We start from the raw sequence: 52923 nt of genomic DNA, 5'->3' as shown, positions 1-52923 counted from the left end.
CTAACCCCTGACTCTAAACAAGGGGCCCACCATATTAGGACCAGACTTTGGTCCCCAAAAGGCCCATCAGTCTTCAGTAAATAGTTAATATGACAGAAATGTTCCTAAGAAGAATAGCTAAACAAGTATGAACACTTTAAAAGATTTGAAGGTGGTTTAACTTGAAGATGAAAGTCCACCTGCTGCCTCAAAAATGCAATTTAAGACAACAAGAAACTTGCATTGGTTTAACTCAGAAATTAAAGTTCATGAAGTTGATTTAACAACAAGAGACAAGTTGTCTAAACATTTTCATCAATTTTGAGTTGTGAATTTTAACTTAATGCTGCCATTTTTACCAATTATTTCACTAAGCAAGAAAAACCGCCCTCACCTAAAGAGCACAAATTTCTCGATTTATTTTTTCTCAAAATATCAAGTTAGAACAATTATCTTATATTAGAATAACTTTAATACTTTTTCAAATCACATGAACAAAATTTCTGATCTGACAATGGATTTCATTTAACATCACAAATAATTTTACTCCTAAACATTTAGTGTGAACAGGACATTATTCTCAAACATTGCAAATTGTCAGATGCATTAAAAATATTCATTTGCCTCATTAACACACACCAGTCAGATCAATGCAACACACTTCCATCTCACTCGCAGTGCAACACGGGATACAGAAACATGCCACAAAGCACTCTGGGAGCTCCTGTCTTTTTCTTTCAAGTTTTTTAAGTGCTAACCTAAAAACTCTAATTGATTCAACTCTTGGAGGTTTAACCAAATTAACAAAAAAGTTATCACAACTTTCCCCTGAAAGTTGTTATTATTTATTTTTCACAAACTTACATATTTAAGTTCAAAATCTAAAACTCGCTAAATTTATTTGACTTAATAGACACAACTAAATGCCGCTCAAATGTTTTGCAGTGCACACAGACGCAGCCCTCGGTTCTCTAGCCCTCCACCCCCGCCCTGCTCCTCTGTGCAGCCCCCTCAGCCCGCCCACTTGCTCTCCGTCCTTCACTCCCTTTTCTTGTCCCTCCTCCTCAGAGGACCGACTCTGTCTCTTTCTGCACTTGTCTCTCCAGTCAAGGAGAAACTAATTGGAGGAAAGAATAAACGAAAGGAACTTTTGAAATACTGAGCGCAGCAAAAGTTTACTTCTCTGCAGCATGCCTCAGAAAGGTAAGCTTCGCGTCTGTCCTTAGTCTGTGTCTATGTGGAGTCTCTCCATCACTTCTACAGTCGGCATGGAGTTGGACAGTTAAATTTCACAGGAGAGTAGAACAACTTGGCCGAGTTTAGAGACGTGGGATAAAGCCAAGAATGCTTATTTGTTCATCTTAATTGTCCATAGCCAAAAAATAAATAAAAAAAGAAAACAAGGAAGAAAGATAGAAGGAAAGAAAGTAAAAGAAAGAAAGAATGAGTCAATGGAAGGAAGAAAAAAGGAAAGAGAAAATAAAGGAAGAAAACTCGACGCTGATGAATATTTTCTGAACAATCACATTTGTCATCAACCATCCCGGTTGTCCAGAGTTGCATCCAGACCCGGTCTGACGGGCCATGAAATCTGTTACCGAATCGGGCCTTAGATCCGTCAGTAAACTTACCGCCGTTAGTCTGCAGGATGAACCGTGTCGCTGCTGCGCTCAGGTCTCTGCAGTTCGGGACAAGCCGCGCATGAAAAACTCACCTAACAAATTATTACCAAATAAATGAAGGAATCCTGAAGAAAAGAGGCACATTTTTGAAAACCCTTTTTATTATTAATGTAATTTAAACCCAACTGCGTTAAACGCATCAGATATTATCCATTATTACCAACATTCCATGTGTTTTTGTTTTTTAAAACAAAAATTACTGGAATTTCTTTTTGTAACGTACTAAAAATAGTAAGAAAATGTATATTTTTCCGTCTTACATGAACATTTAGCTGTCATTGTGCTTGTAAAATTTACTTTTGTTTTCCTAGCGGACTAAGTCAATCTCAGTTTAGAAATGAGACGTTTAAATTCCCAACAAATTCTCGCAACTCTGGAGCTTTCCTTTATTTATGGAAATAAAAACGCGCAAAGCCTCTACAGGTTCTAACTGAATACTTTACCTACAACTTGATCATCTTGTTTCAGAATGTCCCCTTAACTTTACGCACTTCTGGAGTCAGCTGTTCCTCTGGCGGGTTTTAGGAGATCGATAGACTCTCTGTGCGAACTCAGCTGTAGTGAGCCTGTTTTTGAGGAACCGGCTGCTCACTGTAGAGATCCACTAAAACATCCCATCAGCTTATTATACTCATTATACTTATTATACTCCAGGAAGTTGAACGCTTTCAGGTAGAGAAGCAGTCTGCTCCGAGACAAGTCTTTATTGACATGTGATCAAGAGTGCACAGAAATAAATATGAATCTAAAGGCGGTGAAACAGTTTATGAGTTTATGAGTTTATGAGTTTATGAGTTTATGAGGTCTGTTTGGCTAATGAAGAAACAGCAGCTTCCAACTTCCGGCATCTCAGCCGCCGGGCTGTAATAGCAGGTTCTCAGTCCTGTTTAAACCTCCGTTATCTGTTCTCCGTCCGTGTGATTAAATGAACATCAGAGTAGATTTTCTTTTAAGACATAAGCGGGTCATTAAAGTTAATGCCTTGAAAAGAGGCCCTTCAGAAAGTAATAATTAGTTATTGCAATTATGCAAAATTAGGAGTCATTTTTTTATTTGTTCGTTTTTTTAATCTTATTTACCAACATTTATTTCGTTTTCAGACTTGCCATTAGAACAGCAGCCAGTTTTTATTTTTAGCTAACTGCTTGATTTCGAAACAAATATTCTTTCTATGCAAAGCGCGAAAGGATCAAATCGGCTGTTTGGTGAATAAAAAAAAAAAAGTCCACAGTCATTTGTAGCTAAAAAACTACAAATTGCTTCATTAGAATATTTGCTGGATCACGTTTATTCTAAGTTGATGTAACAGAAAGTCTGACTATCTAAAACTTACAGCTACCTTGGATTTATCCCACAATCTTCTCATTCCTGAGTCTGAATGAATCCATCAAGCCACCTGATGTCCATGTTGGTTTTCATTATGAGCACAGAAAAATGAATTTAATACAATAACCAAATAAAAATAGCAAATAAATACATCAAATTACTTTGATGAATCAGTTGTAGCAAGTCCTTTCGGCCAATAAAAGACTTTTTACATTTAAAACAAGTTATTATTATTATTATTATTATTATTATTATTATTATTATTATTATTATTATTATTATTATTATTATTATTATTATTCAGCAATGTTGTGTTTTTTCTCTCGTCCTTTCAGCGCACTGATCGCGGCTCACAGCAACTTTGAGATTATCATCGGTGTGCTCCATGACCTCCTTTACGTTAGTTGAACTGCAGAAATTAGGCTCCCCGCTGCGGTTTTGTGCCACTTTCTCTCTTTAAACGAGCCGCAGCGCCTAACGAGGCACAAAGGCCGGCCGGCCGCAGGCTATTTACCGAGCCGAGCCGAGCCGAGCCGCGGGTCCGCTCCTGCGCCTCTTTGTCCCCCTTTCACAGGGAGAAAAGCGCCGTGTTACAGCGGGAACAAGGTTCCCGCAGCCGGCCTGCTCCTCTGTGGAGCTCCGTCGCCTTCATTATGTTGTTAATGACTGAAGCCTCAGATAAAGAGACGCTTTGAGGCTTTTCTTCGTAAACTTTTTTTCTCCCTAAATCAGAAAAGGCTCTGGTTCCAGGCAGCAGAATGAAAAAGTGCCATGTGCTTCCATCATCTCTCCCAAACAACAACCTGTTTTTCTGACGACGAATGGAAAACGGAAAGAAGAATCTAAAACTATCACATTTTAAAGTCTGCTGATGTCACTTTAGGCGATGTGACAAAATAGCATAATAACTGTCAATGAAAGTTATTATGAGTCTGGAAGTCACATTTGATCAAATTTTCATGACCGCAATTTTTATACACTATTTTTGACACATTTTCAAATACGCATCTTTATCTTTATGAAAAAAACTAAAGTGCGCATTAATCAACTCGAGTACTCCAGTCCATCATGCAAATGTGAAAGATTTAGATTCATTTTCATCTTTTCTCCCGACCAGGTATTATTTTTTGAAAACCACCTTTAAATAAAATAAAAATTGGAACTATGCTGTAAAAATACATTTTAAAGGGAATCAAGATTTTTACTTAAATTTAATTGTGACGTATTAGTTTTGAAATGGAATAATCTGCAATGGTGAAACTCAATAAAATTCTGGTAAACTGAAAATAAGCTAAATTAATTGTGCGCGCGTGTGTGTGCGTGCGTGTGTGTTTGCGTGGGAGATGGTGAGGAGGAGGGGTTTTTGTATTCCTATCTAACCAAAGATCTTGGCTCAGACCAGTGATATTCTCACTGGTTTTCAGTGGTTGCAGCAGAGAAATAGGAGGCTCATCTGTAATGTGTTGAATGATCGGCATAGTAAAAGTGAAGAACTTGTAGTTGAGTAATTTTTGGTGTTGCTGAAGTGGTGATAGTTAGTCCGTTAGTCACAGTAGAGTCAGAAGGTTGTGGGTCTGGTTCCAGCTTTTTCTCTGCCACTTGATGATGTGCCTCTGAGCAAAGCACTTAACCCCAACTACCTACTGATCTGTATATAAATGTGTGCATGTTTGAATGTGGCTGAGTGTATGTGGCACCAGTGCTTTGAGTGCTCAGTGTGAATAGAACTACACAGGTTTTGCCCATTTACAGTCTCAAGTCAAACCTGCTGTCCAGCCCAGATTCCTCAGCCTGATTAGTTGCCAGTGAATATCACACATCTTAGCTGCATTTGCTGGGACATCATAGGCTACATGTTATCTTAATAAAATGCATTTGGTAAAACACAAACTCGTTTTGTTCTTTTAAACAAACTAGACACAGTCTTCATGATTTGCATTCTTTAAATACAATTTAAAAATAGATTGGAATTAAACTTGTTGTTTAAGTTGCTGTTAGTTGTGAAACTTGCATTAATTCTGTTTAGTAGTATTAACTGAAATCCACCCAGATTAAATATATGCAAATTGCCACATCACTTTACTGATCCAATTCTAACCATTTATTTTGGTCATGTATTGTTAAAGAAGGACTATAAAGAGAAACTAAAAATGCTCAATTGATGTCAGTTACTCAAAGCTGCAACCATCCAGTGTTTTATCAATTTAGGGAATAGTTTCTTAGACATAATGTTTGTTTTGTACAGATGGAGTTCAGAATGAGCTGCCCCGACTACAATCACAGTTATAATATTGTTTTTATCACATTTATTTAATATTTTGATTTACACAGACTAAAGTATAGATACAAATTATTATTTGATAAATTACCTAGTGGTCTTCAGGTGCTTACAATAAAGAATATAATACCTTGTTATCACTCTGCCCTGCACAGAGTCCTGGGAGCCTAACAAGCTCATAATAGCCAATTAATTAATGAGGCTGTCTGCTCAGGTCATGAAGCTGCAGTCAGCTGCTTAACAGACATGCTGTTCACAACTGCAATCTGTAGTTTTAAAGTAGCATTATAATAATAATGGTTCTGTTTAGGCTTTCACATCCTGTGTTGTAATCCAACCAAACAGTACATTTAGTTTTTCTGATAAAACTGTAAAGGTATGGGAGTGTTTCTTTCATCCAGCTGATTGACAGTGCTCAGCGGTACTCCAGAAAAAACTCCAGCCATGACAGCATCTAAAAAATGTCATGGTAGCAGATTTGAAACAGTAAATTTTTAAAACGTCAGCATGACTAGAAAGCCAAACATTTCATTTGTTTCCCTTTATTTTAGTAGATATTGTTCTGCCGGGACATTTCTCATCATTTTAAAATTTTTCTTACTTTCTTGATCTTTTTTTTCGGTGTTGTTGCCTAACAGAAAAATAAAATCTTCCATAATGCAACATTGAAAGGGGGTGGATAAAAGAATACATTTTAGATGTATTATTGTACAGTACTCATCTGCAGTTGAACACATATGAACTTTTGAATGACATTCCATTCTTAATCTATGGTTTTAAATATGAGGTTGTCCCCCTTCGCATCTATGACAGTTTCAGCTCATATAGAGGCTTCCAGAAGACTTGGGTGTGTTTCCAGAAGCACATTTGTAAAGTCAGACATTAATGTTGGATGGGAAGGTCTGGCTCATAGTTCGTACTCCAATTTTTTCCTAAGATATTCTGTTGGGTTGAGGTTAGGACTCTGAGCAAGTCAGACAAGTTCTTCCATACTTATCCATTCCTTCATTGATTTTTCTGGTTGGTGGAACATAAAGGGATAATTGCCAAACTGTTCCCATAAAGTTGTGATAATGAAATTGTTTAAAATGTAATGGTTTCAGAAGCATTTGAGAATATCAAAGCCATTTAGAGATTCTTCAGTGGTTTGGTACAGTTTAATGTAATTCATTTTATTTATATTGTGGCAGTAAATGTCTTGAGGCAGAATAAAACAAAGAAAATCAAAAATAAATAAATTAGGCTGCACAGTGGTGCAGTTGGTAGCACTGTTGCCTTGCAGCAGGGTTCGATTCCCGGCCCGGGATCTTTCTGCATGGAGTTTGCATGTTCTCCCTGTGCATGTGTGGGTTCTCTCCGGGTTCTCCGGCTTCCTCCCACAGTCCAAAAACATGACTGTCAGGTTAATTGGTCTCTCTAAATTCTCCCTAGGTGTGTGTGTGTGTGTGTGCATGGTTGTTTGTCCTGTCTGTCTCTGTGTTGCCCTGCGACAGACTGGCGACCTGTCCAGGGTGACCCCGCCTCTCGCCCAGAACGTTAGCTGAAGGTAGGCACTAGAACCTCCTGACCCCTCTAAGGGACAAGGGTGTTAGAAAATGGATGGATAAATAAATAAATACATTCAAACCCATTATACAGACAGATTCCAAGTCAAACGTATATTCCAATCGGTCCCATTTTTCAAAAAATGCAGTTATATTTAGCTTCTAATTCAAATTGTTTTCTATCTAAGGAAAACCAGCAGATTAGATCAAGTCACTGACTTGCATCATTCACTCTGTCTGCATGAACAATCCCTCATCCTGAACATGTATGTTCAACACCCCATAATTGGACAAGCTGCTCATCTGATAGTCTTAATACACTCATGCTATATAAACTGTGAATAAAGTGACACTGCATGAGGAAATATTTATGATTATTAAGTTTTTCACAAGTGTTTGACTTCTGTCCTGCAGTAAACCTTCCTTTCTGAAAAACAAATGAAAAACTATAATTAGTAATCTTTAAACCTTTATTTCTTTCTTGCTGCTTTGCTTTTCTGTATAATAAGGTGTTTTGAATGAGGACTTGATTATACACAAATGTGTTTAACCCAGTAAAATATGATTTGTCTGTTTGTACAGATTACAGAAGTCAACCCAGCTGGGAGACTGGTGTTGCCTCCATGATGCAAAACAGTGAGTGCATTCTTGAATTTAGTTTTTTATATGGATGTTATCAATGCCCAGCTTCAGCTCAGGGAGCCTTATTCTTGTAGGAGGACATGGCGCCCTGGGCTAGAGCTAGAAGGTTACCCAACTTGCGTAAGTTTCTTTAATTTGTTCAGATTACAGGTATGTTTCAACCTAAACTACATCCAGTACATAGGAAAATGTAACTATTATTATTATCTTTGTGGTTGTTCTTGATAGGCCCCGAGTTCTGGGTCTTCTATACTGCTTTAAGCAGTACTCTATGAATTGCCATTGCCTTAATGTACCGCTATTGCCTTTGTGTTCCAGCTTTCTGTTGAATGTCAGACTGATTATTTCGAATTTAAGCAGGTCCATCTCAGCACAGGGGAATCAGAACAGCTAGATGCTGCTATGGAATATCTGAAGCTCAACTCCCCAGCCCATCAATTCACTTGCTAATATCATAAGTAGATGAAATATGGTTTACTTTAGTACAGTAGGAGGGTGTTGGCAGATTGGACTGCTGTTTATAAGCTGCTTATTATCTCAAAGAGTATGAAAGAGAGAAATAAAGTTAATAAAAATAATCAAAGTAAATAAATAAATAATGGGAATCTGTCTCAACAGATTAATCAGGAGTGATGAGGGAGGTGAAGGCACTGTATGGTGTAACATGACTGGCTGCCTTTAATGTTCTTTGTGATCTGAACACATCCAAAAACGCAAACATGTGCCAAACCTTGGATGAGACAATAGAGCCAAGTTTGTTAACCTGCTGTAGTTCTGCTGCTTGGTCCCCTACCTCCCTACGAACAATATCTGTTCATTTGGCTGTGTCCTACACTCATTTTTTCTCCCTAAGTATTTTAGCCCCAGCCATCTTTCTTTTTTCTTTTTGGCAGTTTTGCTCCTCTTTCATCCTAACTTCTCTTTTTCAAATTGGGAGGGGCAGCTAGCATCTCCCTTTAGTATGCAAACTGCCAGACCTTGAATCGGGTGTGTTTCACTGCACACCCGATTCAAATCCATTCTGGAGCAAATTCCACTTCCTTCAAGTTAGATTGTTTCTGTTGTTGAACAGTAATCTTCACATCTGACCACAGATTCTCAATTGGATTGAAATCTGGGCTTTGATTAAATTAGGCCCTTCCATTCCATTTGCACACTTTACCCCAAACCATTGAAGTGTTGCTTTAGCAGAATGCTTTAGGTCATTGTCCTGTTGGAAGGTGAACTTCCATCCAAGTCATCCAATTCACTCAGTGCTGCAACATGGCATCACAAAAATATGTTTTTGTGACTTTAACAAGTAAAATAATTAAGTTAAACTTAATAAAGTGTGCAATGTTTGAAATTCTCATTGATTAATTAATACATTTATTAATTAATTAGGACATACCGTAGCTCCATTTATTTAGTTCAACAATTCATTGAGTTCATTTTTTGGAACTCAACCTGGTACCAACCTGGTACTTGGTAAAAGTACCAGGCAAAAACAAAAAAACAGGTATCAGGTTGGCCAGGTACCAAATACACAAGGCTTCGTTTACCTGAACAGACTGGAGACGTTTCCTAATGAGAGCAAGTGACGCCACAGTCTGACTGTCCTACCATCAGTCATGAATAAAAAGGCAGATCCTTGAACTACTCTGCTTGAAACAAAAGCCTTTGTATTTTTGAGTCATGTCAGCAGCAAAAGGTGAGAACCTTGATACCAGTGACTGAAATGCACTACAATTTGGTTAATTTTCAGTAACGACTTGTAGTTAATTACTGACTGAACTGTAGAATCAAGAAATTCCCTACATGCAGTGAACATTTTTCAGCTGAAAATGTCTAATCACCATCTAAATATTTCACAGATGTCTAGATGATTGATTTAAAAGAGCCTATATGGAACTGCTTTCAGACATTACTGGAAGTTTAAATGTAGCCAAGATATAATATGGAGCAAAACCAAAAAAAAAGCAAAAAGCAGTTGCCACCTCAATCAAACTCTGAACTCTTTGACCTCCAGTACTGTAATGTCCTTCGTGAACTATTTGTAAGGATACACAGTTTTCCTCAACCAATGTATAAGTCAATCACTTTTTAAAATGTTTTGCTCTGAGTATTGGCTTTATTCTCTAATACAAACAAATAACTATCACATTCTGGATACATAAGAAATTAGTATTTAAAATGGTGGAAGGTACAGCTAAAATGATGCTTTCCTGACGTCAATGAAACAGTCACCTGTCTGCGTTGCCATGGAGGAGCTGGATCGTTGCTTCAGTCGGCTCTGTTGACAACAACAGAATCCTGTTACAGTGGGAGTTAATTGAAGTCAGGTGCAGTGTGAATGAGTTGATTTGAAGGGAAAGCCTGAGCTTCTCCCAGGGGCCCGCCTGCTTTGTGTGTGTGAGTGTTTGTGTATCACAGAGGATTGGGGCCAAATTGACTCCATATGTCTTTCTATTAATTTAGTGTCAATAGAGGAGAGCCCCAGTGTGTTTCTCAGAAATGACACCATGATTATCCTTTCTACAGTTGAACTGCTGGCCTTCCAACACACAAGAGATATAAGACAGCTTGACGGAGTTAGAAAATATTCACAGTCACAGCAGGTACCACAATAGGGATCACTGTTCCTATAATTGAACTGTAGAAGACATAATAGGTACTATGCTAAAGTTTGCAGGATTATAAACCTTACTTTTTAGCAGCATTTAAAAGGAGCTAAGGGTGGTTGTTGTCTGTCATCGATCATTGTCTGTTTTATCTTTAGTCAGAGAATCTGTAACCATCAAACATAATGTCACTGTCACAGCCTCCCCGTTGGATTTAGGGCTGGACATTGACTGGGCTTTTTTAATACCTGACATGCTTTGTCACTCTGGTCTTACGTTCATGGTTGGTTTCCTGCTGAAATGTAAACCTTTACCCAGTCAAATCCCTGGCAATCCAAATGCTGCCCTGTATTTACCTTAGCTCCATCCATCTCACCACCTTCCCTATGCCTCCTGAAGAAATCATCCTCACCGCATGGTGCCACCCCCATGCAGAAGTAGAGCAAACCACTGACAAGTAAACAGTGTTATAGTGGCAGAGGTAGTGGAAGTCAAAGTGATACCCAATACATTTTTGAGTAATTTTTACCTTATCAGCCAATAATATTTTTACCTTATCAGTTTTTGCCTCACCCAACTGAGGCAAAAACAACAGGCAGAAAAATTCTCCAACAAGTCCTACATGAGATCTGTAATATTATTTGCGAGAAACAAAGTTATCAAAGTTAAAGCCCAAGTCTTGTGCAGCCAGATGAAGAATGATTGGCACAAGGTCTCATTGGATGTGAGTGTGAAAGTTGTGTCGGACGCATTTTGTATGCGCAAAAGTGGGTGAGTAATGATTTAAATAATAAAAGCTTTTGAAAATCTGCCTTCAGGAAAATGCTTCAAAATAAACATTAACATAAAAAGGCAATTAAATGTAAATACTGCAGTTACTGCAACACATTTTCATGCTGCCATTGAGCTACCATTGGAATTTACACACATAAAATCAAGCATAACTACCTTCACTTATTGATTTTTGATTTGACTAAGAATAAGTGTCATAGTGACAAAAAATGGGACACTTACTGCCAATTGCCTTCATGCAGGCGAACATGTGGTAGTTGCTATTGATCACAGTTTCATCCAACTGGATATGAGTTGATTCATTTCTTGCATTATTCCGGACTACGTTTGGGTTTTGGAAATGTAATAAATTGTATTCCACCCTCTAAATGCTCTGGGTAATGGTTGTCGAGATTGCATGTTCCCCAATGACAACGTTTGACCATGATTAGCTATGATTTTCTTCAAAATCTGTATGAACGCAGCACATTCTCAATGACGAACCCCGGCAATGTTGACAGAGGTTCAGTTCCTCCAGCTAAGGGGTGTGTACTTTGGGACAAATTGCGACCGCTGATTGGTCAGTTGCTGACAAATCCCCTATAACAATTGACAGGTGGCGTCATGTTAATTGGGAAGTGCACTCACTTTAATATGATGTACGTCTTCCCACATGAGATTACCCTGAAAAATCATGGCTGTGTTGGGAGCTGGGTAACAAGCATTCCTGACTGTTTAACTATTTATCCCATTCAGTCATCCAAGTTTAATTTCCACAACAGATTTTAGTTTTCGGAGCCTTTAACTTGTGCCACAATAATGATTGGTTTTGTTTGTGAACCCAACTTCTCATGCACAATCAGTCTGTCTTACTGTGGTTACATCTTAATACATAGATGGAAAGGTGTTATTATAACAAGTTTTAAATTAAATACATACATATTCTTTCAGCTGTATGTTGTACAAGCTGGTACATGTATCTTATTCTCACATGTACTTGGTTTTATGCTTATGTGAGATGAATGTCTTTTTTGTTTACTGAAATTTGGTCAGTGTTGCATAGTTGCTTGCAGTTTGTTTCAATTTGCTTGTGTTATGGCTTGTTACCTCTGTAGGTGAATCCCAACGTAATGTTGCTGTTTAATGGTTGTAAAACACATAATTCAGTTGGTCTGAATTCTGTCTTAGAAATGATTCAACAAAAAGTTTTTATTGGAAAAGCTTATTTCAAATCCATTACACTTTCATATTTCTGGAAGTGTGATGGGGTTTTCTTGTGTTTAAAGTGCACTATCTGTCAAAAAATCTTTAGCTGGTATTGATCACCATTGATCAAAAATACTGAAGTGGATAATTTCCGAGGTGGCAGTACTTCTTACTTCTTCTACACGGCTGCTTAACTTTATGTCAAGTTTTAGTTAAGATATTTAAGGTTTTTTTAATATTTTTTCTTTTGCATGTAGATTTTGGAAAGGGATTGAATGGGAAAAACATATTGCAAATTTCTTTTCAAATATTTCTAAAGTAATACCACAAACTTGAGAATTTTGATAACAAAAAATAATAATAATAAAAAAAAACAATCAAAGAACTGCTTAACTTACAAAACACAACTCACTCACTCCTCTCCACCCACTCAAAGCTTCTCCACAAACTCCAAACCAAACTGAGGAGATAGGGCCTTCTGTTGCTCCACGTCTATGGGACGCCCTCCCTGACACGCTGAGGGAAACACAATCCACCTACTGTTTTAAGAAAGGCCTTAAAACATTTCTTTTTAACTAAATTTTGGGTTCCTGTCTTGGGCATTGGTTTTAATCTCTTTATTTATTCATTTATTTAATATTTAATTATTTTTACCCATTACACTTGCTTGCTTTTTTTTTGGTTTTGCCCTTTAATATCCAAAGATATAAAGGGCATTGTAAATGAAATCTATTATTATTATTATTATTATTATTATTATTATTATTATTATTATTATTATTATTAGTAGTAGTAGTAGTAGTAGTAGTAGTAGTAGTGTTATTATTAATACTATTAGTGTGATAACTTGGCCTTATCTCAAATAAAACATTGTATTACTATGTAATGTGTCTATGAAGTATATTCAGTGTCTGCTGAGCTCATTAACTGTAGTGTTCCTGCTCTCTGGAGCCAGCATCTCACCTGCTGAACCATTTCCGCCCCTTTTTGGTTTGCATGTGTACTGGACTGCATCCAAATCAGACTGTCCTATCTAGTTGTGTGTGTGTGTGCTGGTGGGTGTGTGTGTATGTGTACTTTGACTGTATGATTTAGTAATTCACTGCTGAGAGGTTTATCAACCCACAATATGTTTCCTTCCACTGAGCTCATAAAAGCAACAGACAATGGGTTCAGTGAAAATCTACTTAACTTAACAGTGTCACAGCACTATGTGCCCCTGCTGAGACATAGCACTTCTACGCTTTATCAACACAATGTTCAAAGGCTTTTTTCTAGTTTTTTTTGAGCAAACACAAGTGAACAGGAACAAATCAAATGATCACATAAAAGATTTTGCTGAGTTTAGTCACAGATAAGAGGCCTAAACGACATAGCTGCTCTGTACCACTTAGTGGTTGATTGTCTGTCGTAATCCTTTTCACAGCTTTAGAGCATTCCATTTTCTTGAATGTGATCATCACATCTGCCTGCTCTCTGCCTCTACTCTCAGTTTCTGTGATTTTGGCTTTACCTGGATCCTGACTACTGCCTCATAGATTGTGGACCGGTTCTGTCCATCTGTTGCTGACCTGGGCTGTTTCTATTGAGTACCATTCAGTGTTGGATTGTGGACCCCTGCCATTTCCATGGTGTGGTGTCTACAAGAAGTGTGTGTGCTTTGACTTACCCCACTACTATAGTTTTCTCACTCCTTGATACCATCATTCCTTAGTTTTCCCTCTATGTAGTTAGGTGTCAAAATCCTCAGTAGATGGAAAACTTTTTATCTCAATATGAGATACTGTATGTGAGATATGCAAGATAAGCGCTAATGCATTAATAATGCAGCTTTAACTCCACTCTAAATAATGCAGTTAATACGTTTGCTGTGGTCTTTCAGGCTCAGTTTCTTTTCCTTGCCTCTCACTTTGCCTGTCACCTTCCTATTTGCTCTGCAAAGCCAGAACAGCAAGTCGGGGAGAAGCTGCCAATCACCGCACAGCACAGTTCTGCCAAAAAGCCGAGATCCATGTAGGAACCCTTTAGCTGATGGGTTGGTTGTAATTTACATGGTTGTAAATTAACTAGTGCTGTGCTAGTTAGAGTCTTGATATAATTTTATAAATGTATGGGGGTTTTTGTGTTTCATGTTGTGTGCTTATTTTATAGATTATACACTCAGAAAGAGTAATGTTTTTTTTTTAATCAACACAATCTGCACAGTTAAAGATGCACCAGATTTTGTTGTCATTCATATGTCAATTTCTGGATTTTGGTTTATTTCGTGTCTTCTAACATAGGAGACTGGAAACTTGCAAATGTCAACTCAAGCTAAAATTTAGAGGGTATGAATATCGCCGAGCAATAATTTAATGGTATTTTATTTCGGAAAGATAGTTAAACAGGATTAGGGAATGGAGAACACATCTTCCTAAAAACAAACAAACAAAAATGTGCCACTGATCATGTTGTATGTCTCCCAAGCACATACAAAAAGAAGTGTGTCTGTAGCATATTTCAGTAACTGAATAATAGATTTAGATTCTAATAATTGACATGAGGTAGGCATAATTCATTTGTCTTCTTAACAAAGTGTATGCCTCGATTTAAAAATGTAAAATCTAAGCACCCAGGCTATTTTCTCTATATTCACCTTTATATTTTCCTTGTTAATAAAATGGCCTGTTTCCCTTCTTCCTTTATTTCTTTCCCTTTCATTTTATTTCTGTGTGTTTGTGTGTGAAGGTCACAGTGGAGTAAACCAGCTTGGAGGTGTGTTTGTAAATGGAAGGCCTTTACCTGACTCTACAAGGCAGAAGATAGTGGAGCTTGCTCATAGTGGGGCTCGGCCATGTGACATATCCAGAATACTACAGGTATGCAGAACTGCTGAGAGGATAACATAACTTGTGAACAAAATTAAGTGCTAGCTTCTGTTTTCAGGTCTGGAGTTCAGAATGTTATTGGCACCTTAGATGCAATTTTTCATAAGTTATTGTTAAAGTAGATCCCTACGCCTGTGCTGTTTTAATGGATTTACAATAATGCTCAAAGTATATACCTGTGATTGTAGGTAAAAACCTTGATTTCCAGTGTTTGCCTTGTTTGGCTATGATAACAACCAATAGTTGGCTGTTGTCATGTTTTTTGTAGAATCAAGATCTGTATTCACATACACATCAAACGATCAGAGTGTTATTAATACTTTGATCACATTATTGCATATCTGCCTTAAGTTTCAGTAGCGTAGATGGACATGCTCCCCTAGGTAAACGCTGCTAAAGGATAAGAACCATCTGAATATTTGGAGTGGCTCCAGCTGATAGCAGCTTTAACTCCACTCTAAATAATGCAGTTAATACATTTTTTGAAGACTCAAAGACCATTGAACTTCTATCTGATGATAGCGGGTTAGTTGATAAATGTGGAAAGAAATGTTGTCAGAGTGAACAATGCAAAATACAGTCATTTTCAATATTCATTCAGATGAGGCATGTTTGAAAGAAAAAAAAAACCTTTTGAATATAATAACCTTTAAGCAGGTATTATATGTGTTTAATACAGAAAGTGCACATTTCTGTATTAAAAATGTGTTTTACTGGTTTGTTGTAATATTCTAATTTTAAACTTCACATATTCACCCAAATTCCAATAAATATGCACATAGACTTAACAGGATTTAATGTTTCAATAAGACCCTCTTCATTTTTACACTGCAGACCAACATTACGGTAAATTCACTTCATGATGCGTCATCATCATCATACCTGATGAGATAGGAACCAGAAAAAGGACACAGAAGCTTCTAGGCATGCTCAGTTGGGCTGAAAATGTGACATCAGAAGACTTTTGGTCGCTGATTGGCTAAGGGGGTGAAGTCCCTGGTTTTGTCACAATAGTGACTCTCGGACTCTCCTGTACTTCTCTGCCTGGCTCCCTTTCAGGTTTTCAGATTTTTTGAGTTAGATTTAAAAAAAAGTCCCAGACTGAGCAGACTGTTCAACATGGCGTCCATGTATCCACTGATGTGTTGTGTACAGATCATGTTATGCTGCTCTTCAGACTGTGGTGCTGCTCACTATATGACAACATCACCCACTAGAACTGTTACTCATTTGTAATGTAAAAGGACAACATAGTTTTCTCATTAATCTATAAAACGTTTACACAAATAAGATTGCCCTGGTGAATCAAAATGTGTTTTATACAAGCACATTTTGCTGTAAATACAGCTGCAATTCTTTTGGGCTCGACAAGATATTCTTATTCAGATATTGAACATGAACTTTATGGCCTTCATCCAAACTTCCAAGAAGAAAAGTAATGCTGCTCATCCACTATGGTGAAACATGGTGGTAGCAACATTGTGCTGTGGGGATCCATCCATCCAGGCTGCAGGAGAGCTTTGTCTATCTCTATTGATAGACAGTCCAGGGTATACCCCTCAGAGAAACACAGGAGGATCAACACACTCACACCTAATGTTTAAAGAGACCAAGTAATCTAACAGGTATGTCTTTTGGACAGTGCGAAGAAGATGGAGTACCTGGAGAGAACCCACACATTTAAGGGGAAAACATGCAAACTTCATGCAGAAAGATCCCAGAAATCCACAGCAAGAAGATCTTTCTTGCTTCCAGCCAACCATGCAGCCAGCTGTGCCTTTGTGCAAGCCATTGCTTTTCTTTGGGTACATGAATACCAATAAAGTCGTTTCTTATTGTAACAAAATTGTTGCTCGAGAATGTAATGCACTGTGAGTAACACATTAAGTAATGTTTTACTCAAAGAACTTGTAAATCTGGACAAAACAGTGTGAAGATGGATTTCTGCTGTAAAGTAGAACATCTAATAGACAGCTCTGCTCTGATGTTTTTTTCTTTCCACTTCATAAGAGTTTGTTTTACAAAGATGTGAACTAACAAATGCAAATCTCGATTTCCTTCTCTTTCCAGGAAGTGTTCACTTACGGTGGCAAATGCCACCTTTACACTGTTACATCTGGGAGATGTCTTTTCACATATCAACCACTTGAGCTGGAAAGTACATTTTGCTGAACTTCAAAATCTAGAATCAATCTGGAGTAAGAACTAACTCCTGGGACAGAACAATCACAAAGGAACAACAAAGACATGAATGCATGGTTTTATCCTGGATAGGCAATTTATCTCAATTACCTGTGAGGCAAGCTCATGGATTCCTTTAGCAACTTCATGGAAATCTAAATTGGGATTCTCTGTTCTACATAAAGAAGCAGCCTAAAAGTTATTTCATGTTGTAGAAACAGAACATATCTCACCAGGGGAACTTTCTTTACCCAATGCAAAGAGCAACTGTTTGATCAAAGATGTTTGTTGTCTGTTTGTCCAGGTGTCTAATGGCTGTGTGAGTAAGATCCTGGGTCGGTATTACGAGACGGGCTCAATCCGTCCTCGGGCCATAGGAGGGAGTAAACCCAGGGTGGCAACTCCAGAGGTGGTGGGAAAGATCGCTCAGTACAAAAGAGAGTGTCCATCCATTTTTGCCTGGGAGATTAGAGACCGACTACTGGCAGAGGGAGTCTGCACCAATGACAATATACCCAGTGTAAGATCACTTATGTCAATGAGAGCTTAGTCTGTCAACTGGCTTGATACAGAACAGAGAAAACTAAAGAGAATGCAATGTTGACTTAATCCATTTATAGTCTAAACTGGCTAAAGAACTATACAATCTGGTATAGTTCAACATGTTATTTCAAGGCACTTTACAAAAGAAATCACACATACATTTCAGTTGATCCTCATTATTCTAAAACAGTGCATCAAGTTGAGTTTATTATTCATACAGGTTAAAAAGTTGTCAATCTAAGACATTGTTTCTCAACTCTGGTCCTTAGGGTCCGTTGCCCTGCTTGTGTTAGATATCTATGTTTCAGTACTGCTGTTTCAACTGATTGCATAGCATCTTCTGCAGCCATGAAGCGCTGCAGAAGTCTGTTAATCATCCGCATATAGAAGTCAAGTGTGTGGCAGAAGGGAAACACCTAAAACATGCCGAGCAGTGGTCCCTGAGGAGCAGATCTGAGAAACGCTGGTCTAAGGAAACCCAGCAGTTTGGACTGAGTCACTGACTTGCAGCATTCACTCCTCATGGACTGAATGCTGCAATCTTCCCTTGCTACTGACCACATAGCAATGGAAGACAGTTTTGTCTTAGTTTTAATTCATTAGCAAGTCAGATCCAACAAACAAGAAGTCATCAGTTTAACTTAACCATTACTGCAGGAAAGAGGAAACAACATCCACTGTCATGCTGCAGGGAGAAACTGACAAGTCAGTCCATGTTTTTCTTCTTGGCCTTCAGCAACAATCACAATACATTTACTGTGATTTCTTTTCATTTAGCATCTAATCACATACCTGATCAACAAGGCCATCGCTTGACACCCTTGTCCTTTTATATATTTGTCCCATCCGGAGTTCGCGCTAGACTTTTTTGTTCTCTGTCATTTTGACTGACAGCATTAAAAAAATTGGTCATGTTCTATTTTTACCTGTCAAATTATAATCATATCAACATAGGTTATTCAGCTGCATTTTATGCAGTTAACTTAATATTCACCTAGTTGAACCGTGAATCCAGATCCCATCATACATAGAGCAGATTAAATCATCTAACTTTTTCTCCATGACAAAAACCACTGACTGTGACTCCAATAACTTATAATAAATGAAATTAAACGACTCCACTTAATTACCAGCACTTCATCCTCTGGGGTCTGAACTCACTGGAGCTTTTTGAAAAAGCTCCAGGGAGCCACTATGGCAGCACTAAAGAGAAGGATGTGGCTCTAGAGTCGGTTTAGACTATAAATGGATCGCATTTACATTGCATTCTCTTTAGTTTTCTCTGTTCTGTGTGTAATGGAGACCTGAATTAAACGCGCCATTTCAACCAAAGGTTTTTTAAAGCGTTTCTGAACCAGACGCGCTCCAGTGCGTCTGGTCCATAACTCTTCAACACACTGCCAGCTCCCGGTCAGCAAGACACATTTGGTTCAGTGTCCAAGAGATGATATTCAGAAGGATTTTTTTATTAATTGATTTTAGTTGGCTCTGCGATGAACTCTTTGTGTTAAGTCTATAATGTCTGCCTGTGTGCACCAGTCAAGGGTGTTAATTATAACCTGTCAAATGACTGACGGGCTTCAAATTTTCCCGTTGTTTAAAAGAAAAACCGGTCAAATACGGAAATATTCCGTTAATGCGACCTCTGGTCCCATCATAACCACACATCTGAGTGTGTGTGTGTTTTCCGGAATTGATAGATTAAAACTACACAATTAAAATTTTTAAAGTGGATAGAAAATAACTCATTCCATCCTGCTGATGGGGAAAAGCAAAAGGAGAGGGAAAGCAGGATGAGCAGCGCCACACAAGATTATGATTGGCAAGTGCTAAGACACACCTCCTGACTCTGATTGGTTGCTTTTAGTTGGCAGTGGGAGGAGGCAAAGGAGCTTGACTTTTCACAGATTATATCTCATACTACACTGTTACAACAGTGAGTTTTGACAATATGAAAAATATTTTTTTATAAAAGTTACATACTGCAGTTTTACCACCAACCTGACATTTTTTCAAGAAAAAAAACACTGCAGTATTTTTTTTTCAAATGACTTTATGTTTATTCCCAGGTTTCATCAATAAATCGAGTGCTCAGGAACTTGGCCACTGAAAAGCATCCAATGGGGACAGGGGCCACTGAAGGAATGTTTGACAAACTGAAGATACTTAATGCACAGGGCTCCTGGGGAGGACGCTCAGGGTGGTACGCTGGGACCACAATCCTGAACACAGGTAAGACATCTTGTTTTTACTAAGTGTTTAGCTGTGAATGTCTGCAAATTAGGTGACACGTTGTGTATCATCTCCAAGTTTGTTAAAGCTACTCAATGCCAATCACGCTTGCACTGCTTATTATGCTAATGGCAGAGAAACAACTTACCGTTCCAGGAAAACTGTTTATCTGCTGTCATCGGTGGATATGCTAACTAGCCTGAGCTTTCATGGCAGGCTAGTTGTCAGGAAGGAGCTATAGCACAGGTGAGAGCAAGGGGGCTGGAGTGAGTGACTCCTATATGAGGTGATTGACAGCGCTAAGACCCTCCTCCTGGCTCTAATTGGTGTATTTGTTCAGATGACAGCAGGTCCTTAGAACCTCATAAACACAGTATGTTCATTTACAACTCAACTTCCACTGAGAGCAAAGTAGCAAATAGTGTTGATCTTCAATTTGCAACCACAGATATTCAGTCTAGTTATGCATGAGTTAAAATACGTTTGTTGTAGATTTCTGTCAGATCATGTGGCTGATGGCTCCCTTTGCTATGTGAGGTAGGCTCATATGCTTCTGCTCCTCCTCCATCATCCAGGGATTTAAGAGTGAAACAAAGCTACGCTACCTACCCATCAGCCAACAACATGTTTGTGCACGTGTTTGTGTGTGTGTTTAGGTCTGGGTGTGTGTGTCCAGGAGGGAGAGGGGCATCTGCTCTCATTATCATCTCCTTCTGCATCACCGACTATGACACTTAGCAATAGCTTTATTCTGTTTTGCAGCTCCTGTCTGTTGGGATAATGAATAATTAGGCTAGCAATACAAAAAACATAAGTCCCAGAGGGAGCTGCAGTCAAGCTTGTCTGCATGTTGGGGATTTCTACTCTGGTGTGGATTTTAGCTGACGCTAATCTATATTTCTGGGTTTGAGTAATAAATGATATAGTGTTTTCTCATGAACTCACCAGCCTCTAGCTTAGTTATTTGAGCCATAGATTGAACAAGATGTTGGAAACATTCCTTGGAGATTTTCTGCTATATCAACATAACAGCATAATGATACATAGATTTCTTGATCGACTACAAGCGTTCTGTTGGACTAAGCCCTAACTGAAGTATGTTGCCAGTCTGTGTAATACAACTGTTTAACACAGCGTGATAAAACAAGTTATGCTACCAAACTGACATTAGTGACTCATTAATGACCCATACGCCTTACATACAGGTGACTGGATAAATGACGAGAGAAAATGGCCCAAAGATTATTGGCTCTCAATGAGATATGAGTCCCTCCAAATAAGGCAAACATATACATGGTGAGCAATGGCAACAGATTAGGGTTTTCCTAAAATGTAAGTTTGTTTTTTAAAAAAATAATTACAATTTTTGTTTCAAATTTCATGAATAGAATTTCTGATCTGATAATGAATTTTACTAAACATCACAATGATTTCTGCTCAAAAACATTTAGTGTGAACAGGACATTATCCTCAAACATCGCCAACTGTCAGATGCATTAAAATGATGCACAAGAGTCAGAAACGAGGTGTATCATATTACAAAAAATGTGTTGAATATGTGCTATTCATCTAAATACATGGCATGTGTGATAATAAAAATTATGTATATGACGTGAGATTGATTAAATGTTCAAGCTAATGCATTTACATTTTAGTTAATCTTTGTAACATATCAACTCTTTTTGAACATCTTTGTTTCTAAAAAGTAAAGCAGGGTGCACTTACTTTTTGGAAAAACTGTGAACATGATGTTTTATTTAAATCATTTTTTTTAAAAAGCTGTTTTTTTAAATATACATTTCAGTTTAAAATGTAATATTCTGTATCTTACCAGATCTGACTACAGTACAACTTATCTCACATTTTTTCTGTTTTACTGATTGACTACCCAACAATAAGCCCAACTTTTATCTTCTTCCATTCTTTCTTCCCTGCTTTTTTGGTGCAGACTGCCCTCAGACAGACGGAGCGGAAAACAACATTTCAATCAGTTCCAACGGTGACGACTCAGATGAGACTCAGATGAGGCTTCAGTTGAAAAGAAAGCTGCAGAGAAACAGAACATCCTTTACACAGGACCAGATAGAAGCACTAGAGAAAGGTACTAGGGGGGTGTTAACCAAATCTACATTTCTTTAACACATCCTGCAGAAATGACCTCAAGTCTGAGATATCAGCTGGGTTTCTCTTCTTATTTGTTCATGTAAACAAAGTTGAAAAAAATAGTATTTACTCCAATACCATATTTGTATAGTGGTATTTCTCTTCCAATATGCCATCATGCCGATGTTGGGAAACTGACTCAACTTTTGTAAATTTGCTGTAAGTGAGATCAGATCATTTGAAGCCTCTCCTAAATCAACTTTCTTCAACAGTGCATTTAGCCACAGTTCAAGTGCTTAAGACACCTTTTTGGGTTGTTTGATAAAACTAAATTAATCTATTATTTGAAAGTCTTTCAAAAATTAAATGTAAATTGTCAATTTATGTTTCATAATCATAAAGCCCACGTAGAGAAGCTTTTACATTTTGTGTCAGACTGTTAGTTGTGCAGCATCATGACAGGCAGCCCTTTGCCTTTCAAGTCTCCAATAAGCTGATGAAGAGGATCGGTACAGGCGGCTGTCTCAGCCAGCAGAACAGAACAGAATCATTCATTTCTAATGCTGAAATCATCTGTAACAGTGGCCATAGCTAGATTAGTGATACACTGATATCGGTCTTATCAATAATGACTTCATTTAATTTCCAAAAATCTCAATTAAATCTCAATTTCCATTAAATCTTATAAATAAAGTGAAAAATGTTTGGGACTTTGGGGTTAAGTTTTGTTTTGTGCACCTAAGTTTACATTTTTATTCATTTCAGAATCTCATAGAACAGGTTGTTTTATGATTAGACCCTGAAGTTGTCAGAAGGTGTTCTCAAAACATTGAGATTTAAAACTAATTTACATATGTTCTTTTGAAATATGCTATTTTTTAAATATATAATTTTATTTTTCGGTTATAGAATTTGAAAGGACTCACTATCCAGATGTTTTTGCACGTGAACGACTTGCCAATAAAATCGATCTTCCTGAAGCAAGAATTCAGGTAAGCTGCAGAAGTTGGAGCTTCATTTAATTTTCTCTCCACACTTAGTCAACAAGCATGTTCACACAGACAAGTAGAGGAGTCAACTAAGAAACAGTTTGGCTGAATAAAAATGAATAATAAGATTCACAAGTGTGGACCTTGTAGTATTTGTCAAATTGGATTGAATTTTGAGGTAGACGACATTCTCATTGCTCTGATTTCAGATGTAAAACCTGAGGTTCTCTGACACAAGACGGATGACTGATTCAGAGCTTTTACAACAAACTGCAACAAAACAAAGCATAGTTAGACTGTTCTTTTCTCTCAAAGAAGGTACAGTGAGAAAGAAGTTGCCAACTTATCTTACATATGCAGTTTTCATCATGTAAGATAATCTTACACCCTGATCCATGTTGACCTGCAGTGGACAGCCATCACAGGGAACACAGGGACACTAACAACCCTGCAACAGGGAAAACAAGAAGTCCCATGACTTCCAGGAATCTAATTTCAAAGGATTTTTGGCAACTTTCTCAAAGAAAACAACTTAGTCGTTTTGCTCTTCCAAAATAATCTGAAGAATTTTTTGCTGGTGCTTTTCTGTCTGGAAAAAAAACATTACTTTGTGTTGTGAGTAAACCTTTGGCAGAAATGCATTTCCTTATTGAAAAGCAGAAACTTGTGAAGATACTTGTTAAAAATGAGCAAACAAGCAAACATAGATAATAAAAACAACCTGTTATATTCATTTTAATCAGTTCATTTAGTCCATTTAAATACAGAAAAAAAGACTTTATATATATATATTTTTTGTGGCATCAAAATTTGCACCATAGAATTTTTAGAACAATTTGGATTTTTTCTGTCTTTAAGCACAATTAATTTTCATTCTGAATCATTTTCTTCAGACACTGTAAAGTGAACTACTGTTCCTTTGACACTGGTTTACTGACTACTCCCCTTATAGACTCCCAGACATAACAGAATAGGATCAACTCTAGGTCCTTATTCCAGGTTTTTTCATTTCACAGCACACAGATACAAGCAGAGGGTCTCTCCTGGCATCAGAGTTTTGTATAAATGGGGTTGGATGTTAATCATGGTGAACTAGTCCTTCCACCTTGTCTAATCCTTGTTCAATTCCTGTTTTTGTGCTGTGTAGGTTTGGTTTTCAAACAGACGTGCAAAGTGGAGAAGAGAGGAGAAGTTAAGGAATCAACGTCGGCAGGTGTTGAACTCCTCCAGCCATATTCCCATCAACAGCAGTTTTAGCAGCAGTGCTTACTCATCTCCAGCTCAGCCTTCAGCACCAGGTACCAAATGAGGCAAACAGTGTGTCACAGCAAACGCTCTACTGTTACCAACACCAACCACAACAAGAGCAAAGCGATTCATTTCTGGAATTTAGTTATTCAGTTCTTGTCCAAAGAACAATTGATCTGCCAATGAAGGAAGCATTGCTATTAATAACAACCATTAGTTAAACCTATTTAGTAACAACAATTACTAAAAACATTGTCTGCTTTGTTTTACTTAATTCCAGGAAATTAACTCAATTTAAAGGTGAATTTTTTTTTTTTTTTTTTATTGAGTCGAGGGTATGAGGAGAGATCTACTTTAGAAAACTCTTTAACAATTTCATCTCTGATAAAGAGGAAGGCAGTCTAGTAAACAGGACTGCAGACAGAGCACTACATCTTCTCCACTCAAATCCTGGAGGATAGAGTTCAGTTCATGAGTGTGGATCTATGGAATTTCCACTGGTTGTAGGTGTAGGTCATCTTGAAGGTTGAAGGTGTCTTTCTGCACTGAGGATGCCTCTATTGATGAGAAGAGTGGAAGATGCTACCAACTCATTGTTCCTTCCAGATGCAGTCACCCCATAGCATTCTCTGCATCTTCTTCAAAATCTGGCTCGTACAGTCCAAATCCAGTTTACAGAATCTTGCTTCCAGCAGACAATGCAAATACATTTATTGCTTCTTCTTAAATTGCTTGGCTGCCATATTGAATGTTTAGGTTGGGAAGTAAAGATTTACTGTGACTTCAATCCATCTGAAGTGTGTTAGAAAAAAAATGGAAGGCTTTTCAGAATTATATTACGTGGTCGACATGACACAAAAAGTGATTTTTAAATAGATAATTTATTTCTTTTTTATTATTGTTATTGCGAAGTTGGTCTTTATTATGCAGACAAAACACTTGATCCTTCAGATGAATGACATATTACTGCCAGTGTTTAGGTAACTTTGCAGGCTATTTCCATCAATTTTTTTTTTCTTTTCATTGCTAAGTTACTTACTGTCTGTACAATAAGTACTAAGTCTGTACTTAGATAAATACACATAGGTACACTGAAATAACATTTTAAATGTAATTCTAATTCAAAGCAACTAAAGTTTTTTTCTCTCCTTCCATTAATTTTATGCTGATGCTAATTTTGGAGCTAGATTATTTTTGCTTGTCCTCTTATCCAGACTTGTCACTCAATCTCTTTGTTTGTTTCTTTCTGTCTAGTGTCCTTTTCTTCAGGATCCATAATAGGAAGATCGGATCCGGTTCTGTCCAATACCTACGGCCTAACAATGCCCAGCTTCAGTATGGCTGCCAGCCTGCCCATGCAAGTAAGATTACTTTATATATCATAGCAGAAGGGCACCATATATGTGTGATGATAATCAGTGGACTTTGTTTTGCTTCTGTGCACCATCATCATAAATCTTTGTGATATTACCATTTGGTTGAAGGTAAATCTGTGGCAGAGGGCGCCAGAAATCATTGAAAAGAAAACATTGTTCAATGAAATCCATTGTTCACTGGACTTTCACTTTTCTTAGGGCCATTATTGTTTTTTTGTTTTGTCATATATCAGATATTAAAGTAGATAAATGTAGTGAATGAATGGATAATAATAACATTTCATTTTTAAGGATTTACTAGCAAGCCAATATAAATTTGATCTGATATGCTGGACCTCCACTTTTAAATCTCTTTTTAGTGTTTGGAGGTGATCACAGTGCTCACTGGAGAAAACATGCAAACCAACCTGCACAGGAAGGTTTTGAATGGCAACTCTAATCCAAGAGTATAGGGTTGTGTGCAAAACCTCAGATTTTCTGTAAAAAAAAGAACAAAAAAAACAGTAATAGAGTACGAAGTATTTGTCTAAGAACATCATGTTGACCTTCAGTTCCCCAGCTTTAATGCAGAATGTTCTTTTTCCAGGCTTCAAACCAGACCTCTTATTCATGCATGCTGCCCAACAGTCCCTCTGTAAACGGCCGCAGTTATCAGACGTATACTCCTCCACATATGCAGCCACACATCAGCAGCCAGTCAGTGACGTCCTCCACAACATCTTCAACAGGTAGGAACCGCCACAGGTCTTAAGTCTGCCTTTGAGCCTGAAGTGAGTATAATTATTACCTCCTCTTCACCGCCTGTCTTGAAGGCCCAGTATGCATACATACTACTGAAAGGAAAATAAATTGTGTGGTTTTCATTTTTTATGAGATTTTGTTTATTTATTACAACAACAACGTTATCATCAGAGTGTGAAGTTACAAAGGACTCCGAGGGAACATATATTTGCTAAACATACATGCAATCAATGCCTAAAAGATTTGTATACTAAAACTGGTACATACTTGGTCTAAAAATAAACTTTTTTCAATGGGTTTTAATTGTTGATTAGAAGCATAAATGTAAAACTGTTTTAGCCAAAATTGACACGCATAAAAGCTATTATAGTAGAAAGAACTGTTCTCAAACTCAGAAGATCTAGAATGGCAACTCTGGGTCTTTACAAGATGAGCTTCAAGTTCACACCTCTACATCTGTGCAAATAATGCATTACATCAGAGGGCTGGTTCACAAAATAGGATTATGAAATTCAGGTGAAGAGACAAATCCAGGCTGACATAGCGTCATCAGTTCATCCTAACTTCATCCGTTCCACAAAGACCAAGTCAGGTTCACGTGCAGCTATGTCAAGCCAGGCTAAAGTAATCCAGCAATGCGCATCCACAGATTTCTTGAACAGAGCATGAGGTCGATCACAGATTCACTGATGCTACACTAGATCAATTGCATATGCCAAAGAGGCACATTAGTCAACAATACAGATGGCCAAGGCTGCTATCAAAAAATCTGGGTTTCCATTCCACCGCAGTAGAACCACAGGCTGATCGCCTTCATGGCAGGCTGCACTGATGCAGTAATTCATGCAAAACGAGCCCAGACCCGGTGCTAGCTGACTAGAAACAAACCTACTTCTTAGAAGTCTGACATTGCTATTTAAGATATGCTTTTTATCGATTTTAAGTGATATTTAAATGTTTTGAGGCAGAATTTTGGGTTTGCAGTATCTGTCAGCCACAATCATCAAAGTTAAGAGCCGTAAAGTCTTGAAATATTTCACTCTGTGTCATGAATCTATTTAAAGCAGTGGTCTCAAACCCTGGTCCTTCTGGGCTGGTGTCCTGCAACCTTTACATGTCTCTCTGCTTCAGCACTCCTGGCTCACTAGCAGAGCTCTGTAGAGCTGGACTGGAAGTTCCTCCATCTAAAGGAAGCAGGTCCTCGAGGAATGCATCTTGAGACCACTGTTTTAATGTATGAGCTACACTTTTTGAAATCAGTGACCAAAAATATTGAACTTTTTAATATTGAATTTTTTTTTTTAAATATCCGGTGACACTTTACTTGATGGGGTGTGAATAAAACTGACATGACACTGTCATAAACATGACATAACACCTGTCATGAATATGAAGGAGTCTTTATGAATATTTATGACTGTTGTCATAAAGTGTCATTTGGTAAATCATGACACTTTTAATACAAAGTTGACATTATTCAAAATGTCTTTGTTATGACAACTTGACATTAACCACGAAATCGTGATCTGTCATAAATTTGTTATAAAAGTTTTACTGATTAAACATTAAAAATTATGTAGGTAAGAGATAATACTAATGATACAGTAATGGCACTTAATGACATTGTCATAACTGGTGCTACTTATTCCACTTGATGAAAGAGGAATTTTTAATGACTGTTTTTAAAGCTTAATTAAATCTACTGTATATTCTTGGTCCTACTTGTTCCGCTTTATTTCAGGGAGAAATAATGACTATTTGTAAACGTTTTTGACAGCGTAATAACACTTAATGACATTATTATGACTACTATTATGACATATTTATGACATGATTATTAGTTAATGTCAGTTGTCATAACGAAGACAATTTGAATAATGTCAACTTTCTATTAAAAGTGTCATGATTTACGAATGACACTTTGTGACAACATCCATAAATATTCATGAAGACTTACTCATGTTCATGACAGTGTCATGTTAGTCTTATTCACATGCTGTCAAATAAAGTGTTACCAAATATTCTACATAATATCAAGTTGTGAAAAAGAAAAGCATTAAATTTAGGAGCCTATTATGAATGTTTCTATAAGATTATTTGAAAGTTGCATTAGATTAGATGCCAGTTTTTCTATAATAATGTTTATTCTTTTTTTAGGTCTGATTTCTCCTGGCATCTCAGTTCCAGTCCAAGTTCCTGGAAGTGAAGCAGAAATGTCTCAGTACTGGCCACGCCTGCAGTGACGTCATGGCCGCCTGTGGTGGCTTCAGGAACAGGACTTTGTAATCGTCAGCAGGAGAGAGGTCCATCACTGTCGGACTGACTATCAGAGCCAAGCTGCTGCAGCTGAGTGCTGAGTGCTGGCTGAAGCTCGGCAAAGGCAAAAAGACAAAATCTCCATTGGTTGCTTTCCAGGAAATCCTCTGACTCCGTTTTTAATGTTCTTAAAAACTGACAGAATTTGGATCCTGTTATACAGCAGAAAATGTTGTGTAATATCTGGTGGATCAGAAAGGTGGACGGCCTTTTGGTAACAGCAAGCTTTGAGAAGAAATAAAAAGCTTTCAATGTACATGGACATTCCACTGGGAAATATTTTACCTCTAATGCCATTTGGTAATCTTTACATGCTACTGAATTTGTGGAGAGTCTCTGCCTGGATAAAAAGACCTTAATGAAACTGAAAGTGTACTGTCTGCTGTGTTTTGTTTTTTCTTTAACAGACTCCAAAAAGCCTTGACCTCAGACATGTACAGGACTTTAAAAGAAGCATTCTTGTGATACACGTTTGGTATTGTAAACCATGACATATTTGTGAACAAGCATGACTCAGACTTGAAAGCGTCAGTGTCCAAAAGATGTAAATTAGTTTCTAATTTCAAGTGTGAAAGTGTTTGTCTTAAGTGTTCTGACAGGGTTTCCACAATAAAGCTGTAACAACTGCATTGCTGTGTATAGGTTTATATACGATGGGCAAATCCACCGTGTGCAAACTAGAGTTCAGCGTCTTTTTAAGTTTGAAGACATAAAGACACATTTCCTTTTAAATTAGAGCCAGGCAGGATAGCCTCACATTCTTCAGGACTGAAGCTGTTTGTCACGTAGATTTAAAAAAAAAAAAAAAAAAAAAAAAGCTTCTGCTGAAGGTTTGTGTAAAACGTAATTAAAATTTATGGGGAACTGAGCTGCTGCCAGGCTGCTTTTTACAACAACAACAAAAAATGGCCAGGAAGGTTGAACAAGCCACAAGATTCATACTCTTTTCTACTGAGCTGGCCTTATATTTGTGCAAATTATTTCCTCGATCAAATAAATTTCCCAAAATATGTTGAAAATGATGTTGTTACTATTTCTAAGTTTAAAATTAAACTTTATGATTGGAGTGTGTTCTAACTGATAGCATCTACCATGCAAAGGCTAACGAGGAGATCTGAAATGAACTCTGTGCAGAAGATCTGTCTTCCAGGGGAATTCCCTGCTCCGTTCAGCTGCTGTTCAGGTTGTCATGGTGGGGAGAAATCATACTCTCACATGTATGAAACCGGTGGGTTTAAACGGGTTAAGTTAAAACAAGCGGATGTAAATATGATCCATGATTAACAGATGGCTCTTTTCATTCTGACAATGCATCATAAAGTACCGTATGTATTTATATAAGCTACTTGTTTTAATGGGAAATGTCACTCAACCCCCTTTTTGCAATTATTCCACTTGATGTAAGATTAATTTTTAATGACTGTTTTTAAAGCTTAATGAAATCTATATTATTGGTCCTACTTGTTCCGCTTTATTTCAGGGAGAAATAATGACTATTTGTAAATGTTTTTGACAGCGTAATAACACAGACATGACTAAAAACATCTAATCACTTACTGATTTCAAAACTTCACTTCGAAATTTGTGACAGAAGAAAGAAGAACTGCAAGCGGATGCTGAATGTGCCAAGTTCTCTCATTGTCATGATCATTGTTTCTATCAGCATCATTCTCTGTCTCCTCCTGTATCAGTTCCTTCATTTTTATTATTATCATCCTCTCCTGCAGCATCATACTCACCATTCTCCTTTACATGTCGTCCAGCCTGAGCATGCCTGGAGTCCGGCCCATGACATCCGGTTCCCAGGTTCTCTGAGAGACCAGGGACCAGAAAGTGTCCACCCCTGTCCCACGCTGCTGCTCCTGTGCTCTTCAAAGGTCCAGTTCTCCTCAGACCCCAGAAACGTAGGAGCTTACATAACCATCCTTCAGGTCTCCTATTCGCGGCTTTGCAGCATCTGGTCCGATATTTCAATGTCCTTTGTGGGTCCTAGCAATGTCCTGGTTGACATGCAGAGCTGTGTGTTCCAGGGGACTCCTGGCCAACATCCCAAAACACTTTCCATTCACTTCCACTGTGGTTTCAATTCCAACCTCCAGAGCTCCAGTGACCTCCAGTTCAGACTCTGTGGATCCATGGGACAACCTTCAGGTCTCCCACCCAAATTCCGTTTCATTCCGTTTCTCAACAACAATTCCTCAACAACTCATCCAGGAGGTTACAGAAGAACCCAGAACACGATGAACACAGCTGTTCCAGCTGATTCACGCACGCTAACTATCATCAGTGTGTGTGAATCACGTGAATATGAATAAATGAATGGGATCCACTGGACTTGATAAAGCACTATACAACCACAGATCATTTATCATACTGAGACTTGTCTTCCAGTCCCATTCTGAGGACAACTCCTCCACTGGAACTTACACTTCTCAGACTAAGCTAACCCGGGTTGCTCAACCAATCAAAAGCAGACTACTAGGCAATCTGGTAGTTGCTGCATATTGTTCAGCCAATTAGCTGGTTAGTCAAAATTCTTTTTATTACAGATAATTTCACAAGTACTTTAGTGAATTGTAAGCTGGTTCAGTTTAAAGAATAGCAACAGAAACACAGGCGTACCTACAGAACCATAGGTTCTCTGTGTTGTTCAGTACATACTCAGATCTTATATGATCTCAGCTGAGTTTCCCTCTTAGATGAAACCACTAAAGGTGCTACAGCTGCCATTAATGCTTCACTTTTTTCCTTTTAAACATAAAGTACTCCTAGATTTGTGGTCTTGAGATTTTTGCTTGTATGCAGATGGCACCTCATACTTAGCTATGTTTAGCTGAAGCTTCCTTCTTAGTAAAAGCGAGTTGTTCCTCTCACTACAAACATGCTCAATATAAGAGAGTTTCTGTAAAGTCAGTGATGTGATGCAATTGAGTGCATTCATTGCAATAAAACATTAGCAGTTTAGCATAATAAGGCTAACAAGAACACAGTACAATGTAACTAGAACAGAAATGTCATACTTTCACCAGGAACTAGGCAATTGTTCAGAGACTGGTACTCTGTGCCTGAATTTCTCGTCATACTTTAATGTTGCACATAGATTTAATATAATGCAAATTCATTTGGAAGTATTTTCAATGTTAAAAAAATATCTTTGTCTCATTGAATCCTTCAGCTTGTCATTTTTTTTCTCCCAGCGGGCAGCGGGTGGCAATGAAATGAGAGTGGGGTCAATCTCTCCTCATTTCCCTAACAAAAGCCTGAAAAAAAAAGAGAAAAAGAGGAGCTGATGGCTGACACAGACAGAAAAGGGAGGGCTTCCGAGACAGATAACCTGATGCTTCACTTTGAGAAGTTTCATTTTATTACATCTGACAGAGTCCACATCTTGTCAGCACCTATCAATTACTGTCTGCAACACACGGCATCACAGGAACTCTAAACATCAAAGAGCATTATGAGCATGATTAGTGATGGCCTATGGTCTGAACAAGATGGCTGACAATTGATGTCCTGTCAGTTGTACTGATCCAAAAAAGATATGCACACAATTACAACAAACATAATTGTGTCTATGTTGTGTATAGAGCCTCCACATGATGTACCATTCATGTATTTCAGCTTTTAGCAGTAAGATTAATGGTCAACTGATATTACTGCTTTGGTATTTTTAAACAACTTTGGATGAGAAGTTCTGACCTCAACTTTCTAAACTGAGACTAAAATACAATTTCATTATTTTCCTGTCAGCAGCTTTTTCTCTAATTACTGACGATTAGACAGACATCTTCTGCCGCTCAAAGAAAACCACTGCGCATGTCTTGGAGCGCCGCGTGCGAGTGAAAGGTGGGGAGTGTAACAGAAACACGGAATTGGTAAGTCAGGTTATTGCTTGGATTTTAATCGGTGCATTTTGCATCCAGTGAAAACAAACATGTTAACAAATAAACTGGACAGTATGCTGTACGTTTAGTGATATTTCCACAGTTGTGGTCTTGACTGGTCCGAGACCAAGACCGGTCTCTAGTACTACAACACTGTAGACTGCCGCTGTTCATCCACATGTCAGTTGTGAAGCTTAACACAGAAATGTCCTGTGATAGATAGTTCCTACAAGAACTCTTCCTCTCTTTTTTTTCTTTGAATGGTTAGCAAATAACTTGCTGTCCAGCCAGGAGGAAAATCAGGAACACAAGTGGAATTAGTTTGAAGTATCGGGTTGCTTTTACAAGTATGAGTATGAATAGTTGTTAAAGGTATCGGGCCCAACAATGATAGCAATATGTTTTTGTTTTTTTTAAGTTTGACTAAAATAATTTGTGTTCTTGTACTTGAGAGTCTGGACTTGTGTGACTATTGTTTTGCATCCATTAAAGACTGAAAAAAGATCTACAATCATGAAACCCTTACAGGATTTTTCTCAGTTATTAGACAGCTAGACACAAATACTTTCGCACATTATTATACTTCCATACACATCAGTCAGAATCTTCTTTAGTATTGCTGTAATACTGACTGCTACAGATCTTTTATATATGAATTACATTTATAAAACTTTTATATGAGTTTTATAGATGTAACTTATATAAAAGAGTTACATCTGCAAAAGAGGTGTAACTGATGAGTTATATCAACATTTAATTTCCCTTCAGGTGATAAAAGTATTTTTCAACTGAAATGGTTTCAGGGAATCACTCCTGACAGCTCAAAGATAATATGTCACATTCATCCTGACTGTTGAATAATTAAAAAGCTGAACATTAACCAGAGTGTTGCCTTTTCTATTAGAGGTTTTCTATTGGAACAAAAAGAGGCTTGGCTTTTCTGAACATCAAATGCAGAGGTCAAACTGATCCACGTATCAAATAGAAAGGCTGATCTGGGCCACACACTGAACACATTTAATCCTAGACCTGTTCTCCTATTGGGGCAGAGAGCTCAGACAGAGAACACACAGCCAAACAGAATTACATCACCTCTGACAGTTCGAGTGCTCCGTCTCTTCATAGCCTTTCTCCTCTTCTTACTCTCCACTGTGGACAATCTCCTTACAGCACAATAGCACGGAGGATCCCTTCAGACCACAATGCTGTGCAGCAGCAGCATGGACAATTTGGTCTTGCTACAAAGCATGACATTCTTTGGTGCTCAGCTTCAATTAGCTGTGCTCTAATACATCTCAATACAGCTTCAATACGGCTTCAGTACAATCTAAATATGGCTCAAAACATCTCAATTCAACCTCAGTGATTCTCAATACAGCTTCAGCGCTCGATCACTAGACCTTAATACGGCTCAGTTCATCTGAATGCAGCAGCAGCAGATCTAAATATACCCTCAGAGCAGACCTATGAGAGCATTCACCAGCTGAGATTGTCTACCTGAAGCCCACTGTGCTTTGGGGCCAGTTTGCTGAGGGTCTGGATGACTGAATGACAGAATGGAAAGAATTCCAGTTGGGATTCTCAGTTAAGAGTTCAGGTTGACTTATAACGATGGGAGTTTAACGCTGACTTAGCAAACAAAATGGGTGTCAGCAATGCCCATTTTGACTGGCTCTGGACATCTTGTGACTGACAGATGCGTAAAGATTTACCTCAAATAAAGTGTGCCTCTGTTTACTGCCTTCAAACAGACAAACACTTGGACTAAGCTTCATTTAAGACAAAGTTGCCTGTTTAACTTTTTGTTGTCCATATTATTCCTATAATCTTTAATGCTCCCCCTGAAATCGGGTGAGAGTTCCAGTCTTTGGACCAAAACAGAATTCTTACATTTCTGCAGAGATCATTGCAAATAACCTCTGCATTGATCTCTACTGTTTCTTCAATTTTAATGCTTTTCGGAGGGAAGTTGTGAAAGTCTTAGCTGCAAGTAGAAACTTACAATCGTGCAGAAATATAAACACACACTCACACAATCACTAATACAGATCAAAAGCCACCACAATAAGACTTAAGCCTTCATTATTATGATGGAACCTTCATTAACAAAATGGAGGGATATTTATCCAGCAGAAGAGGATGTGCAAAAAAGATTATAAACCACCAAATCATTTATTTTGGAACTTTGGTGACTATATGTGATTCATGCAGGATGAGGAAAAATGCAGGAGGTGAAAGATTAACAAAATTCCTAATGATGAGCTTATTCTCTGCAGGGATGAATTGAAAAGTGGGCTGAGGTCAATCAGTACATCAGTCATCAATGTGCAGAATTTATACTGACCTGTACAGCATAAGTACTGTGTGTCTAGTCCTCACTGATCAGCTTAATATGTATTATCATATGTCTCACTGACCCTGTTCCCCAGAGGCGGTCCTAGCCTGTTTGGCGCCCTGGGCGAACCACCCCGCCGGCACCCTCCCCCCTTCTGGGGCCTGGTTAGCGATTGATGGACTGGAGATCAATTGGCGGAGTGGGGTGGGGTTGCGTCCTCCACAAAATGCCACTCTGGGCAGTTGCCCATGCCACCAATATCAGAAACTACCACTGCTGCTCCCTCTATAATAAACTAATTTTATGTTTTTTATTTACTCAAAAATCTCGTTGGGATTTACATCTCTATTTCCAGAGAGATATAGCCAATCAGAGCAAGTCATTTTAAGAGAAAATCATGTTCAAAAATTCTGATTAAACAGCAACTGTAGCTTCTTTCGAAATATGCCAACCAATATGTACCATCCAATACTCATCAACATGCACACAGAAACAGACTGAGTTGAAGCCTTTAACATATCATATCTCTGTGTGTTTATTTTGCTATTTTTCTATAAAATGTAATTTATCAGCTCAAACAATCAAAAAAGAAGACATATCACAATGCATTAAAAACATTAAAAAAATGGAACGACACAAATCAATCTATTTTAACATGATGGAGAACACTGAAAACTAAAATATTCAAAGCCTTGCAAAAGCATTCATACTCCTGAAATGTCGTAGTTCATCAAACTTTAATGAATTTTACATACAGTATATGTGAAGAGGGGAATTGATACATAGTAGCCACAAAATGATGATTAATTTGTATCAATTTTTCCTGATACTGGTTCTGTGGTGCTTGAGCCCGGTCGTAGTCCTGGTCTCCAGAAACCAAATGCAGACCAGATTTGGCTTCTCCTTGACGTTAAGACAGTCCAGCATAGTTTAACGCACCGATGCAGCCATTGAAGCGCGTTTGTAGCTGCTTGCTGATGAATTGCCACAGACAGATTCTCCTTAATCTTTCAGAGCAATAACTATCAGGAATGCAGCTGTAGTCTTGAAATGGTCTCTCACCGGTTTGATTTTGTAAAAATTGTTTCACCTTGTTTTGGTGTTATGTTCTTGGTCTTTACCAAGTCTCGGGTTTTGCTGGATGTAAGGCTTCCCCCACAGTATCATGTGGGTTCAGGCTGATGTGCATTTTTTACTCTTTACTTTTTTGCATTTTGGCCAAAAGATTCTATTTTGGTCTCATATGAACAGAGCACATTTTCCACTTGTTTTAGATTTCATTATTAACAAAAATAAAATTTTGTATCATCTTCACTTCACAATTATGGACTAGTTTATGTTGGTGCATATATTAAAAGCCCTGTTGGAAAAAAAGAGATCAGTTTGGCCAGGTAATGTGACAAAGTGAGAAAAAGCCAAGGGGTATCTATACTTTTGAAAGATGCTGTACCTGAAAAAGGTAGTTTCAAAAGTAAAAACGCCTTTATCGTCCCGCAAACATAAAATTCAGGACATTATGGCAACATGGTCTTTGTACTTTGAGTCTTGCTGCTGTAAAAGGACAGGAAGTGTTCTTTCCCAACTTAAGTACCAATTGCTTGATAAATTGGGAAACTGAAGCTGAAGAGCTCTGTTGAGTGGCTATATTAATGGTCAGACTGCAGGTGCCTGACAGGCTTATTTGGCATCATAAGAGGCTCTGGAGGTTTGCCAGCTCTATGGACACCAAACAATAAGCAATTGTAGAGCATGTAGAAGACCAATGCAACTGTTGTTGTGACTGTGATTAACCCTAACTGAGGGAGGGAGGTCCAGTAAGAGGCTTTCACTGCAGACCTTATGACACCACACAGAAAGGTGATGAAGACATCCAGCCCACCCTGGATACTTAAAAGACTGACCTCTAACAAAGGGCTGTGGCAGGGCTTCTGATGAGTAGGCGTCTCAATAAAGCCCTGCACACTATAGCACTGTCACCTACAGACCTTTTGTCATCACTGATCATTTCAGAAAGCTTCTCTACTTTGGAATACTCAGCTCATTCATTTAATCATTTATAGAACATATTTTGAAAAACTCAGTTGAATCATAGGGATGTATAGAGGGATTATCAGTCGACGTCACATTCCATCAGCAGCCACTCTACTGCACATGTTGCCTTCAGAATGCAGGCAAGAATGCATTATTCTGACTATTTAAACTATTTACAATTAGGCTACTAAAATAATTAACAACTTGCAGCCAGCTCGGATCACCTCTCTTCGCTTGGCGCAACTCCCACACGCAGCTTTGCGGCGTCTGCAGGCGTCAGAGGTTTTATTTTTAGCACATCGATTCTGTAACTTGCATCCAGTTCAATCCACTGCATTTAGAAACAATGTAGGCAAAAAACACGATCAAGAGATGAATAGATGTACCACAACAGAATCTCAGAAAATGTTATCTCACAAACAAAAGTTTTAAATTATGGAAATAGGTTGAACTTTAGCAGTTGAATTGTGTTTATATCCTAAACACACACAGACAAGTAGGCTAGGTCTTTTTTTAACTTGAAAGGAACTCTGCATCAACTTCCATTCATTTTTCATTCATTCCTAAAATACCCTAAAATACCCAACAATGTAACCGTTACATACTTAAACCTAAGCCTAACCTAATCTCAGTTCACACCTTAGTCCTAAACCTAACGCCTAACCCAAAAACACCACCTCTTCTTATGGGGCCTGGTCTTTGGGCCCCATAAGGAGCAGTTGGTCCCCGCAATGTAGTGTTTGTTGGAAAAATGGTCCTATCAGTATTTCAAATACAAGACCACACACACACACACGCACACATCTTACCAGACAGTGCTTTGTCATCATTTAACTGGTGAGTACAGTTGTTGTTCCTCTGGGCTCTTGGGAACCAAACTGACACAAAAACCCCCAAGAGGTACTGCCATGTTCCAGCCTGCCAAACACCCCCCGCCCTCGCATACACACATCTGAAAATGTGTGTTTCTTCAAAGAAAATAGATAAATTTAAGGCAGGTGCACCCAGTTTGAGGTTTCTATAGCAACTGACATGTCAAAATAATTTCCCATGTACATGTGCGAACACACGCATACTTTCACACACAAAACCATTATTTGGTAACAGCTTGACACACCTTATTGATTAGGGAAAAAATTATGACATTTGTCCATCCATCCATCCATCCATCCATCCATCCATCCATCCATCCATCCATCCATCCATCCATCCATCCATCCATCCATCCAACCCTTTAATTAAACATCAGCTGTGAAATAGTGCTTTGCGACAAAACAAATTCTAGTCAATAAAACACATAATCACAGACAATTGCTCAAACTGATTAAAAAAAGGCAAATTACAGTGTCACAAAATTGAGCAAAGAGATTCAGAAAGTTCTACCTTCATTTCAATATGCAGATTCCATTTATTTAAACTGGGTTCTAGTAGTGGTTTACAGGTCACTTTTTCTGACTTTGAATACTCATCAGAAAAGCTCCAAGATCAGCAAGGCCAATTACCGTAAAACTGTCTATGCAGAGTAATACTTTTTTGTTTCTTGGATAACCTGATGAGTCTAGTTAGAGATTCCTTAATGACCTCTAAAGCTCTGAAGCTCTGGTTGCTTTGTGCAATAAATCCATCAAGACAAAAGTTACAATGCAGATCTAACCATGAATATCTGTTTAAAAGCTCAGAACTTTAATTTAAAGCCTTTTACAGACTTGCTTCGTTTAATATTGGATTTATCCTGTAAAGAATAGGCTATCCTTTAAGAGGCTTTGGATAAAAGCTTCTAAAAAATCGATTAAATTTAATACAAAGTGCACACATGTGGAATCTATGAGGCAAACAACAAGCCCTGCAAATGACTTGCAGGCCTGCAAGTCATTAGATATTCATTACACACAGAGTAAAATATTTCAAGTGCATATTCTGAGATTTCATGTGTGGACTACTTTAGTTTTGATGTTTGGTGAATGAATACTTTAATTTTACAAACTCTCATTATTGGTGGGTAAGACATGAAGTGAACTATGTGAAAACATTTCTAAAAAAAAAAAAAATCAACAAATGGTCATTATTGGTAAATAAAATGAAACCAGTGTTCTTAGGGTACAATATTAAATAAACAGAACCCAAAGCACTAAATCTAGCCTTAGATACTGAAAGCACTACACTTACAAACTGTATTCCTCTTATCAATATTCCCCAGGCTTTTGAATGGATTGTGCTTTCACAAGCCTGTTGATTATCCAAAATTTTCTACAGCAGTTTTTTTCTCTCTTAAATTTTCCCTCAACGTATTTGGACACAGTGTTCTGTGAACAGGCATTTTCTGCAGGTTTTTCCGAGTGTTAGTCGTTTTCTCAGTCATTGCTCTTGGACCTGAGATTTGGGTTTCATTCACTATTATCCACAATCATCAAAGCTGACAGGAACTAAACACATACAATATATCAACAACTGGGTAAGGCATATGACTCTGGATTTGACTCATTAATGAATTTGAGTTAAATTGAGTTACTCAAATTAATGAACTTTTCATTGATATTGTAATCTTTTGAAAACTGTGTTCAGTCTAATGGAGCAGGTGATGAACAGAAAGTTGGAAGTGCTTCACAAAGAAGAGGTGTGGTCGGACTCTGCAGAGATGGCTCTGAACACGTTCAGGTGTTAGATAATGACGTCACATGCAGCTGAGGGCTTTGTGTAAACGGCTGCCTTTGTGTCGTTACTTGGTGGAAAGTGATCTAAAGCGCCCTAATTGTAGGTCGTGGGTTGGTGAAAGTGATTTTGTGCCCAGCATGTGTCTGTGTCTGTCACGTCAATATTCTTTCAACCCTTTAATTAAACATCAGCTGTCAGCCACCATCCCCCACCCCAACACACACACACGCCCACGCACACACACTCACACACCTCCCTGACCCATCCTCTCTTTTTATGACAGTAGATAATCGTCTATGAATCAGTCCCTATTGGTGATAACATTCTAGGGAACCATAATTAGTGAACAACACCACACCTTAGCGCCTTCTTTCTATTAAATGACAATTTTCTCTGCCCTCTTCCTTACTTTTCAAGTAGAGTGTGACGAATGGATGGATGGATGGATAAGAGGTGATCTTCACACAGAGCTCCTGTCAGCTGTAACCTTTGCAGGTTGTGATCAGGGAGAGCAAAGTCATTATCAGTCTTTATCCTTTGTGTGTCAGGAGCCCTGCTGAGAGGAGAATAGCTCTGCCATTTAGGTCATCGGTTCTGAACTTCTGGGTTATGACTGCTTAGCATTGACAGCTCCATTTATGTGGGCGCAAAACAACATGCTATCATCTTGGATTTCAGTTTGTAGTATGACAACAACAACAGCAATAGATATTTAATAGATTTTGGTACTAACCTGCACTGTGACAAGAGAAAGCTGGCTTTTATACTAAAAGGTGTGAATTCCCCATTAAAGCGTGCATGATTAAGCCCACAGCACCTGAGGGGAAACTTAGCAGGTCTTCTGCATCTCCACCTAACATATGAACCAGAAAACCAAACTCCAAGCACCTTCTGAGCAGCTCTGTGAGGATAATGATCTACAGCCATCAGGGCGCACAGACTGCACTCAAAGTCCAGACTGAGGCAGGACGTTTTGTGTAGTTTATACCAGCAGTACTCAACAGCTGAGTGAATAAAAATATGTTGGGGATTTTTTGCATCAAAAAGATAGAATTATAATTTTCAACTGACTACAATGAACAACCCAATATAATTAAGTATTTTATTCAAACTATAACTGAAGACAAAAAAGACTATGCATTTTGATTGATAAAAAATATACAAATAATACATCATAAAACTACTGTGGATCCTGAAGGTCAGTTTATAATAATTAATATTTCTGTGCACAGAGACACTAACAATAGCCAATGTTTATGGTTCAACTACAGATAGCACATTATTATGATCATTATTATTTTTTATTTTTTTTCTATTTTTTTTTACAATACTTTCAGAATTTTCAGACTCCCAAAATAATAATATTTGGGGACTTTAATACAATATTAAACCTATTCCTTGATAAGAAGACAAAATCAGATCCACCCAGAAATCATCAGAGGAATTAAACAATATATGAGTGAATTCGATCTTAGTGGTAGTTGGAGATTACTACATTCATTCTCCAAAGAATTCTGTTCATCATTCATATCCATGTATTGATATGTTCCTAATGGGGAAATATAATAAAAAACAATATATACTGATTGTGATTAGTGATCATGCACCCATATCTATCTTTTGGAATGTAAAAAAAAAACAACCTGCCAAGTTTTTCAGTAGATGGCGCCTTAATCTATCACTTTTGGAAGACCAAAAGTTTGATAAATACTTTAAATTCCGAACCATTGAGGCCACTCTATCAGTGTGGTGGAAATTTAATAATATTATTAATTTAAATTTCACCACCTCAATATACACACCACTTCGGAATAATCTGTTTCTCACAATAAATAAAAAATCCTCTTTTTTTAGCTCATGGATCTCTAAAGGCATTACACATTTTGAAAATATCTTTGGATAATAAACTCCTTTTATTTTCAGAATCAACTAAACGATATACACTTGATGATGCTCATTTCTTAGAATATCTTCAAAGTAAATATGACCTGGAACAACTCGTAGAACCTAAAGGACAATTTACTGAACTATTTAAAATTGCATCTAGAAAGAAAATTCAGCTGATATACAGAATGTTAAACAAGATTGATTCAACAATATCCATATCTACTTCAAGATGGCAATTAGATCTGAATATAAACCCAGATTATCACTTCGGAATTAAAATTTGCAATAATATCTCATATATGACAAAAAATTTTAATCTTCAGTTCATTCAATGTAAAATACTTCACAAAATCCACGACACAACCCAAGCAGGTTTGGCTGCTTCATCCCATTATAACCACGTCTTCATAAAGAGACACCACCAACATTATTCATGTTACAAATGCTAAACAAAGACCGCCATCAGTCTGACACATTGGAAAAATGTATTCAATGAACCCATTTCAATAGAATATAGCATTTATGTAATAGATTTTATGTGATCCTCTCTTATATTATAACATAATTTATGTATTGTAATTAACCCCAGATTAAGGCTGTTCATCAGTAAAGCCAAATTTCTTCATTTGGGGGGTTTGCTACATGTATTCTTCCGGGTTTTTGCCCTTCTCTTCTTTTTTTTTCTCCATGCATCTTCCAGTCTCATCCCATGTAGTTCCTGTATTCAATGTGACAAACTCCAGTTAGAAATAATTTAACTATTAATTGATCCATCGTGTGTTTATGTTTACCTGCCTCTCATAATTTATTGATTTATGAATATTCGCATTACTTGTTTAATTGCTCCACATAACAATAGTCATTCATATCATCATTATTGCTCATACACACACAGTAATATTCATTCATTAAAACACAATATTTCCTGTTTTTTCTTGGTTTTGTGTTCTTTTTTCATGTATATAATGTAACGCAAAACATATTTTGTACTTTAATGTAAAATAGAGTAAAAAAATAAAAAGTGATATCTTAAATGTGAAGGCAGACACGAGCTTATTTACAAACCTCTGTCAGTCTTTGGTTTATTTTGTGCGTCTGTCTGCTGAGCGTTGGGTTTACTAAGTAGCATCATGGCTGCTAACGGCAAGTCTGTACATGTAGCAGGCGCCTCGGAGGGAGCAGCAGGTCGCAGGTAGACTCCTGTGGGGTTCCTAACTGCTGCTGAATGTCTGACTGCTCCTGATAACATTACTAAAACCCCTGGTAGAAGTTAACTACGACTGAAACCCTCACAGCAGTAGAAGATATTTCACCTTTGTGTTGACAGGTAGGAAAAGTGTATCCTCACACCAACAGTGCAAGTTGTACTAATATACTCAGGAACAAGGGAACCATTTAATTAGGACTCTGCATTTAAAAAATAACATTTATTTTGACATATGCATCTTTTTATTTAGAGACCAAGTGACATAAATAGTGAGTGAGCAGGTATCGCAGCAGACGAGCACGCCGCTCTGCGCTCCTCGGTGCATTTCCTGCTCATTAAGCTCCTGAAGCCTCCTCTGTGTCTCCTCCTGCACCTCCTCCTTTGAGACGCTGAATGTTCCTCCACAGCGGCAGCTGTAGCTGCATTCACACCCATCTAAAACAACAACGCAAAAGATCAGTGACAACAACCACTAACAACTGATTCACAAATGAAATTTAGCTCATTATAGATTATAAAAACTGGACCAGTTCCTGAACAATTCATACAGTTCAGAACTGAACTGAAAATTAAACAGTTACTACACATGTAGCATCACATGACTTCGTGTACATAGTGCACCAATGGAACTTTGTCTGCACATAAATACACACAAACACCCACAACGCTCTGCAAAATGCTATTTTGAAATACTCAACTCATCAAATCACCTAAACCTGATAAATAAGCTAAATAGAGAATCAAAGAGAATCAAGACATTTGTCATCTTATCAAAATTAATCAGCCAACCACTGTGTGCAGAACCTGAGCTCATACCTCCATGCTGTGTGAAGAAGTGGATGTGAATCTTAGTAGGGTGGTGTGTTTCTCCACCTATCAGGTGAGACACTGGGGTTCAATCACCCGGCAGGTCCGACTGATTTTTCTCTCTTTTATGTTATTGGTATCAGGGACAAATAGCTTAGTTTTAGGCAAATTTTATTTTATAATGAAGATTTTTAGGCAAGAGTCTTCCCACTGTCAGATTGTAGATGATTGTGACTTGAACATTTCTGAGCAGCTCACTGCCTGACAAATGTGGCCGTCCCTGAAAGCAAAAATGTTGTTTGTATCACATTTTGACACACAATTCATACATATGTTTTTGGGTGTCCAAGGTACAGTAGATATTGATATTTTGTTTAGTCAAATAAAACTGTCCATTTTTTTGGATGTTAAATAAGTGTAGTGCTAAGAATATTGCTAATTATCTGCTAAATCTAACTCTTGCTTATTATGCAGCAGTAACAGTATTGCTGTGCTTTTGTTTTTGTATTTTTTGGTACACATGTTTTGATATTCTCCTAATCATCATTAAAATTTCCAACTCCATTGGCAAGAAATATGGACTTTGAGGCATCTTTATTTCTCCCGTTGTCATGGTGAATCGCAGTCATCTGTGTTCCTTTGATGAGGGATTCTAATAGACTCACGCTCAAACTTAGGTCAGGGGTAACTTGATTCAGAATTGAGTTACCTTGTTGATATCTCCTGTTCTGAAACTGAAAATCCTGATTATGACAGAGCTGGGTAGGTTTATTCAGAGTATCTGCCTTCTACTCAGAGTTTGTTAACCCTGCCTTTTTAAATGAGACTTTAAAGTAATTAGACTCAAATCCTGATCCTACCAATTGAATGTTTAAACTGTAATCAAGACCAAGCAATGTTTCTCCAATCCAGTTTTGGTGAGTCTGTGTGAACAAAGTTTGCTTTTCTTCATTAGCAGTATTAGTAGCTCATGTGTCGTTCTGCTGTTGTAGCCCATCTGCTTCACAAGTTGATATTTTGTGGAATCTGAGATGGAATTCAGGTAATGTACAATATGTGTAAAAAAATGGCAAACGTAATGCTTTGCCAATTCAAAAGCTTATTAAAGTTATCTTATTATTTGAAGGCAGTCTGCACACTCCTCTCTGATCCCCACATTAACGAGGCCCAATGCTGCACTGGATCTCTGTAAACCTCAGATATGGTTGGGTGTAAGAATCATAGCAGATCAGCAGACTGCAACTATACCCCATCCAAAAGCCCTTAAGTCTTCCTTCATCCCCATTCTGATCATCGCTTTGAACTTCAGAAAGTCCGTTTTTTCCTTTCTAGATTCCTAAATGATGCCTGGTGTTGCTGCACTGTGATTGGATGATTCACTATTTGTGCTATTAAGCAATCAAACAGGTGTATCAAATAAAGTGGCTGATGAGTGTATTTCGCCATACCAGCACAAATAGAAGCAGTTGGCACATGCACAACCTAAAGCTTTCTTAAACCGAGGATCAGACAAAAAAATGATGATCTTTGAAAAACAAAGAAACAATCTCAGGGAAACAAATAATATCAATTTAGCATATATCAGAAGGTTTTAGAATTTTTACACTTTTAAATGACAGAACTTTATGTTTCCATCATCATTTTTGGATGTAAAATTTTACACTTTTTTTTTTAAGAAAGTCTTTCCTGAACAGAGTTTATTTCACATTTACATGTGAATCAGCTCATAAAACCGTCTGGGAGAGATTCCACTGTTCAAGCAGAAACACATGAAAAAACACATCCGACCTGCTAGAGAAGGTTTTAACGTAACGTGTCATTACCTGCCTCCCATGTCATGTCCTCCAGGTCGACGGTAGAATCTACTGTCCAGTCCTGTTTCAGTTCCTGTGCTGCAGAAGGATCACAGCATGACTTTAGTATTGAAACAGTAGTAGAACTAACAGAAACACACACACATCATCACACACACACCAGGCATCAGCAGTTAGATGAGACCAAACCATTTCATTGTTCTGTCTTCTCTCAGACAGAAAAATGACAATGGCCAGTGTCAGTGGATGGGTGTTCCAGCATCAAAGTGGCCCATACTGTATTAAAAGGCAACAAGCTACAGGCTAAAGATTTAACAGAAGATTTAACAGAGGATGTGTGGTTAACATTTTTCCTGTAGCAGCAGTACTAGTAGAAATCCAGATCACTTGGTCCTAGAAGCTAAAGGTCACATCTGGGCCAATGGGGACAAGACCAAAGCGGACTTGACACAAATTGATTCTGAAAAGTAGTCGTGATTTATTCCAGTGGTACTGAATGAGCTCAATCTGAACATCATCCCTTTTAAATTTGGTGTTTATTTATACAGAAGCCGGTGATTAACACGTAGAATGGGTTTGATCGTAGCAACAGTCTGACAAAGAAAAATAGATTTAAGAAGCTTCCTTGGATAGAAACCTTTTAAATGACTTTGAATTGGTGAGCTTAATGCAGCGGTTTCTCCCCAGCATCACCTGCTGCTGCCGCCCAGCTGGGCTTTTCTACAGATCTCCTAAAGCTCAGTCAGGCTGGATGGGCTGTGACATGCTTAGTTTAGATGTTCAGCTGGATTTAAGTCCAGGTTTTGACTAGACCACATTTAGACAACCTATTTGTCATGTTGGCTGAATTATACATGGGACTTATGTCATGATTGATCAATCATGACATAAGTGTGAGGTTCGCTCTCAAGCTGCTGCTTTCTTCTTACCCTCTACTCAGTCTCCCAGTTCCTGCAACAGAAAACCACTAGGCTTCAGAGTGGCAGCATCATGCTACATGCTGCAATTATATAGTCCAGGTGATTTTTGTTCAGGTTTGATGCTTGAAGTTCAGGTCAAACCGGAGGCTTTAGTTTTTCTAGTCTGTTTTTGCAACATATAAGTCAATAAATAAACATTTCATGTCATGTAATCAACTCAATTTACAACAACTGAACTCAAATCAGGTTGGAGAAGCATCTGAAGGACGGTCAGTGTTCTACTACCAAAGGGCAAGGGACATTTATGAATGTGATTTTTTTACTTTGTGAGAAATGTGTTAAAACCTGAAAAACTGTTTCACTTTATCATTGTGAAGTTTTGTGAGAAGAATATTCAGGGGAAAAATCTGTCATCAGTTTTAGAATAAAGCTCTACCATAAATTGGTAAAAATGTTAAATGCTGTCTATTAAATTCTCGATGCACTGCATTTGTAGAACCAGAGAGGCGGCCAACATTAAAAGAAGGCTGGGATGAAAAGACAGATGTTCACACATTTTTACAACAATTCACTGTTGAGAACAGAGTGATTATCAAGCTGAACCGTTGGATGGTGATAAATACTTTGAAGCACTAGTAATTAATGCTAAATTTAGTGTAGGTCTTAATTAGTGCTGCACTAAGTGAAGAAAAATGGCTGCTAATCTAGTGATAATTTGCACTAGAACCAATGATGAGGGGCAGCAGTAGTGAGATTATTAGCACTGTTGAGTCTCACCAGGAAAGTCCCTGGTTTGGGGGGCGGCGGAGTGGAGGGGGTTGGGAAGACTCTGGGGGTATTTGTTTACTGTAAAATATTAAGACTCAATTTTTTCAAACCCCTTCAATGAAAATATATGACCCATCATCCCAACAATGAAAATCTCATTGTATGATTTTGAACCAATAGTTAGCATTTTATTACATGAAATAAGTATTTGATCATCTACTAAAGGATTTTATCTCTAACAGATAAAAGGTCAAGCTGTTGTCCTTTATCACTCCTGCATCTGTTTGAACTCGTTTAATAAGAGACACCTGTCCACACATTCAGTCAGACTCCGCCTTCTCCACCATGAGGAAGACCAAAGAGCTGTCCAAGGACAGGGACAGAACTGCAGACAAGGCTGCACAGGCCGACAGGTCAACAGGCAAACAGCTTGGTGAGAAGGGAACAACTGTTGGAGCAAATATTAGAAATTAAATATTTTCCATATTGTCATAAAAAGGTATTTGTGTATACAACTTAGGAAAGACATTATTTTAATACAGATAAGGTTGTAATATAACACAATGTAGAAAAACTGAAGCGCTGTGAATATTTTGTAGATGCTCTGCAGATACTTAAAATCATGACAGATTTGAAAGATGGCAATAATACATTTGAAGTTTAGAGCTTTTGATAAAATCACTGGATGGTAACTGATTTAACTTGGCATGAGGTTATTTACACCACAAACATGATTTATTTTAAGATTCTTCAACTGCACAGTTTCTAAAAATGTCAGTTTCTGCCTCAAAATATGAAATACCAAAGAAAACACTGAAAGAAAGAAGGAAAGGGAAATTGTTTGGTCACTGGGTGGATTCCAGTTGGAACGATCTCTTTTTAATCTGCAGGAAAGCACAGATTAAATAAAAACAGTAAAACCAGAGGACTAGAGAAGTGGACCAATAAAACCTGAGGTTGGAATTGTAGACCAGAGAAATATCAATAAGAACCACAGTTTACACCTTATTCTAGCAAATCTGAGGAAGGTCTGCTAGCTGAGCTCAAACATCTGATCAAGACCTCAAGAAGACAGCTGAGAGCAGGAAGCACCATTCACTCATCTGATATACAACATGCAAGGACATGCTGGAGGAATGCCCAAAGACAGTTTTACCTAATAATAAACCACAAGTTTACATACACTGAATAAGAAGACACATCCACATTGATTTCCTCAGTGTCTACAGTTACAGTGGCTACAGAGAGGATTCAGACCCCTTTAAATGTTTCACTCTTTGTTTCATTGCAGCCATTTGCTAAAATCAAAAAAGTTCTAATTATTTCACATGAATGTACCATGAGAAAGTAACAAGATTTCTTCTCTACATTGTGTTTGGCTGATTTTGTAACCTTGCAATATTATTTTTAAAAATTTTCCAGCAACATGCCAACAAGCATAGAGAAAGACCACTTAGCTAAATATGAACCCACTGATTTGAAACGACACCCACAATAGGGGCTTACGCAGAGCAGCGGTGCAATATGGCAACACAGCCAAATATGAAAATATTAAATATTGAAAAGCAGCTGGATATCTCTAATCAGAATGAGATGTGGCTGATGTGTCTCTAGAAAAAAGCTGAAGTAGCAACAATATGAAATGAAATGGTCAGCCTCACCTCGCCTCTGCAGGTCATATTCTCTTCTTGTGGTTTGGTCACCAAGAATCTTCCAGGCTGCATCAACTTCAAGAAATGTTTTCACACTCGACTCTGCAGAGTTTTCACCTCCAAGACGGTCTGGATGGTACTGCACACGCACGCACACGCCCACACACACAAACGCACGCACATTAGTATTTAGACCCTCAAAGATGTTGTTACAGATTTCAGTAACTTTGGTGAGGGAATGAGAATGAGTAGGTGGGGATATGAACTCAAATAACATGTCAACAAAGTATCAGAAATAGCAGAATCGCAGTTTTCTGGCTGATCGCTGACCAATTCCAATTTTGACCAATACAATTTGCTTTGTCTGAAATGTTGCTACATATAGCAAGGAAATTACTGAGTTGGTAACAGTGGGGTAACTACTGTCAACTACAAATGTCTCTCACAGCAGTGGTTAATTTTTAGACCTTTGCTGAGGTAAATAAGAGTGGTGGAAAACATGCAAGAATCAGCCAATCACAGATCTCCCAAAAGTAAAGAAATCCTCACCAATAAATTGGCTGGCCGATAAATCGGTGCACCCCTAATCAAGATATGTCAAAAATATCAACAAAAAGATGGGAAGGAACAACAGATTCTGTTTGGTCTTGGTGTCACAACAACACCAGAGCAAACATGGAAAAACAAGTTCTGTGTGTTGGTTAGTCCTGAGTCAATGCAAGGAAATCATAATAATAATAATAATAAATAATAATAATAATAATAATAAGATCATGACTGACAATGACGGAGTGATGCTAAAGAAATAGAACCAGATTCAAGAAGGAGCCCAATCAATCAAAACTGGATCAACATTGATATTTATAATCTTCCAGCAGACTTCCTTTGGTTTTGCCTGAAAAACAAAGGACCTTGTTGGAGCCAGCTTCTCCAACAAAGTCACAATTTGAATCTGAACCCAGAGAGACAAACCACTGAGACATCAGGGCCACATAAACAGTGGTGGCTCAACAACAATCAACAGGCAAAACGGCAACGGGGGCTAAAACCCGAGTTGGTTCTGAGTAACAGTACCTGACCCAACTGTAAATACTCGTGTCCTGTTCTAACTGAGGTATTTCTCCTGACACAATGACCTGCTGTACCACTTCCTGTGGTGAATCCTACCAAATGTTCCTTTTAGATTTTGGTCAGGTACTTTAATACCTGACTCAAACTCAAAATTTAACTTTTGGGTTGAGAGACAATAACAGCCATCTTGAAAAGCTTAATCTTTATTCAGATAATCCGAACACTCAGCCTGGATTTCCCTCAGCATCCCCTTTAAAACAGTTACATTTCATGTTTGCTTGTGGCTTACTTCATTATTAAAATGTCAGTGCAAACACTAAAAAAGCAATTACAGATTTTTAGTGGTAAGATTCAAAATAATAATGCTGGTCAAATAAAATTTTTATACTGTGGATCTGAACATAAGTGTATTTTTTCAATATGTTCACCTCATTCCTATGAATGAAGTGTACAGATTAGGCTCCCTGACAAATAAAAACTACCTCCAGACAGTAATTTGATAGCTTTAGACAGATAAGAAAATATAACATTTATTCAATAGCACTGATGTGATTAAACCATATAATATATATAATTAAGGAGCCTTATTATTTGATGCAGTTAATGAGCCAGCATTTATGAGAAATTATTCTTTATATTTGGAAAATGATTTTTTTTGTGTTCTGTAAAGAGTTGATACAGCTAGCTAGAAACCAACAGGGAATGCTGGGTAAAGGAAGCGCTCATTAGCCCCTCGTTTCCAACAATGCAGTTAATTTTCTTGTCAGGATTCAAGACATGTGACAAAATACTGGCAGAGCATTATTAGCTCACCTCTTCTTGAAGAAAGGGAAAAGATATTATTTCTGACTAAAATTTACCATGAATAGCAAAGTAGAAAGTAAGAACAAAAAATGGCTTCCCACTTTGACACTGCAGAAATGTGTAGAAGGCATTAATGTAAAGTAGGAAGTCTGATGCAACTGAAATCACCATCAGAGGCAGCACCAGACGTTTATCAGAAAACAGTGAATTCACAGCACCATGAACGAGTGAATACTGGACTGTATTTTAACATACATGTCAAACATCATCTGTTCAATCCACCATGTGAACACAGAGAAGATGGAACACCAGCTGACCAACCAACACAGGGTAAGTCTGGAGGCGCTGATCCACAGCTCTGCTCTGGGTCAGTGCAGAGCTGAATGTGCTTTGGTCAGTAGAACAATGTCAGTAGAAACTACAGTCGAAGTTTCTGAATGACGTGCAAAACGCTTTAAATATAAGAAAACTAACACTGCCCTGAACACACAATAACCATGGTGGCAGCATTATGCTGTGGGAATGAACAAGAATGCTGATCAGAATTGATAGGAATATAGATTAATGTAGCAAAAATTAAGACAATGCTGGAAGAAAACATGTTAGGGGCTGCAGAATGTTTGAGACGGGCTGAGCATCCAGCCAGAGATGCAGAGGAATGATTTAGAACAGGAGTGTCCAGAGTCGGTCCTCCAGGCCCGGCATCCTGCATGTTTTAGTCCCTTCCCCTCTCCCCCCCCACTCCCCTCTCCTCCCAGGTTCAGCAAGAAAACTGATTCAACTAACTGTAACAACATTTACAAAATGGTAAAAATAAAGTTGACTGATTAATCAATTGATGCGCTGTGTCCTACTAAATATTGAGGCTAAGCAGTACTTTGTGACTGTGATATTACACACACTAATATTGTTACAACTATGATTCGTCAAATTAGTGCACTGCCAACCAAAGCTAAATATTTTTCTAAGTTGGCAAGTCTGAATCGGAGGTGTGTCTATTTTGATGTTGGTCACAAGAGTTGGTTTTCATCTTCAACACTTTTCATAAATCATGCTAAAGATCCGCTGAACACAATAGTTCAATGAAATCAATAATATTGGCTCCTTTTGTTTCATTTCGTTATTCTAGAGAAAATTGTTGACAGGTTAGATAGGAGATGCACTTTGGTTGGATGTTGCATGTTTGATTTTGTGGCTCAAACTCAGGTTTGTAGTTAAGGGCTGAAAGAACTGCTGGACACTAAATGAAAACCGGGAAACCTGACTGACAAAACTTCAGGTTACTGCAGTGTGTGTCTGTAAGTCTGCTTTCATCTAGTAGACAAAATGTGCTCCAACGTTCATTGTCTAAAGTGTCTTTTCTTCATCTTGTGTAAAAACATAGCTGGGAGAGAAACGTTAGTGAAGGATGTAAATCTGCTTCCTGACCTTCAGAGCCAGCTGCTGGTATCTGTGTCTGAGCTGCTGCAGGGAGTCCGACGGGCTGCCGCCCAGCACAGCATACAGGTCCTTCTGCTCCGGATCACACATGTCTCTGCAGACGCGCAGATCGACGCCTCAAGAGGGATTCACCCACAGATAACCTCAGGTCATCTCCACCTTCCACCTGGATGAGACGACAGCAGAACCCGAGCAGAGCCGCCGGAAGCGGAGCTGCTCAGTAAACTGTCCCTGTAACAACTCCGCCAGACTTTAAGTAGCTGGCTGGACCTACTGGGGGGAGAAGTCCGGGTAGAACAGTGTTATCAACCCAGAACAGAAAATATACACTGTTGTTATGAACCTAATGTTCACGTATTAAACAAAGAGAAAGGACGGGCATATTGTCCGTCGGTGTTTAAATCTCGTGAAAACGACATCAACCCTTATAGTTCCGCTAACTGAGGTAAAATGAATTGTTCCGGTCGAAGAGCATTCAGGTCTTTCAGGCAGATAGCGTTCAGTCTTACAGCTGTTTATGGTTATGTTGTGTTTACATCTGGAACAGAATGAAGGCCATCTTAAGAAGTTTTATGTAGAAAATTAGAAATTAGAAATATACTGGATGATTTAAAAGTGAACTATTATACTTCCTTGAATAGTGATATAAAAGAACACAACACATCCAATAAAAGCAATTTTAATGAAATGTTGGGGACGTAAAACACATTTTACCTTTTTTGGTCTGGATTGTCATGTGGAAGCAGGAAAGGCTTTAGAATATAGTTTCTAACACTGCTATCCCTCCATGACTCTTTTCATCGACAACATACTTTTCCATACAGCAAACCTGAAATTAATTCAAAACAAAAAAAGGTGTTCATTAATAGAAGTATTTAGAGTAACATTAAATAGGAAACAAGGGTAACATTCAAAGATTATCAAAACCCAAGATGATACCACAACTGTTCAGTGGGGATAAGGTCAGGACTGAGGTTACTCCATCCTTTCCTTTTCCAAATTGTAGTGGTAGTCTCAGATAAAGCCC

General features: G+C 38.0%; 2 protein-coding genes across 3 annotated transcripts; one reads left to right on the top strand and one right to left on the bottom strand.

Moving 5' to 3' along the window:
* The first annotated feature begins 1120 nt into the window (after positions 1-1120).
* LOC102229178 (paired box protein Pax-6-like) lies at positions 1121-28823 on the top strand. The gene is made up of 11 exons (XM_023353187.1): positions 1121-1182; positions 7392-7445; positions 14756-14886; positions 17381-17596; positions 19689-19851; positions 21800-21952; positions 22864-22946; positions 24091-24241; positions 25446-25552; positions 26154-26295; positions 28466-28823. Exons 1-11 carry the CDS (start codon positions 1170-1172, stop codon positions 28549-28551), a joined length of 1299 nt encoding a protein of 432 aa, XP_023208955.1. The 5' UTR covers positions 1121-1169; the 3' UTR covers positions 28552-28823.
* Positions 28824-41425: 12602 nt separating this feature from the next.
* dnajc24 (DnaJ heat shock protein family (Hsp40) member C24) lies at positions 41426-52314 on the bottom strand. Of its 2 annotated transcripts, none has more exons than XM_023326554.1 (4): positions 51885-52314; positions 48591-48720; positions 45255-45319; positions 41426-43055 (listed from the first exon to the last, which is right to left on the bottom strand). In XM_023326554.1, exons 1-4 carry the CDS (start codon positions 51984-51986, stop codon positions 42867-42869), a joined length of 486 nt encoding a protein of 161 aa, XP_023182322.1. In that variant the 5' UTR covers positions 51987-52314; the 3' UTR covers positions 41426-42866. The 2 variants fall into 2 exon arrangements, with proteins under 2 accessions (XP_023182322.1, XP_005810179.1); XM_005810122.2 differs by having other exon boundaries at positions 42826-43055; positions 45251-45319; positions 51885-52310.
* Between the last annotated feature and the right edge of the window lie 609 nt (positions 52315-52923).

Source organism: Xiphophorus maculatus, chromosome 2 (genome assembly GCF_002775205.1).
Source record: "Xiphophorus maculatus strain JP 163 A chromosome 2, X_maculatus-5.0-male, whole genome shotgun sequence".
NCBI lineage: Eukaryota > Metazoa > Chordata > Actinopteri > Cyprinodontiformes > Poeciliidae > Xiphophorus > Xiphophorus maculatus.
The sequence above is the reverse complement of the archived record's forward strand: the minus strand, read 5'-3'. Positions and strand labels throughout refer to the sequence as shown.

Bases quoted from the DNA above. Each gene is read 5' to 3' on its own strand.
- dnajc24 (XM_005810122.2), bottom strand. From the start codon at position 51,986: ATGTGTGATCCGGAGCAGAAGGACCTGTATGCTGTGCTGGGCGGCAGC. The intron at 48,721-51,884 runs GTCAGGAAGCAG...GTGCGTGTGCAG, and splicing joins ACCAGCAGCTGGCTCTGAAG to TACCATCCAGACCGTCTTGG. The intron at 43,056-45,250 runs GTAATGACACGT...TTGTTGTTTTAG, and splicing joins GGACATGACATGGGAGGCAG to ATGGGTGTGAATGCAGCTAC.
- LOC102229178 (XM_023353187.1), top strand. The intron at 7,446-14,755 runs GTGAGTGCATTC...TTGTGTGTGAAG, and splicing joins TGCCTCCATGATGCAAAACA to GTCACAGTGGAGTAAACCAG. The intron at 19,852-21,799 runs GTAAGACATCTT...TTTTTGGTGCAG, and splicing joins GACCACAATCCTGAACACAG to ACTGCCCTCAGACAGACGGA.